We start from the raw sequence: 72089 nt of genomic DNA on the forward strand, positions 1-72089 counted from the left end.
TTTACTTGAGGCTTTTAGTTGTTTTGGAGAAATGACCAAATTGATACATATGGGGACTGAATAGATCATTAAAGGACAGTTATTAAACAGCTATAAAAATTATTCTATTAACATCTTCGCAAGTCTTTCTCTGAGCAGCCTGGTTTATATTTGCAAATGGAAAAAGCAATAGTAGTTGGCCTGATTCATTTCCATAGGAATGGTATATGATCTAGAATTCAACCCTTGGTTCCTTGGTTCTTCACTTGATTGCCTGTTTCTCCTGCCTCTTTAGGATATGATGTGTAGGACTGGATTTTTTTTTAAATAAAGGGATATATTCAGGAAATTGCTGATTTTTCATGGTAACATCAGAATTTAGTGGAAGAGATGATATGAAAGAAAGAATTTAAATCATTTATTAATTTTTACAATTATATACATATATAGTCATAAATCTTCACTAATATACTTTTTAGGCTAATATTAATATATACCTGCTACACATATTAAATTATTACTTGGGGGTTATCTTTCACAAATATCTGAGGTATAAATATATTCTGGATAATACCCATATGCAGATTATAATAGGGGTTTTTCAAGATGGCGGCCTAGAGGGTGGCTGCATTTCGTGTTGCTCCAGGACTCAGGATTCAAGAGAGGAGATATTGAGACGCTTGGGACCAACTCAAAGTAGCCGGGTGACTCTCACCCCCTGGGGGGGCATCCCGGATGGGACGGGGGTCCCGGAACGCAGGAAACTTTGTGAAGTAGAACTGCCGGCAAGACGCCCCTCCCCCCGCTGGAGCAGTGAACTCGGACAGCTGGGAGCGCCGTAGAGGAGGCCGCTCGGCACAGCGCTGGGACTCGGAGCAGCCACTGGGGCTCCGGCGGCTGCCCGGGGGAGGAGTGGCGGGGAGAACTGTGTGGACTCAGGACACCGGGGCCTGCCCTGAGGAGGAGGAGAGGAGCGTGGCCACTTGGATTCAGAGAGACTGCACCAGAGCTGCAGGCGGTTGCCAGAGGAGAAGCTGCGCGGCGAGCTGTTTGGAATCAGAACGACGCTTCTGAACACCGGGGCCTGCCCTGAGGACAAGGAGGAAGAGGAGCGGCCGCTTGGATTCGGGGCCTGCCCGGAGGAGTAGGAGAAGGAGGAGAAGGAGCGCGGCGGGTCCTTTGGACTCCCAGTGACTGCATTAGCGCTCCAGGCGGCTGCTCAGAGGAGAAGGCGAGTGGTGAGTTGTTTGGTCTTAAAGTGACAGCTCCTGAACACAGGGGGGCTGCCTGGAGGAGAAGCGTGGTGGGACGCTTGGTCTTGAGTGGCCACACCAGAGCTCCGGGCGGTGCCCAGAGGACCCGTGCAGCGGGTCACGTGGATTCAGAGCCACTCAGAGGGACTGCTCCTGAACACCCGGGGGGTTATCTGGAGAAGGAGGAGGAACGGGGAGGGTCACTTCGACTCGGAGTGATTGATTGCCCCGGGCTACGGGTGGTTGGTGGGAGGAGGAGGCACGAAGTGAGTTTCTTGGACTCCTAGTGACCGCACCGGCATACTGGGTGGCTGTCTGGAGGAAGAGGCCTGTGGCGGGTCTCTGGGACTCAGAGCGATTGTTCAGGGCCACAGGTGGCTGCTCAGAGGAGGGGCCACGCAGCCAGGCGATTAGGTGCAGAACAGGGTCCCAGGATCTAGGAGGCTTCTGGGTGGAAGAGCCGCACAGAGACAGGCTTAGGGCGGAGCGAAGGTTCCAGGCCTGTGGGCAAATTCTCTGAGGAGGGGCAGCCTAAGGAGATTCATCTGCGAACGGTGAGGCTCCCAGGCCCAGGAGGTAGGGCCGGGCCCCTGGAAACTTTGCAGAGGAAGGCAGCCCAGCCCAGGCAGTAGCTGTAAATTGAGGGGAACCTCTAGGAGGAAACTGACCAGCGAGACCTCCCCACTGGGTGAGTCTTCCCTGCCTGGTGAGGTTTCCCCACAAGGACGGTAAAACCAGAGACACAGGCCCAAACAGGCCTTGCCTCAGCCCACAGCCTAGGTCCCCTTTGGATGACCATTGGTCAACAAGTGGAGGCACCTCTGCCCACTAGCAGGGAATATACCCCACCTGAAGGCCACCACTCCTAGAGAGGCAGCTTCCTTGTGGAGCACCGCATTATCAACTTCCTCCAAGACTTCAGCCTACTGAAGGCTAAGAGGGGATATATATAGAAATCTTCAGGGACATTGTAAATCAACAGAGGAAATCTGCAATATCTCAGCGGTCCACTGATATCTGAACAATATGAGAAAACAAGGAAAGAAAATGCTGCAAACAGATTATAATAAAGTATAGATTCTACATTAGTTTTTCCTCATATTTGGTGACTTTTAATTATTCTTTTCATTTCTGCTGCCATGAAAACAAGAAAGGGTTTAGAATGCTATTTATAATGTGTCAAAGCTGTGCTGAATGGCTTGCATTCACCCCTCTAGATCTGTCTCTTCCCATCCATACCTGCTCCTCCCTGCTCTTGGCTCCTTGCTCTTGACACGTATAGACAAATCAAAAGACTGATTTTTCTAGTTTCTGGATGATTGTGACAAATGGAGATTTGGCTGGATTTTAGTACACTCTCCTTAAATTTACTTTGGGGGGCTGTGACCCTCTTTCACAGGTAACATCTACCATAATAGAGTCCCTCCTGGGTTCTGGTTATCTCAACCCTCCTCCTTTGTGTTTAGGAGTACTAGCAGAACCTCTAATATTAAGAGCTTCAAATCACCCCTCCTCTCACATCTTTCCACACCTTTGTTTATAGTCTCTTTGTAAATAAATCATCCTCAAACAATCCTGCTCTAAGTATGCCATCAATTTCTTGTAGTGACCTTGATTTATTAAAAAAAAAAAAATGATAAAAAGCTTAGGGTGTCATGTAGTTGTGAGTGACTTTAATTTGTTAACAGTGAAGGAATTGATGGTGTGGGATAAAGAATAAAAATTTCTGGTTGCATCCAGATTTCTTTTGAAAATTTTTATTAAAGCCCCTAGAACAACCACATTTTCTATTTTCTTTCTGTCCTATAAACCTTACATTTGCTTAATGTTGTACATAGCTCAAAATTTTGGTGAAGGTAAATTTACTAGTGTACAAACTGGTGAACAAAAGCAGTTTAGATTTTTGCCCCATGGGTGAGATAGAATCGTTATTCCAAAGGTTCTATACCAGTTTCTTCCAACTGGCCCTGAGATGATCCTTAATTATCCATAGAAACCCTGCTGATGGATTTTCTGAGGATGACTAATAATTCTGTCAGTACTGTTTATAGTTAGTTTTTTCTTTGGCAACTGACAAGAAGTATTGTTAGAACTGTTGTTCATCCTGGTACTGCTTCTTCTGTTCAGAAGCTACATTCACTATGCATCCTAAATATGTGGACTCTAACCCTTCAGTGAAGATCTGCAATGACAAGGGGCTAAGGACATACTCTCAGAATGTTTTAACAGGAAATAGGAAAAAGATAATTCTGTATCTTTTTAGCTTTTTCTTTAAAAATAATTTTAGATTCAGTAGAAATTACAAAAGTAGTGCAGACTGCTCTTACACACATTTCACCAATAACATCTTACATAAATGTAATTCTACATTTTATTTAAACGACATTTTTTATGGAAAAGATTTATTGATTCATTCCTATTCTCTGCAGTTTGGTTCCTTCATAAGATAATATGAAAGAAGTTCCATCTTTCCATTTTCATTTTGGGAAACAGTTGAGAATGAATTTTGACAGAAAATAAATGGTTTTCAGTCAACATCAGTAAACTTTTGCTAGAAAGTACTAGTTGCAGAGAGTGAAAATGCTGCTTTCGTTATAGAATTTTTAGTAAAGACTACTAAATATTTATTTTTAAAATGGTGTAGCAGAGTAGTTGGGTGTGATTTGTTACACGCTAGTGATATTTTCCTAGCAGTGCCAAACAATATTTTTGGGAAGACTGCAGTTTATAGGCAGCCTTTGTATTAAAAAAGGAAAAGTGAGAAGAACTGCTTTTTCCAATATTTTGACTCCTTATACCTAGCACATTTTTCCTATTTAGAAAGGTATTTCCAATGTCTAGTCTATAAAACAAGTAAATTCTGGTAGAGTATGTTAGGATATCTTATTTCAGGATAATGTATTATTTATTTGAATATTTGTTACTAGTTTCCATTTCATGATAAATTTCTACTCTCACATTCTTAGAACATTCAAGCTTATGGCTCTGAAAGATCTTAACATCATCAAATGACCCTTTAAAAGAAAACTTCATGTTATGAAGAGTTCAAAATTCAGAGAAATAATATTTCTGCTAAACTTGACTTTTTCAGTATCCCATAATGGCTATGTTTTCTGATGTCCCATATGAATTCTTTTTTACATTTGTAAAATAACCCACTTAATGACAATGTACTGACCATACTCTTGTTTGAATAGCCATGCAATAATGGGGCCCTGGCTAACCAAACCCGTTTAACACTGAACTCAGTTTCTGCATTGTCTGAGCAGATGATAGCAGGTGTAAATAAGCAGCTGTTAAAGTTTCTTCAGCTATAAAGAGGTAAGCCATTTGTTTTTTAATAAGTTATGGAGTATTAGCTGCTTTTTACTCAAGAAAAGTCTACTGATCAAGAAGAAGACACATCAAACAAAAACTGATAATTTATGAATGAGCCATTTGTGAGTTTCCAGACTTCTGCATTATTTGAAGTGTTTGGTAAATCTGAAGTTGGAGAGAAAATAAAGTACTTTTAGCTATCTAGAAAGATGGATAGTTAATTTCAACAAATGTCCAATGTTCTATTTATATGATATAAAACACGTGTATTCCTTATTAAATCATACATTATTGTGCTAATTCCAAGCACTGAGTGGTAATAACTCTGAGGAAGACTAAAACCTTTCACTATTCTCAGTAACAAATCAAGGAATATGTTACATGTGTATTCACCTCCAATTTGCAATTCTTTCTGTAAGTATCTTTCAGCTGAAGAGGAAATTTTATAGATGAAATTAAGTGCAAGAAAAAAGTACCAATTTTAGATAATACTTGCTCCATTTAACATGAGCCTTAACAATAGAGTCTACCAAGGGGCTAGTCTCTGGGGGTATACTCTTAGGGAACTGTCATAATGAACAAGAATTCCTTCTCATCAGTCCTCTCATGGTATTTGACTTGCTGAGACTGACATTACTTATCCTGCAAATAAAGAAGTGTTTTTTAATCAATAAGGCAAGTCTCTTAGGTACCCATGATCACTTTTTTATGAGTTTATAATGACCCTCATTTATACTTTTGTATTCTTTCAGGCTAGAGTCTAAATAACACTTATTACTAATGGAAAAGTCATTTATTCTCTTTTATGGTCCCAAAGTTTATTCCTAACCTGCTTATGTAAAAAAGAATAAATTCATCACCACAACAAAGAAAATTCCCACTACTGCTTTCAAAAATACATATGATATGGTTCCTAAACAATCAGAGTTCGTAGTCCAATGAGTGAGAAGTACACGGAGAATTACAATGTAATGTGGTGAATGATATAATAAGGGTTTATACCAGGCATTGGGCACAAAGAAACAGAGCTTTTTCTGAGGGTGAGATTAGGGTCAGGGAAAACTACTAGGTAGAGGTAACCTGAGCTGTGAGCTATGTAAAGGTTATTGAGGGGATAAGTAGGCAAAGAGAAGAAAGGAAAGATGGAGGAATTAGAGGGTACCGCAAGCAGAGGCACAGTAGATTCAGAATGGTTAGGTGGTTGAGTTGAGGTACAATTACCAACAACAATGTGTAGGAACTCTGCAGTTCTCACACACTCCATTTCAACACTGTAGGCAAGGCACAATGTTAAATAAATAAGAAAAATAAGGCCATAAATAATAAGTGAATTATATAAAATCTTATTACATATAAATGGTTTAGTTAGGATTTCACTCCAGATCTGGAGACTCCAAATTTTGCCCTTTCCATATGCCATTTTGACTAAATCCCTACTTTAGCGAACTGTGAGTAGGAGTAGCTCTTCAATAGTACACTGTATAATTTTTTCTTTCTGAGTTTTTTACGTTTTTACTTTTGTTATTTAACTTTGTGCTTTAAAGAGTGCTCAGCACAATGCCAAACTTACAGTAGATAGCCCGTCATTGTTCTGAATTGAATTTATGTCTATATCCTAAAGCTTTGCTTGAATGAATGAAAGACATGGCCAGGAGTTCCCATGGTTTTCTCCTCTCATTTAGTTCTTTCTTAGTCTGTTCTTACCTTCATCGGTGAATACGTGCGCTAGAACTTCACTCCCAGTTACTAAACTCAGAATTTCAGCTCTCCTACCTTCTAGTCAAACTGTCCTTTGCACAGAACAAAGAGGTTCTTTTTAAATATATTTGTGTAGAACCTATGCCTTATGTGTTTTTTTTTTTCCTACTCCAAATAAAATCTTGACAAAGAAGATTAGACCTTTCTTTTTATAAATGGGTTTTGTTTTCAGTTACCTTTGCTAAATCAACATAAGTCACAGACATTCAGGGCTTCCTATGACAACTTTGGAGTAACTGTACACTATTTCTCACACTTACTCTTGGCTAGGGAGATGATGACATTTTTGTTTTTAATTGTTTTCACTTTTACCTCCATTTGAAATTGATAATAAAAAGAAACTATGGTTTGTCTGGAAAGGAAATTAGAGATTATTTGTTGCTATGTTAACTGAGGACAGAGCTGAATTTAAGCAACAGAACTGGCTTATTCTGACTATTCTATGCTTTCCAGTCTTTGAATTGTGTTGACATTCACAGGACTTGCATGAGGCCAATTTTGTGTCAGAAAATCTTAAGTAAAAAAATGTATGGAGACAGATCTATGGAATCAATTCTATGACTTTAACAGCTCACCTTCCATATGGTAATGTGTGAGAGAGTTCCTGAAGGACAAGTCACATCAGTCATTGCTGGAAAAGCCTATTATCCCCTCCCTGTGTTGGAGTGGTCCCTACAGCAAGTGTTTCTGGTGAGGAATCCACCATTTCTCTCAGCAGCCCTTCCAATTCTCTGTCCATCAGCACTTTTTCCAGACAGTGAGGTTTGTTTTGTGCAGCTCTGTTTGGCCAAATGGTCCCAAGGGGTCATTCTCCCAGGCCCATCCCTATCACGTTCCATTATGTGTGGGCCATAAAGCCTTGATTCGTATGAGGCTAGGATATAGAGTGAGAATGTTGTCAGTTAGTTTAAGAATGCATGATTTAGTGTTAACGTTTTTGCTCTCAGTTTAACATCCAGGATCCCTGTCACTTGTTTCTTACAAATAAGAGACAGTGACAACTAGCTCTACTTTTTATCAGCACTTAATTCCACAGTGACAAACAACTACCTCCAGGACCTAGTCCTACATCCTCAATGCAGTGATTGCATCATTGTAAGCAGCCAGTGTCACACACGACATGAGACATTTACTTGACCAGCACACCAAATGTTCTTGGACTTGCTTTCAAGCAGTGCTCCATTGGAAAATCATCCACAATTTTCTGGCTGCTGTTATTCCTGGGTCTCTGCTTTCCATAACCGCGCATTCCTATTGAACAGCTGTGCTTCTGATTAGTTTTCTCTAGAGGTATTAACTTTTCAGCACTCCACACAAGGAAGCTTTTGAAGTAATGGGAACAATGGGCCTATCCTTGCTTTGTTCTAGCCAGTTAGTCTGGTGTGCTTCGGAAAAAATTCTGGAGGAGAGACATGAAACTAAACAGAAACAAGAATTCACTTAAATGTTTCTTAAAACAAAATGAGCATTGGCACCATGAAAATCATGATTATCCATTCATTGTATGGAAAATCTCGTGTTTTTTTGTATGTGTTTCTTGGGTCTGTTTTTTCCATGTATTTTGAGAAACAGATATTTAGTTGTTAGTAACACATACCAGTTCTCTGAAGATTTGAGGAAAGAGTAGATAAACCTAGTTGCTGAAGTTAACTACACATACCCACTTTTGTTTTCTTTTTTTTTTTATTTATCTTTTAATTTTTTACAGACTGCATTTTTATTCTTTGTACACAAATGGGGTACATCATTTCATTTCTATGGTCGTACATGATGTATATTCATACCATTCGTGTAATCATACATGTACATAGGGTAATGATGTCTGTCTCATTCCACCATTTTTCGTAACCCCTCCCTCTCATTTCCTTCTACATAATCTAAAGTTCCCCCATTCTTGTTTTCTTTTTCTTAATCACTCAGTTTAAGTCAGAATCCATTGTTACATACTCTCTTTAAATTTCCTTCATATCACTTACTGTTAATTTTATCAAAATAAAAACCACCTTAGAAATTTTTTTCTAAGAATTATAAATACTAATAAATGAAATTTTTATTTCACAATTTTTTTTACTTCAGGAAATTACACAAAAGAAGATATTTATATAATAACATGGAATGCAAAAACAAACCACTACTATGAAGGCTCCTCAATAGGCTATGAATGGAACCACCATGTGACCCAGCTGTATTATTCCAAAACTATATCACTTTGGCATAGCAAGTAACCAAATATATACTTTGTATTTATCCTGAAGAATAAAAATCATCATACTAAGTGATACATGCATATCCATGCTGATAGCAGCACAATTCACAGTAGTCAAACTGTGGAACCAGTCTAGGTGTCTATCAACAGATGAATGGATAAAGAAAAAATGTGATTATACACACACAAACACACAGATGTTTTATTCAGCCATAAATAAAAATGAAATTATGTCATTTACAGGAAAATGGACCAAAGTAGAGACCATTATGTTAAGCAAAATAAGTCAAACTTAGAATGTTAAAGGTCATATTTTTCTCATATGTGGAAACTAGAGAAGAAAAAGGAAAAGCAAGTTGGAGCAGATGTTATGAAATCAAAGGAGGATCAGTAGAGGAGAAGAACTAATGGGTGGGAAGTGGTGGGGGAAGGGAAAAGTTCTGGGGAGTGATATTGGTCAAATTATATTATTATATAGTGTATTGTGTGCATGTACAAATATGTAACAGCAAATCCTTTCAGTATGTACAACTATAATGCAGGAATTAAAAAGTGAGAAAAAAGAATAAATCACTACCTAAAGAAATACTGAAACGCAACTGTACTTCATGAATTTACTAAAAAACTTCCCTTCTTATGGGTTTCTTACTAGGGTTAGATGTTAGTCTTTACATCTACAGCCAATAGAATGTCATTTGCTATGATGAAGAAAGGACTGATTCAACATTGATTATATTAGTTATATGTTGTTTATAAAGAAGGTACAATGTACTTCCTAATTATCAGGAAAAATCTTGTGCAGGAAGTAGGACTTCTAGATCTTGAGAGAGATTGAGAGGAGGGCAACTGAACCCTAGCAGAAACACATATCTGGAAAAGAGTAATATGGGTTTAGGAGAGAACGGATTTCTGACTTTATGGAGAGTTTGTGCAAGGGAACAGAGGAAAGTAAGACTAGAATGATAGGATAGAAAGATGATCAAATTTTAGCAAAGTTCAAATTCTAATATGAGGAGTTTGACTCTTATCCTATAGGATATAAAGAGCTGTTGAAAAGATAGGAGTAGGTAAATATTACCGGTATAGTGCTTTAAGAAAAAAAAATAGTTTAGAGCTAACAAAAGATATACAGCCAAAAACTGGAGATCACTTAGGAAGTTGTGAAGTATTCAGCGCCTGAAAAGAGGTGGTTAAGTATAGATGGAAGAAGAAAGAGGAAACAACAAACTCTCTGTTCTGTAATTTGTTCAGCCAAGTGTTGGTTGAATATCCAACGCACTGTTCTATGTACTATAGAGAATGCAAAAGAAATATATGTACAACTATTTCAAATGTAATAGTTGGCTTCATAACTGACTGTAGATTGTATCTTTTATAATTTTTATTTTCTGTTTATTGCTGGTATAGAAAATTTATTCTGCTCTTATATCTAACTACTCTGCTAAACGTATATACACATTACAAAAATTTGTAGATGTTTTAGAATTTTCACATACATTATCATATCATCTATGAATAAGAACACTTACTCATTTCAAATTTGTATGTTGTTATTCTTTTTCCTGTCTTATTCTATTTGTCTAGAGTCACCGGTACAATGTTAAAGTGACAAACAGTGATAACACTGATTATTCTTATCTTTTATATGGTCTAAAAGTTTAGATGATTGATGACTTTCAGCATTTTACTATCAATGTCTACAGTAAGGAATGCTATGCATATATCATTATTGGGTTTTGTATGTATCCTATTGCTCTATTGGTGAAAATTATCATCGTAAGTAAATGTTAAATTTTATAGATGCTTTTTCTGCATTTAGTGAGATTATTGTTGAATGTGCTTTATTCTCTAGTGAGGAAAATTACATGAAATACTTTGTAGGGGCCAAGGATGTGGTTTAGTAGTAAAACTCTTGCCTGTCTAGCCTGTGTGAGGCCCTTGGTTCAATCCCCAGTACTGAAGAAAAACAAGTATTTTTCAAATTTTAAGCCAAATTCACATTCCTCAAATAAATAAATTCAGTTAGTTCTCATCTATTGTCTTGTTGTCAAGTTGCTGAATTATCTTTGCTAACATTTTTATTAAGAATTTCATATAAATTTTTATGACTTAGAATGGTTCATTTTTACTTTCTTGTAGTGTTCTTCATTAATTTGTTACCAGTTTTATGAATAATATGCTGGATTTATAAAATTGAATTATTGAACTGTTCCTGCTTTTTAAAAATCTTTGTTAAGTCTGGCATTTTAAAACCTTTAGTTATTTGGAAGACTTTTCCGATAAAGGTAGTAAGGTCTGTAATTTATTTGGGGATGCAAGGAGAGTAAGATTTTTATTTATGAATTCAATTTCTTTTAAAAATATCAAACCATCCATATTTTCTCCTTTTTATTTGGTTTTTCTAAGAGTTTGTTTTTTCTAAGAATTTATTTCATCTAAATTTTCTAATTATTGACATAAATAGTTCAGAATATTTTATTGTATTTTTCTTGTTTGTTTTCCACATTTTTTACTGGTACATTATAGATGTACATAATGATGGGATTTGTTGTTACATGTCTGTATATGCCCACAATATAATATAATTTGACCAATATCACTCCCTGGCACTTCCCCCTCCCTCCCCTTCTCCCACCCTTTTGTCCCTTTTCTCTACTGATCTACCTTTGATTTTCATGAGATTCCCACCTTTCTTTTGCACTTTCTTCTCTAGGTCTCACATATGAGTGAAAACATATGACCCTTGACATTCTGAGATTGGCTTATTTTGCTTAACATATGGTCTTTAGTTTCATCCATTTTCCTACAAGTGATATGATTTTATTTTTCTTTATGGCTGAGTAAAACTCCATTGTGTATATATACCACATTTTATCCATTTGTCCATTGAGGAACTCCTAGGCTGGTTCCATAGCTTGGCTATTGTGAATTGTGCTGCTATAAACATGATATGCATGTATCACTACAGTATGATGATTTTAATTCTTTAGGATAAACACTCAGGAGTGGTGTAGCTGGGTCGTATGGTGGTTCCTTGCCTTATCTTTTGAGTAACCTCTATACTGATTTCCATGGTAGTGGTACTAATTTACAATTCCACCAACACTATAAAAGTGTTGCTTTTTCTCTGCATCCTTTCCAGCATTATTATTGTGTTTACTCTTGATGACTGCCATTCTGACAGGTGTGAGCTGAAATCTCAGTGTAGTTTTGAATTTTCCTAATTGCTAATGATGTGAACATTTTTCATATATTTTTGGCTGTTTGTATGTCTTCTTTTGAGAAATGTCTGTTTTGTTCATTTAACCATTTATTAATTGGGTTTTTTGTTTCTTTGGTATTAATTTTTTTGAGTTCTTTATATACTATAGATATTAATTCTCTGTCAAAACAGTAGCTAGCAAAGATTTTCTCCCATTCTGTAGGCTCTCTCTTCATGTTCCAAATTGATTCCTTTGCTGTGCAGAAGCTTTCTAATTTGATACCATTCTATATACATTATGAATTTGTATTATTAGTATTCCATATACATATTAGATCAAGTTTTAAATTGAGTTGTTTAGATTTTTCTCTTTGTATTTGCCCTTTTCCTGTTAGTAACTAAGAAGTGAGGAAGAAATCCTCCTTTGATTGTGGATTTGTCTATTTGTCCTTACTTTATTCAGTATAGATGTATTTGAGGCCATGTTACTAGGTTTACTTACTTAGCATGATATTCTCAAGTTCCATCCACTTACCAGCAAATGACATAATTTTCTTCTTCTTCATATCTGAGTAAAATGCCATTTTGCATGTATACCACATTTTCTTTATGCATTTGTTGACAGGCACCTCAATTGGTTCCATTCTTGTCTATTATTTATTAACTGCTGCTATAAACATTGATATGAATATATTAATATGGTATACTGATTTTATTTCTTTTGGATAAATGCCAAAGGGTGGGATAGCAGAGTCATATGGTGGTTCCATTTCTAGCCTTTTGAGGATTCTCCATACTGCTTTCCAAAGTGGTTGTCCTTGGGCATGGTGGTGCATGCCTATAATCCCAGTGGTTCTGGGGATTGAGGAAGAAGGATTGTGAATTCAAGGCCAGCCTCAGCAACTTAGCGAGGCCCTAAGCAACTTAGCAAGACACTGACTTAAAATAAAACATAAAAAGGGCTGGCGATGTGACCCAGTGGTTAAGTATCCCTGGTACCAAGAAAATTTTAAAAAAGCAATTTTACTAATTTGCAATCCCACCAGCAATGTATAAGTGTAGCTTTTCCCCAATACTCTGGTAGCAATTTTGTTCTCCATATTCTTGATAAGATTATCGGGAATTGTATTCTAGAGTGAGATGAAATCTCAGCATAATTTTGATTTGCATTTCCCTGAGTGCTCAGAATGCTGAACATTTTTTCATATACTTGTTAGCCATATGTATTTCTTCTTTTGAGAAGTGTCTTTAGTTCTTTTGACAATCGATTGGGTTATTTGTGGGGTTGTTTGTTTGTTTGTTTGTTGGTATTACATTTTTTAAGTTCTTTATATATTCTGGATATTAACCCTGTTGGAAGAGTAACTAACAGAAACCTTATCTTTATTCTTTGTAGCTATTTTTCATTGCATATAACCTGTCTTATTTTCTTTAGGCACTTGCACAATATTCTTCCACTAATTTTTGTTTTTTGTCATTTTATGAGCAAGCTATCAATCTAATTTTCACTCCCTTGAAAGTAATCTTAAAGATTTCATATTTGTCTCTTACTTTTTTGCAGCTTTCCTATGATATTTTCATTTGTGTATTTTTTAATCCTACTTGATGTTTAGAGGTATTTTATATCTGCCGATTGATGACTTTCATTAGTTTTGGAAATTTGTCTTTATCTCTTTAGGTAATATACTCTCATAATTCTCTCTTATCTGCTTGGGGCTTCAATTAAAATTACATTAGACCTACTTACTATATCCTGTAAATCACCTACCCTCTTGTCTGTATTTCCTATCTTTTTATCTTTTGTTTTGTTCTGGATATTTTCTTTTTACTTATCTTCTATTTGACTCATACTCTCTAAAGATGTCTCTAATCTGCCATCAAACCAATCCATACAGCATTGGGCTAGTTACTAGCTGTTTATAAAAATGTTAGAAATCATTTTGGCTGTATTGGTGTATGGATTACTTCAAAAATTGCCAGGGTGTTATGCTTTGGATTATAATGTACCCCCAAATACTCAAGTGTTGAAGGTTTGGTCCCCATTGTAGAAATATTCAGTGAGGTTTTGGGGAGGTGTTTGGATCATGAGAACTATAACCTTATTAATGAATTAATCCATTGACAAATTAATAGCTTAATGGACTACTCGGAGGTGGTGGAAACTGTAAAAAATGGGACCTAATTGAAGGGAATGGGTTATTTGGGGTGTGACTTTGGGGCCTATATCTTATCCAAGACCCCTTCTCCCTGTTCCATCTCTCTTTGTATCCCAGCTGTCATGAAGTGATAAGCTTTACTCACATCACACCCTCTACCATAATATTCAGTCTCACCACATGTTCAGAAACAATGGAGCCAGCCAACCATGGACTGAAACCTCTGAAACCATGAGCCAGAATAAATTTTCCACCTTATGTTGTTTTTCTCAGGTATTTTGGCCACAGTGATGAAAAGCTAACACACAAGAATTAACTAGTAATTGTTTGCCAAAGTCCTCTAGCTTTATCTCCTCAGCACATTCCTCACTTCAGAACTCTAGACCCAGCAAACAAAAACTTATTTAATATCTCACTTATAATTACTACCAGACATGTCAAACTACATGTTTAATATTGAATATTCCATCTCCCACTCAAATTTGCTTTTCTCTCAGCTTTTCTATCATCAGCAAAGAGTATTCCCATCAATTTATATATTCTCACCAAAGTCCATGAGTGGTTATTCATTTTCCTCTTTTTCTTGTCATTAACATCTGGTCTGTAACAAAATTTTATCTATTCAACTTCCAAAATCTATCTTGAATCAATTCACCTCTCTCCAACTTACTACCATCTTGCTAGGCTAAGATACAATCTTTTATCTAATTTTTAAAATTTGTTTTAATTAGTTAAACATGACAGTAGAATACACTTAGATACATCATATATAATTGAGTATAATTTCTCATTCTATCTTTACATAGCTCTAATTTAGTTTGTCTACTTCTACTCTTCTCCTTCCTTCAGTTGTTCTCTCTGCCTCTCTCATCAAAATACAAGGCATTCCCACATTGCCCCATCCTACAAAAGATGCCAGAAAGAAAAAAAGAAAAACATGAGTAATAGAAAAATGAATGTCTTAGATATTGGGATGAGATGAGCAACCATAGAGATCTTTGTAAACTCTTGAATCTCTGATCACTTAAAACTTTTTGGGTTTTAAACTCTTTTTCATGGTATACAAGAGGATATGTGATGTCAACACTGGCTGCTTCTCCAAACTCCTAACACTTTCCTCTTCTTTAGCAATATCTGGTCAGACCTATTTTAGTTTATTGAAAACCTTTTTTTTGGCCTAGAACTCTCATCTCCTCATTCCCTTATTCTTCTTTACACCTCAGTTTATAAAATTTTTCTTTCACATAGAACTTCTTCACTATGCAATCCAAAGTATGTTGCTCCTATTAGTTTCTCTTAGTAATTCTTTTCCTTTGTGTTGCTCAGTAAAATTTATGATTATTCTCCCTATAAAAAGTCAGTGACAAGAGTTAGAAATCATGCTTTTCTTTTTAGGTCTGTAACACTATAAATCCAGGACCTAATTTTGGGTGTAGTACACAGTAGGAGTTCATTAAGTATTTGTTGAAGGAACACATGATCTCCAAATGGCAAATCTCCTCTTCCAAAATAAAAATTTCAATCTCTGCTCCCTTCTACAAATGTTTAAAAACATCCTCAGATATCCTGTACATGCCTATGTTGATGTATCCATTAGATCTATTTGTTAGGCCACCAATTTTTACAGGTCTAGTTCTTGTTTTTCCATTATAAACTGAGGATATTATCATTCTGCAGAGCACTAACACAGAAAATAAATTCTTTTATTTTTGCATTATGTTGTGTGATAATTTTAAGTCATATTTCCTGTATCCTTCATTTTCAAAATGCAAACATAGATTCTGTTAACTGAGACTGCCTGAAGACACTCAGTTACCAAGTATCAGTTTAGACTAAATCTAGATTTTCAGACTATGGCCCTACTTAGTCTTCATACATTTGTCACAGTTTTTAAGTTATAACCTTCCTTCCTTCCTTCCTTCCTTCCTTCCTTCCTTCCTTTCTTCCTTTCTTCCTTCCTCTCTCTTCTTCTTCTCCTCCTCCTCCTTTTCTCTTTTTGCCAAAACACATGGTTTTCATACTTCACCCCACCACTTCCATAGTAAGATGCCAGAAAGAAAGAAGCATGAGTCATTAGAAAAATAAAAACTGGATGTTTTGGAGGATGAGATGACTGCTTTTTTCATAGAACAAAATTTTCATTTTTTGCTCTAAATCATTTCTTCCCACTGAAATACCAACAACCATAATATCAACAGTAATAATGGAGATGTGTGAGTGTAGTTTTGGTGGTGGTGAGGTAGTGAATATCAAGGAGAACTGGAAAAAAAAAAAAAGAAAGCATGAAATTCTCATTATTCCATATTTGTGAATTTTCTTTTCTTTCTTTCTTTTTTTTTTTTTTTTTTTGGCTAAGGTTTTTGGAAGAGATGAGAAGTTTTGGATATATGTGTTGCTTGTGGCATCATTGGGCAGCATTGATGGATGGATTGCTAGCCAACAACAGTGTTTCTGGGGTGGGAACAATATTGATAAATAATAGAAGGCAACCATATTTTGGAAACTAGTTAATTAACTTTGAGTTTCACCCTCGCATTTCAGGTAACTCTCCTTTATAAATAAAATCCTAAATTTGAAATTAGTCAACTTGGAGTGGTTTTGATCTTTCTGAGTAGAAAGAAAGCAGGGGAAGGAAGTAGAAGGAGATAAAATGATGGTTAGTTACCAAAATGTGGTATTAAGTATCAAATAAAAGTCCTCAAAATATTTACTTATTTGCAGTTAAAATATTTATCATTTTTATTCTTGTAGAGAAAATAGATCTCTCAATATATCTTTTTAGACATTGAAAATAGGGATTTTTTCATGATCCAAGATGGATTTTTATGTATCCTAACTTTCCTTGAAAGTAACTGTATATCAATTGATTTATTTCCTTGAATTGCTTAGAAAATTATTTTCCTGCTTCTGTAATTTTCTTGTGACAAAATTTAAGAAAGGTAGTAGTAGTAATATCCTTCTTCCAAATTTTCATTATTATAGTAATACTCACTACATTTTTTTCATGGATTTTTTTCCCCTTCTCTTTCTAAATAAAACTAGAACTTAAAAATCTTGGAGTTGGTCTTCCTGTCTTAACATGTGAACTCCCCACTCTCTCCCATAGTCCCACCATGATACTTTCTGGTATGATGGGATTCAACTTGGGGGACCACATACCAGAAGTGGCACCATGCTTTTTGAACTTTTGTCCTCCAAAATGGAAACTAAAAAAATTTCTTCTCTTTATAAAGTTCTCAGCCTCAGGTATTTTGTTGTAGCAATGGAAAACTGAATTTTCTCACCTATCATATTTCATCAGAGACCCTCTTTCAAGTTCATAGTAGTCTATTTCCTCCTACAAAACTGAAACTCTCTTGTTAATGAGGTTCAGATCTGAATTTTGAATCCACATTCTCAAAAACCATGCTTTTTCAGGTGGCTCCTCATTTTCACATCCCTTTATCTCTGTTATGGTTGGTAACCCGCCCCCCCCAAAAAAAAAAAAAAAAAAACAACTGTGTTAATACAGAAATATTCAGAGGCTACATGATTAGATAATGAAAGATATAACCTAATCATTCTATCCTAGTTTGAATGGACTGACTGATGGTAACTACAAGTAGATAGACCACAGAGGGAGGAGGTAGGTGACTACAGGCTTGCCCCAGACAGGTTCATCTCCCCTGTGGCCCCTGCTTTCTCCCTCTCTTTCCTTCCTGGCTGCCATGAATGGAGCACCACTCCACTATGCCCTTCCACTAAGATGTTCTGCATCACCTTGGGCCCAGAGCAGTGGACTCTGCTGACCGTGGACTAAATCTCTAGAAAGTGAATCAAAATAAACTTCCCTCTCTCTAAATTGTTCTTCTTAGGTATTTTCTTCACAAATAGAAAAACTAACATAACCTCTGAACCAGGCTGGCAGATGTGGACTACTTCAAGTTAATGGGTTACATCAGAGAATTTTCCTAGAATAGCTATGGGCTATTTTTAAAAATCTTGTAATTAATTCCCCTTGGGCCACATTAAAAAAAAAAAACATAGTTTATATTCTAAATAAAAACAAATACAGGGCTAGGCATATTAAATACACAGGAAAGCTTGTATTTTCAAAGTTAGAAGTATGCTAATCCTTTTTTGTAAGCTACATCCTCAGCCTTTCTGAATTCTTATGAACACTTACATTAATGGATCTCCAAATAGCATATAAACTATTATTCTTATTAAGCAATGATAATACATATTACAGAAATTCTTTCTACTTTGATAGATTTATGTGTCATATTAAAAACATTAGTCAAAATTACTTTCTTGGGCTGGGGATATAGCTCAGTCGGTAGAATGCTTGCCTTGCAAGCACAAGGCCATAGGTTCAATCCCCAGCACTGCAAAAAAAAAAAAAAAAAACTACTTTCTAGCAAATATTTGTGGTGTAATATACTTCATAAAAGTGCTAGTTCCTCATATAATGCTTATAATAAAACTTTATTTTGCTTTTATTGTTTCATCTAATACATTTGAAAATTTTATCCTTTAGAACACATAATTTTTCTTTACTAAAGGGATATTATGTTATGTTGTGATGCTTTCTTTCACATGTTTTTAAAATCTCTTATTGACTTTAGTTTTCTAAAGGTAAATCAATTCATGTATTACATCTTGGTAAAACATAACTACACCTGAAAAAATTAAATCTCTCCAAAAATATTTATAAATTCTGAAATCAATATAAGTTCTATCAACTTTGGAAACAGTAATTGAGCACCTACTGTCAGTGTCTGAAGTTATATAAAATAAGATCATTGTTTTATTTATTGCCTTCTGCAGAGTGTTGAGTTTTATGAGAGAAAGAACTTTGTTCACTCACTCATGGATTCCTAGCTTAGAATATCTCTTGGAACATACTAGGTTGCCAATAAATATTTGATGAATGAATTCACTTATTTAAAAATGCTATTTGAATGTGTATGATGTGCCAAATATCTAGGCACTGGGGATGCAGAAGTGAATAGGCCAAAGTCCTGACTTTGGAGTTTATTTTCAAGTGGGGAAAGAGAGATATCAAACTATAAAGGATGTGAACATGTAAATAAATATGTCACATGTCTGATGTGGTAAGTGCTAAAAAGAAAATAAAGTGTGGCACGGGAACAGAATGCCTGCCTTACGCCCTGTGCCACTGCCATCAGGAGTTTTGCGAGGAAGACTTGGTTCTGATCATGAGCGATTGTAACCTGATGATGAAGTCATCCATACTACATGTTGTGTATGTAACGTGTAATTGTAAGTGATACACGTGCAGTGCTATTGCAACAAAGTCTGGAAGATGAAGCAAAGTCAGGTTTTTTAGAAATAATGTACATGGCCATAAAGTGGGGTGGTGAGGGGAGGTCGGCTGAAACTTAGACTAGACTGTAATACTTCTGACAGATTAGGATTTGGGGGCTTCAGCTGATATATGGTGGGTAACTGATGGCAGTCTTTAAACAGGGAAGAGCAATCAGATCTGTATTCTAGAAAAATAACTGGAAATAGAATGGAAGGTGGGTTATACAATGTGGGGTTGGGTAAACTGATGTTTTGATAACAGGACCAAATATTGCTTGAAATAACAATCTTAGTTGGGTTACACCTCTTTTTCAGTCCCCAAAAATATGCTTTCAAAGACTTTTTAAATGTAGAATGGGATCACTATATGAATTTATGATAAAGAAGATTAAATAGAATGTAATGAAAAGGACTATAGTTGATATACTCAAATCAAGAGAAAGGTCAGAGTAAAGATTTGTAATCTGGGATTTACAGAATAGCTATAATCAATACAGGAGAAACAACCCAATTTATCTGTGTGTACTTGTGTTTCCCTGTTTAATCCACATGGTGTCATTTTTTACATGCATTTTCTGAGTTATTTTTCATTTGCAGGCAGTGGTGATGACTCACTTTATCCCTTTTGGGAATTGAAGGCTCTTATTTCATTCAGGAGATTTTCCGATTCACCAGACAGTGTGTATTAGATGTTATTGTCTAGTTGGAATTTGTCCGGGGGAAAATTCTTAAGTAAATATATCAGTGTTACTTATACTATCCTCACATACACAATTTTATTCAGCAAAATCTGAACTTGATGAGGAGGCTGTATTTGCAAGGGCTGCCATAACAGATTACCACAGATGGGGTGCTGAAACAAAAGAAATATATCATCTTACAGTGCTGGAGGGTTTCAAGGTCAAATATAGGCAGGGTTAATTTTTTCTTAAGATGGAAGAAAGATACGTTCAGGTCTTTTTCCTTGGCTTTAAGATGGCAGTCGTATTCCCATGTCTTCATATTGTTTTCCTTCTGTACACATGTGTATCCAAATATCCTCTTCTTATAAAGACACTAGCCTTATGGATTAGGGCCCATCCTAGTGACCATATTTTAACTAATAACCTCTTTAAAGTCCCTTTCTCCCAAAATAATCACCTTCTGTGATACTGAGGATTAGAACTTCAGTATATAAATTGGGTGGGTGGGGGAAAGTGATCACATAAATCAGTCCATAATTGAGACTAAATGTTCTTTTCCTCTTTAGATGTCTAGTTTCCCTAAAGTGGAAAATTTAATTCAATAGATTTAATTCTCTCTTTTCAAGGTTTTTTACTATCATTATTGCCCTCATCAGCAAGGCCATTAAATAACTGGCTGTATATTACTTAAAACCTGTGGGACAATTTACTTATAGTCTTCAATAATGATTCTAGCTAAAGGTCTTGTTTCCTTCTCTGAACTTTTACAGGGGAGTCTTGTACAATTTAGTATTTTAATGGTGATTTGTATTTTTTCAGTTGCATTTATAAATGCTTTTTAGTCAAGATTGCACATTTCTTGAAAGCTGGTATGCCTTTCTCTGTCCTTCAGAATGTTTAACATAGTTCCAGGAATTTGTTTATCAGTACATAATAGTGTCAATACTCTAAGGCTGGAATGTGAATTGTAAAACTCCTATTAAGGAAAGGTTTCATTGGGGAAAAACTTGCAAAAATGTGGTATAAAATGAACAGAAGATCTGTTTGAATTCTGAGTCTCTGATTTACCTATTATATGATCCTTAAAAATTCCTGCTGGGTGTGGTGGAGCACGCCTATAATCTCTATGACTCGGAGGCTGAGGCAGGAGGATGGCAAGTTCAAAGCCAGCCTCAGCAAAAGTGAGGCACTAAGCAACTCAGTAAGATCCTGTCTCTAAGTAAAATACAAAATAGGGATGGGGATGTGGCTCAGTGGTCGAGTGCCCGTGAGTACAATTCCTTACCCTCCACAAGTCTGAACTTTCAGTAAAATGGAGTATTATTAATAATAGACTCATACAGTTGCTGTGAAGGTTAAATAAGTTGCACACATTAGTTAGCATGTGATTTTGTTCCAAAATGCATATTGTTACTTTTGTGATTCAATATTTCAGGATTCAGAATTTGTCTTATAATTAGTGTCAAAAGAAACTTGGCATCCTTCAGATAAAGAAGTGAAGAGTGATCAGAGAAGATAACTTTTACCTTAGTTAAATACATTATCCTGGTGCACAAACTTAAATTTGGGTTCCTAATTATTGCTTTAAATGTCCTCAAGAGAATTATATTATGCTTCTATTTAACTTTGATATAATTGGTATTGTGGGGTATATTGCCTATCACATGTAAAGTGATTCAGTTAAAGACTATAGATTTTTAGACCTTTTGAAATTAATTGTATAATTTTAAGGTTTATAAAAAGTTATATTACCAATTCATGACTCATGAATATCAAACACTAAATTTAATCCTAAGGAATCCATCAAACAAACGTAAATTGAGGGACATACTACAAAATAATTACTCTGTGTTCTCCATTTATGTATGATGTATCAAAATGTATAAATGCATTTACTGCCATGTACAACAAATTAGAACAAATTTAAAAATTTTTAAAAAGTGTCAGTGTCAGAAAAGACAAAGCAAAGTAGGAGAACTATTTAGCATCATCAAGACGGGAGAGGGTATGACCTCATCAAAAGGAGTCTCTCTAGTGAAGGACAATTTCCAGGAGGGAATTCTGTTACAAACTGCTCATTGTTAAAACTCTCAGTGGATGGGGACAATTAGTAGTTCCATCCTAAATGAGGAAGAAGAATATAGGTGTCAGACTGTAGCACTCACTCTGGATATGATATCTGAAATTTAGTGTAAAATGATTCAACAAATGATAATGATATAAAAATAAAAATAAAAATGAGAATTCAGAAAAGGAAGAAAAAGCTCAGATTGGCAAAACACTTAACTTCTGGTCAATTTAGGCAAAGATCATACAGATTTCAACTTTTTTGAGGTTTAAATTTAAAAACAGATTAAAAATGCAATCCTCAGGTGTTTCCAGTGCAACCCTGAATTGGAGCTCTATAGAGCAAGGTCATCTCTGGAATTCATTCCAACTCTGATATAAAAGGTTCTTGAAACTATAGAACCACACATACTTTCTACATTTCTGTTTTTCAATGAGTTTCCAAACTTTGGCCAATCATAGTATTTAATTGAATTGGTTTGATGATTGAATTGGTTTAATTGATTGGTTTTGATGATCAACAGTGAAAACGCTTCTGTGTTCAAGATGAGTTATTCTATATTTTTGGAAAAACAGAAATACTGAAAATATAGTTGTAGTCAATAGTAAATAGTCAATAGTACCTGTGTAATAGAGTATGTAATAGAGTTGTTTTGAAGATTAAATGAGTTAAAATTGGAAAATGTAGCATGTACTAAGCACTTAATAAATATTAGGCATTATTACCGTCATCATTGTTAAGGTATCTATACTCTGTAATAGTATTATATTATTTCATTAATTTTGTAAAGATGAAGATGCAGTTTAAGTACATTTTAACCTTAAATCACCAAGGTTGTCTTGCTAAAAAGTAGGAGAATGGAAAGTCAAACTTCAATCTCAGTTCTCTTTCCACTGTTGGAAAGAGTGGGTAGGTGAATCCAATGTGTTCCTGTGTCAGCCTCCATGGACTAACAACAGATTACTGTTTAGAAAGGGCTTACATAGGCCAAGCCACCATTGTCTGTTTTTCATGCAGGTTTTTCTATGTAACCCAGCACATTAGAAACATTAGCATCTGAGTATTTTGTTTCCTATCAGAGTATAAATTATTAAGATTACTGTATAAATGATTTTTCATATTTGTACACCATGTAATGTCTAGTTCAATGACTTGAAGGAAGCAGTTTTGTTCAAGAATTGTCTGTCAAAAAATGTTCCTGAACAGAAGTATTATTGATTTTCAATAGATAGTCAATGCTTACATTTTGGTTTTGCATGTCTCTGTTCCAGCATTTAGTTAGGGACACATCAGACAAGATTCAAGTTTGTTGTAGGGTATTTTACAATTTGAATGATGTTTTCTCCAATAATGAAATTTAGTGGTTCTATTTATTTATTTATTTATTAAAATAATGGTTTTGTATAAAATCTTTTCTCTGCTCATATATAGATTATTACAAAATGTTAATTATTATGGCCAGACCTGATGATAACCTCCTGATTAATAATTAGATCATTTTGTTTAACTAATATCAAAGCTTTATGTTATTATTATCTCCTCATGAACTTATTGCCATTTAGATTATAGCCAGTTTCTGTTATTTCTTCAAATTTTATGCATATACATATCTGCAACATACTGAGGTTATAATCTATGCCATCTAAAATATCAACTGTAAATTATTGGTTTTCATAAGAAGAGAACTTTGTAATATAAACTAGTTTATTTCCACACTAATCAAGGCTGTCTTCCTTCAGAGTAGCAAATTAGATTGGTATCCATTTGTCCTGGTTAAGTCCTGCTAATTGTTCTGTGAGAAGCATTGACAGTATCCTAGATCTATAACTCCCCTACTGTACAACAGAATGCCAGCGTTCATTTCTCCTATCGCAATGTAACTTTAAACCCATTGAGCAACCTATCCCTATACCCCTTCTCCTTCTCTTATTCATCCTCTTATAACCATTATTCTCCTCTTTACTTCTAAAGTAAACAGATAGACTGTTTTAGGTTCCCAATGTGGGTGAGATCATGCAATATTTATCTTTCTGTGTCTATCTTATTTCAGTTAGCATGATCATCAGGTTCATCCTGGTTGTCACAAATGACAGGACATCATCTTTTCTATGGCTAAATAGTATCGTGTGTGTATATATACACAAATATACCCCATGTGTACCATATATTTCTTTATCTGTTCATCTATTGATCAATCAATGAATAGGTTGATTCCACATCTTGACAGTCGTGAATAGTAGTGCAATAAACACAAGAGTGCAGAAACTTCTTCAGTGTACTGTTTCATTTCCTTTGACTAGATATCTAGTAGTGAGATTACTGGTCATATGGTGATTTCATTTTCCATAATGGTTGCACTAAATTGCATTCCCATCAACAGTGTGTAATAGTTTACTTTTCTCCACCTCCTTGCCAGCATTGTTTTTAATAGTCATTCCTACTGGAGTGAAGTGATATCTCCTTATGGTTTTGAATTGTATTTCCCAACTGATTAGTGAGAGTGAGCATTTTTTCATATATTTGTTGGTCGTTTATATGTATTCTTTTGAAAAAAAGTCTTTTCTTTTGTCCATTTTTTAATCAGGTTGTTTGTATTTTTCTCTTGAGTTGTTTGATTTCCTTATATATTCTGGATGTTGACCTCCTATCAGATGTGTAATTTGCAAATATTTCCCCCATTCTGTAAGCTGCCTCATCACTTTGTTGACTGTTTCTTTGTCTTTGCAGAAAAACAAATGTAATCTTTTGATGTAATCTTGATGTAATCTTATTTATGTATTTGTCTTGTTGCTCTTGCTTTTGGGGTTTTTATCCAAAAAAAAAAAAAAAAAAAAAAAAATCCTTACCCAAACCAATGTCATGAACCATTTCCCCTGTGATTTCTTCAATTAGTTTCATAGTTTCAGGTTTCACATTTAAATTTTAATCCGTTTGAGTTGATTTTTGTATATAGTGAAAGAGAGTTCTAGTCTCATTCTTGTATGTGTGGATATCCAGTTTTCCCCAGTACCATTTAATAAAGAGACTGACCTTTCCCCAATGGGGTTACTAATAATATAATGTACATTTCAAAATAGCTAGAACACCACAAAAAATCAATAAATGCTTGAGATGATGGATATATTAATTACCCTGATTGGATCATGACCTATGATCAAATACATGTTTGAAATATACATGTTTAAAAACATCACATGTATCACATGAAAGCTCTTTGCTGACACATTCAGAATCTTTTAAGGAGTGATGAATTCCCCTTGATTCAATTACTTTGATATCTGATCCTTGAGTGTGACTAAATTGTGATTATGTCAATTAAAAATAAAATCAAACTTTAAAACATTTGGAAGCTGCTGCTTAAAAGAACTCTTAAGAAAACTGATATGAAGTTAGAATTGTATTCAATTCACTGAAGGGATGCCAAGACTATCTGTTAGTTTTCCAGCTGATTTTGATGTTAATTACCTGAAGTGTCCTGATCAACTTTGTTAATGTGCTTCATCTTAAACACAATATAGACAGAAACCCAGATCTGTGCTTTGAATTGTGTCACTTCCTCCTTCTTTCCCTACTCCATTCTCTCTCCCCACAACTTCCCTCCTTCTTGACTTCTTTCTTCTTTCATTTTTCCTCTTCCCTCTCCTTTCTTCTTATTAATTATAAAATTGTAAAATAAGTTGATAAGCACAATATCAAAAAACAATGGTGCATCCTGGTAGAGTTAGAATTTAGGGTTAAGAAACACATCCCAAACGAGGTGTTAAAAGGGTTCGGCTATTCATACAAGGATGGGTCATGGTAATGGAAGTGGTTGGTGGGGCCTTGTGTACTTTAAAGTAGAGCAGAGTTGCAATGGCATAAGGTCTAGAGCCAATGGTGTGGGAAGCTCTAGCCTAAAGTTAAAGCAGAGGGGTTAAGAGAGATAAAGTTAGAGAGTAAGGACATGTGAGATCATAGAGGCATTTCATTTCATGTAAATTAACTGGAACCTGATTAATGAGTGAGGAGACATCCACCGACAAATTTTCAACTCTGTGATGGCACAGTCAGAATATTTTAAGGGGTGATTAATACTATTTGATTTAACTACGTTGATGTATCTGATCCTCAAATGTAACTGAAGTTATGTTTATTGCCCATAAAGATGTTGAACTTAACCTCTGTCTCACTTAAGATTTACATTAATTAATATTAACAAATGTTTGGCTAGTATTATCTATATACGCATATTAATATTAGTAATAGGAATGTAGTACTTGAAGGACATCTATTGTACATTGAGGCAAATTTGCGAATCACTTAAATTAGGAGAGATGTGTACGTAGTACTTGTTTTTTTTCTCCTTGAAAAGCAAAGAAAACTTCCCCTTGTGTGGGGAGCTCCCCAGGCATGTTAAAGTAATTGTTTTACACCATAATAATCAGGAAAGATTAATTACATAAGAAGTGTACATATAGAAATACTCTTAAGGATATGAAATATAGAAATCTCTGTTTTGAGAAGAGTACATCTAATGGTAAATAAATCCTCACAATAGTATGAACTCTTCATACCAGCAGGGTATCTTTTGTAGTAGTAATAATCGTCCATTTTATTTTTTCTTGGTTATTTGAATCTGCTTTTTTTCCTAGACATTATTGAAAAATAGTGAATGACAAACAGAAGGTTTCTCATTTGTTAATATTCCCTTAGGGCCATTTCTTAATTTATGAGTCTTAATTGGAATCTCTGTCCTCTGTTTTTCTCAAAGAAACTGCTATTGCAAAAAGAATGTGTTTTAATCAGGACAGGACACATTTTGAGTAATGGAAATTAGATTACTCTTGGACTTTAAGATACAAAGTTGGCAAAGGAACTAAGGGAGAGAAGTAACAGATAGTCAACGTATGCAGTTTATTCAGCACGGTACCATCTAGAAGCAGCCCAGAAGACTGTTTGTGGTTTTACATGTGATCAATATGTACATACACACACACACACAATATACATATATGTACACATATATACTTTTTACCAAACTTTTGGTATTGTGACTGCCCTCTAGGACCTGAAAAAGAACATGGGGTGCGTTAAACAAAAATGCCTTTCCAAACAAATTTGAAAAGTCAACTCTCAACCTACCAAATTGAGGTTCTTGCCCTACACTTGCTTCCTTTAGTATAACACCCACATGGTTTGAGGAAAAACATGCCCTTTAGAAAACAGAGGAGACCGTTATGAATTGGGTTTGTCAAACATCTTGTAGTGCCCTGGCTTACATTAAACCTCCCCAGGCAGTGTTGTCAAGTGCTGTCTCTTCACTTAAAAATGCCTCACATATTTTAATCCATGTGTTTCATATTCATTTAGACATTTCATCAAGCTAGAGTTGGGTAAGAATCACTTAGTATCCAAAAAGACCTTTCCTACTAGCTTTTGATTCTTAGAAAGTTACACTTTGCCAAATGTAAATGAATTCCAGACACTTTGTTTTCAAAGGCGCTTTGCAAAACTGAAAAAAATCTCCACATCTCTATCTTTATTTTAGAGATATTTAGGCATGGTAACCTTTTTCATAGTGCTTTCTTTCAAAATCAGAATCTTCACAGGCATTGTAAAAAATGCTCCTTTATGGGTCCCAATACAAATTTACTAAATTTGTGAATCCCTGCTTGTTTTATATAGTGTGATTCTTTAGATGGTATACAGTAGATACTAAATATTAGCTATTATTAGCCAAATGCCTTCTAGACATCTCTGTTTGATATCTAGATAGTATTTAGAATGTGCCATGTCTAGGACTGCATTTGTCATGTTCCTCCAAAGGTAATGAAAAGTGTGCCTTATCCCCATGCAGGCTACTACCAATGCCCAAGCAGAAACCCCAGCAGCTACTGGATTCCCACTTCTAGTCTATAGGCCCTGTAGGTTTTACCTCTTAGATATCTTTCTAGTTAATTCCTTCATTCCAACGCCCCCATTGCTATGGCTGTTAAGATTCATAAGATCCATCCACCTTAGCCCAGATTGCTGTAAAGTCCTCCTTCATCCCTCCACAATTGCTCTCTTCCTACCTCTGCAGTTTATCTCTTACTACCTCCCTGCCTGAATCCTTTGCCCTAAGCATACAGAGTCCTCTCAACGTGTTATGTAATTATCTCCTTCCATTCGATCCCTTGTGTACATCCTCCTCCTCTAGAGTCTTCTAACAAACTATCAGTTTCCTTTAAAATCAGCTTCAGCATTAACTTTAACATTTGAAATTGACTAATAAATTTGATTTAATTGTCACTATGCTTAGCAAAGTGTATTAAGTACTTAGCACAGTGTAATAAATAATAAGACTTTATCTCTTTCTTTCTTAGAAGAGGTCAAGTGGAGTTTGCCACAATACAGTTACTTATAAAACTTGGATTGAGACCCGGTTCTTTCTACATTTACTCTAGAATCTTCTTAATTTATAAAACCAATTGATCCTTGGAAAATTCACTGGATATTTTTTTTTAGAAGGAGATATCAAGGCTTGCTGGAGTGCTATTAAAAATGTCCTACATCTTAATATTGGTATAGGTGTCAGAATACATTCTGAATATAATCAGTGAATATATATGCAAAAATTAATCATTTTGTATACTTAAATTTGTGCACTTGACTGTAAGGCATACTTTGTTTTAAAAAAATAAATTGGTCAGAGATGAAGGTGAGTGGTAAAGTATGTGCTTGGCATGTATACACAAGAGCCTGGCTTCAATTTAAGACAATTTTGGGCATTTTATTTTTTGCTTGCTGAATGAAATCATTGGCATCTTGCCTGTAGAGCAAGGTATGGCAAGATACATTTAGCTTCCTTAGGATAGGGTTTTTCAATTTTTAACTTCTCACCAGGCAATGAAATGAAAAAATAGAATTAATTGAAATAGTTTAATGCTTGCTCTACTTATGTTCTGTTGTCTCATATCTTCCTCAAATACAAATAATTATTTAACTGCCCTTGGTTTTAATCATTTTGGTTTTTCACAGTTATCAAAACTAAATATTGTTATGAATTGGCTCATCTAAGCTTATTTTTTAAATGTCTATGAGAAAAGTAAAGGCTGGATGTGGCTCAGTGATAAAGTACTTGTTTAGCCTACAGGAGGCCCTGAGCTCTGTTCCCAGCACTGAAAAAAAAAAGAGAGTAAACCAGAATTTCTTGGTTTTTGAGGTTATAAATTCTTGAGTTAGTCATTGCACCACATGATCTGTAAAAACTTAATCCTGTGATTCCACTTGGAGTGATTTTCTTTGAAGAGGATTATGCTTAAGAGTTGCACCTACTCTTGGCTGTTTTTTTCCAAAAGGAGCTTACTTTTAAAAGTAGGTTTGTAAATATAAACTGCTTTGTTTAATGTCAGATGTTCTTCAGCTGAGTGAAGAAACATCGGGTGATTAAGTGACCTTTTCTACTTCATTTAAAAACTTAAAAAGAATAATGTATTTCACAGACAAATTTTAATTTATTTATAAGTGGGAGATGTTTCAAATTCTTAAATTTGATTTTTTAAAAGTATGGTTAGGAGAAAAGGAAGCAGAAGAGATAGTTTAATGTATACTTCATCCCTAACCATTCCAGATCAATATATTAATATAACTGATTGCACTGGGTAAGTTCTGGAGATCAGTTTAATGGTTACATGAAGATAGAGAGCTCAGCTGAAGAGCAGGTCATAGAATCTTCTGAAAAACTTCACCTTTCTTTGATTTCCTCAAACATTTTCTACTAAGATTTTATTCTATTTTTTCAGCATGTGTTGTCATATTTTGCCTCCTGCCTCCCCCACCCCACTCCACCATAGTCTCCTCTTGAAATTGTGTAAGGCTGTACTTTGGGAAGACTCAAAGAAATTGTCTAGTTGAATCAATAAAAAATAAATTTAAAAAACACTCAAGAAAATCAGGTTAACTAAAGAGAAGAGCACAAACTAAGTTTAAAATCAAAGAACTTAAGTCTTGATTCTGAAAGAGTATTAGTGGGTATATTGAAGTGCCTTTTTTCTTTGGATTGTATTTGTTTTGGTAGACATGAACATTAAAAGAACTTGAAAAATATATTTTTTAAATTTTGTTAGAAGTTATATATACACTGGACTTAACTACATTTATTTAACATTAGCCTTTAATTGTGTCTAGGCAGATATGTAGCTGAAGGACTAGGCATTCACATGCTGAAGGAGATTAAAGATGCCTGAAATAAAACCCATTGCAAAAAAATAATAATAATAAGTAAATAAAAAATAAAATAAAATCCCTGATTAGAAATAAGGGTGAAAGTTCTCAAAAAAACTTTTAATCCTTTTTCATCAAGGGATATTGTAAGTCAAATGCTAACAGTTGTGACTCTTTGTTATGGTGTATGCTTTTAAAGAAATGCAGTCTTCTAAAATATTATTTTTACAATGTTGAGGTATGTTCCTACTATTCCTAGTTTTTCTAGTGTTTTGAACATGAAGGGTGCTGTATTTTGTCAAACGCTTTTTCTGCATCTATTGAGATGATCATATGATTCCTGTTTGTAAGTCCATTGATATGTTGAATTAAGTTTATTGATTTCCATATGTTGAACCAACCCTGCATCCCTGGGATGAACCCCACTTTATCATGGTGCAAGGTCTTTTAAATATATTTTTGTATGTGATTTGCCAGAACTTTATTGACAATGTCTGCATCTATGTTAATCAGGGATATTAGACTGAAGTTTTATTTCCTTGATGTGTCTTTGTCTGGTTTTGGTATCAGGGTGATATTAGCCTTATAGAATGAGTTTGGAAGGGTTCCCTCCTTTTCTATTTCATGGAATAATTTAAGGAGTATTGGTGTTAATTCTTCATTGAAGGTCTTATAGAACTCAGCTGCGAATCCTTCTGGTCCTGGGCTTTTCTTACTTGGTAGGCTTTTCTTGGAGTTTTCTATTTCATTTCTTGAGATTGTTCTGTTTAAATCGTGTATGACCTCCTTATTCAGTTTAGGTAGGTTGTATGTCTCTAGAAATTTGTTGATGTCTTCAATATTTTCTATTTTGGGGAGTATAAATTTTCAAAATAGTTTCTAATTATCTTCTGTATTTCAGTTGTGTCTTATGTGATATTTCCTTTTTCAACTCTCTTTTTCTCTTCATAAGTGTGGCTAGGGGTATATCAATTTTATTGATTTTTTTTTCGAAGAACCAACTTTTTGTTTTGTCATATTTTTCAATTATTTCTTTTGTTTCAAATTCATTGATTTCAGTTCTGATTTTAATTATTTCCTGTCTTCTACTGTTTTGGGTGTTGATTTGTTCTTTTTCTAGGGCTTTGAGATGTACTGTTAGGTCATTTATTTGTTGACTTTTTATTCTTTTTCATTTTTATTTTTATTTTTATTTTTTAGTTGTAGATGGACAGACACAGTACCTTTATTTATTTATTTATTTATTTATTTATTTATTTATTTAATGTGGTGCTGAGGATCAAACCCAGGGCCTCACACATGCTAAGCAAGCACTATACTACCGAGCTACAGCCTCAGCCCCAACTCTTTATTCTTTTAATGTATGAGCTCAATGCAATAAACATTCCTCTTAGTACTGCCTTCATAGTTTCTCAGAGATTTTGGCATATTGTATTGGTTTTCTCATTTATCTCTAAGTATTTATTTATTTCATCCTTAATTTCTTCTACTATCCATTCGTCATTCAATAGTGTATTATTTAGTCTCCATATGTTAGAGTAGCTTCTATTTTTTTATTTTATCATTGATTTCTAATTTCAGTCCATTATGGTCTGATAGAATTCATGGTATTGTCTTCATTTTTTTTGTGTTTACTAAGAGTTTCTTTGTGGCATAACATATGGTCTAGTTTAGAGAAGAATCCATGTGCTGCCAAGAACAAAGTGTATTCACTCATTGGTGGGTGAAATATTCTTCATATGTCTTTCAAGTCTAAATTATTGATTGTATTATTTAGTTATATAGATTTTGTTCAGTTTTTAATTGGAAGATATACCCAGTGGTGATAGAGGTGTGTTAAAGTCTCCTAGTATTAGTGTGTTGTGGTCTATTTGATTCTTGAAATTGAGAAGGGTTTGTTTGATGTACATAGATGCTCCATTGTTTGGGGCATAAATATTTACAATCATTATGTCTTGCTGATGTAAAATTCTGTTCAGTAGAATGAAATACCTTCTTTGTCCCATTTGGTTACTTTGGCTTGAAGTCCACTTTATCTAATATTAGGATGGAAACTCCTGCTTGTTTATGCAATCCATACGAGTAATGTTTTTTCCCATCCTTTCACCTTCAGTCTGGATATCTTTGCCTACAAGGTAAGTCTCTTGCAGACAGTGTATTGTTGGGTTTTGTTTTTTAATCCAATCTGCCAATCTATGTCTTGATTGATGAGCTTGGGGCATCAACATTCAAAGTTATTGAGATATGATTTGTATTCCTGGGCATTTTGGTTTATTTCTGGTTTTTAATTTGATTTAGTTCCTCCTTTGATTGACTATTCCTTTAATGTAGTTTGCTAGTTTTCACTTTTTTTTTTTCACTTCTTTTTTTTTTCCACTTCATCCTCATGGAATATTTTGTTGAGAACATTCTGTAGCGCAGGCTTTCTAATTGTGAATTCTTTCAACTTTTGTTTATCATGGAAGGTTTTTATTTCATCTTGAAATCTGAATATGCTAAACCCAAGGCCCACATAATTGTAAATGGAGAAAAATTGAAAGCATTCTCTCTAAAAACTGGAACAAGACAGGGATGCCCTCTTAACCACTTTTATTCAACTATTTCCTCGAAACTCTAGCCAAAACAATTAAAGAAAGAAATTAAAGGTGTACAAATAGGTAAAGAAGAACTTAAACTATCACTATTTGCTGATGACATGATTCTATGTTTAGAGGATCCAAAAATTCCACCAAACAACTTCTAGAACTAATAAATGAATTCAGAAAAGCAGCAGCATATAAAATCAATACCCATAAATCAAATGTATTCCTATATATCTGTAACGAATCTACTGAAAGAGAAATTAAGAAAACTATCCCACTCATAGTAGCCTCAAAAAAAAAAAAAATACTTGGGAATCAATCTAACAAAAGAGGTGAAAGATCTCTACAATGAAAAATACAGAACACTAAAGAAATTGAAGAAAAACTTAGATGATGGAAAGACCTCACATGCTCCTAGAAAAGTAGAATTAATATTGCCAAAATGGCCACATAACCAAAAGTGTTATACAAATTTAATGCAATTCTTATTAAAATCCAAATAAAATTATTCATAGAACTAGAAAAAGCAATCATGAAATTCATTTGGAAAAATAAGAGACCCAGAATACTCAAAGCAATCCTTAGCAAGAAAAGTGAAGCTGGAGGCATCACAATACCAGACTTCAAACTACACTACAGAGCTATAGTAACAAAAACAGCATGGCATTGGCACCAAAACAGACACATAGACTAATGGTACAGAATAGAAGACACAGCCACAAACCCACATAAATAGAGTTATCTCATACTAGACAAAGGTGCCAAAAACATTCACTAGAGAAAAGAGCCTATTTCAACCAATGGTGCTGGGGAAAATGGAAAACCACGTGTAACAAAATGAAATTAAGCCTTTATCTTTCACCCTCCATGAAACCTTTGCTGATATTTTGTTAACAATTGTGTTGAGGGTCCCTAAAAAATCTTAATGAAGATGCATTGGTGTAGGAGGGGGTGCCACTACACAATCTTCTTTTTTATACTATTATTAAAAATAATAATGAAAAAACTAAAATATTATTGTTATTAATTAAATATGTGGTCTCCCCAAAAGCTCATATGTAAAACAATGCAAGAAAGTTTGGAGGTAAAATGATTAGGCTATGAGAGCTTTGACCTAATAGGTGCATTAATCCACTGATAAGGATTAGCTGGGGAGGAACTGTATGCAGGTAGGGCATGGCTGGAGGAGGTGGGTTACTGGCACACGTCTTTGGGGTTTGTTGGTGAACTGAGCTCTCTGTGCTTCCTGACTGCCTTGTCCTGCCAGTCTTCCTTTGCCATATTCTTCAGCCAGATGTTCTGCCTTACCTTGGGACCCGAGCTGTGGAGTCAGTCTATAGATTAAAACCTTTGAAAGTGTGAGCCAAATAAACTTTTCCTCTTCTAATTGTGCATGGTCCTCTTGGTCACGGCATGAAAAAATCTGACTAAAACAATTATACATATCTAAAATATTGATATTATTAAACTCGGGGGAGGGTCAGTGCCAATAATAATTTGCAACAACCATCTCATTTACATTTTCATCCTTAATTGTTTGTTAGATTTATAAGATGAATAATAATGTTGGCAAACTACAGCTATATCTCAGGGCCATGTTTCTCAGACAACTGTTCCTGGAAGGAATATAGAAAGTTATTCATCCAAACTGTGGACAACCTATTTTTTGCTAAAAATTAAGAATGTATTTGTTGAATATGTAATCAATATATTTTGATTTAAATCAGATTAGCCCTCTATTTTTCAAAAGAATGCAAGAGAAGCAGCACTCTGTCTTGCCATTTCTTTATTTTGCAGTTAGGTTTTTGTGTATCTTTGCTGGTTTCATGAAGAAATATAGAAAAATTAGAAAATGTGCTATATACTTGGAGACATTTAAAATAATGTAGGATAAAATAAGTCATAAATTCAGCATTTATTTACTTGACTTCCAAATTAGGCTATTCAACACTAATGATGCTCCCTTAGCTCTCTAATTTTGTTATTGGTTAATAACTTCTATTGATTGTTACTTGTACCTTAAAATAGTTGGTTTAAGTACTCACTATAGGACACGGTACAATGTTGGTCAAAATCCTTTCTATATCATGAGTATATGGTTAAATTTTTTGAATGGAATTTTAAGGTTAAACATGATTATAATATCTTAGAAGAAAGTATGTGTTTTACTTTCTTCTAGCCCCAAGCATTGTCTTGTGTACCATTTTTTCTCTCAAAAGCTAATGGGCTTGCTAAGATTCATTATATACTTATATAAATTTAACAATAATTATATGAAATGAAATGTGCTGCTTATTTTTACAAATAAAAACCTGAAATTTAAATCTTGATTATAATGTTCAAATGAAATAATCTCAAATTTTTACCTAACTAAATGAAATGAGTTATTTTCAAGTCTACTGAAATTATATTAGATTTTCCTTTCACCCTTGCAACTGGAATACTGTTAATTATAAAAGATGTTGAAAAAACAAATACATATACAAGAAATGGACTTACTTCTTTCTGGTATTTAAAATTTGTATTTTTTTAAATATTGGCCAAGAAATTCTGTGAACTTAAATGTTTGCTATCTTACAGAATCTAGCAAATAATGCACTCAGTAAATATTTTTATTAGCTGATCTGAAAATTTAAGTTAATAACAGATTAGAGTGAACAAAAAGGGAAAACCATAACAACAAAAACAGCTGTCACAAAGCCCAGAGCAGAGTAAACCCAATAGAGGTGATTTCTTGCCTTCCTCCCTCCCACATCCAACCCTGAATACTTCCTATACTTCATAACCTTTCTTCAAAGACATCCCCAGCGATTTCCTTTATTAAAAACTCCAAGTTGTTGGCTCTTTGACTAAAATGCAAGTAAGTATAATTGAATGTCCATGAAGAGCTAATGGGAAGTATAATAGAGTTAACTAAAGTGTGTGATGTCTGACACTTGGTCACCTTTCCCATTAAGCCTTGAGATTTGCTGAAACCTTTGTTTCATTTGAGAAGGAATGAGCATGTACATTGACGGAGGGTCTGCCTCAGAATTATGTTCTTTCTCAAAAAGCCTAATCCTAGTATGAACTTAGCCATAATTATAATGACTCTGTTCACCTTGCGCAATTAATGGGATAAAGTGTTGCTTGGATCAGCCTTTCCCCCATATAATTCTGTGAGGGACGTTCTCTTCAAATGCAATGTATTCTTTTGGGAGCTAATTACTGATGCCTCTTGGAATCTGGACTAAGTACAAGTATTCAAGCTGGTTTTCCTGGGTGGAGACCATGCAGAAATCCCAAATGGATTCACTAGAATCTAGTTGTAAATATCATGTCATTCTACTGCATCATAATAATATTTACAATTTTAACTTACACATTAAAATTGAGTGCTAAATTATCTCTTCACTTTCCAACTTCTGGTTTAGCATGCCTGACTGTTGCTATACTTACTGAGTGTTGACTGATATGTCTGTAAGATTGATAGAAACTCTTGTGTTATTAAAAAGAAAATCTAATTGCTCTTGGTACAGAGTTACAGCATATTGGAAGATGGGCTTCAGGATGGAAGAAAGGCCAACATTGTTAAATCAGAAATTGAAATACCTTACTTTCTGAGGCCAAAGAAACTTATAGCAATGGTGTAAACTTCTAAAGCACTGTCAAGAAAAGTGCAGTTGTGTAGACCCTTACTCTGTATTTTGATTGAGTGGAAGTAAACGGAAGTACATGTCATTTCATAGTTCAACTTGTCTTTTTAAAACTTCAGAAAGAGACCACTGATGTTGGTATTCACAACATTCTTCTGGGATGATTATGCTTTCATGGATTAGAGGTTGTTAATTCATCGAGGACAAAGCACTATACCTTCATAAATCAATCACTATCCAGATTCATCTTCCTCTTTGAACAATGAAATATTCATCTAAGAGTGGGATGAGAGAGATGATATTTTTGAAATGAACAAATATTACTGCATTAATTCCATTACATAATTGGAAATAAGTATAAATGAATCAGCCTCACTGCTTAGTTGTAATTATATAATTTATCTTCCAGCTCAGGGTGGCAACAGATTTCTTGCTTTAGTTAATCCCTTGATTACTTTCTAGTCCCCTGTTTTGCTTCTTAGCCCTTGCAGCACCCGCAATATAATTCCTATTACATTTCCACATTCCTATTTTCTGAACAATGAGAATGGGTTTTTATCTCATTGATAGAAAGAAAGGGTAGGAAACAATTGAAGAAGCAAACTATAGGGAAGTAGCTTATGGATTGTGGGCTGTCACTGTCATCCTGCTGTATTCTGAAGTTGCCACTTTCAGAGTTTGAAGGACCTGAGGCAGATATCACCTCCTCAATGGTGGTTTTTGTTAGAGACCCTTACTTTTGTTCAGTCTTTAAGCTCCAAGTCAGTTCAGTTTTCCTGAAAGAAGACAGAATTTGTCTGCTAAAGAGCTCCTATATTTTTATATTAATGTAAAATGTATGAAGAAACAATGAATTCTTAACAGTTCAATGTGGGAAATTAAATATTCTGTCCAAATGAATTCTCTTGTTCCCCCATAGAGCAGCATTTATAGGTTTATTTAGCTTGTATTTTTGCTTCTCCAACCAAATCATAATGTCAGTAATTTTTCTGTGTACACTTTGGCTGAAATTTTCTCCATAAATAAAGCTTCTACTAAAATAACTTCCTTAATATGATGTTTGATGTGATTAGTTCACTTTAAAGCCACAGTAAAATAATATTTATATGATCAACACTCTAAAGGTAATACCCTAGATACTGTCAGATCATATGAGTGTTTTATAGAAATCAGTGCAAATGCTCTTTTCATCTTTGCCTAAAAGGGACCTAAAGACATGATTTCACCTTATCATAAAGGTTGCTGCTTTTGTAAATTTTGTCAAAGAATGGTTTACTGAATTGGAAAGGAAAATATAAAATAAATAATAGCTAGCAATTTGTCTTCTTCATGCTAAAACACCCAGCATAATTGATGACATTTACAAAGCCAGATTTCCTGTAGTTTCAAAGCATATGCAGTTTTAAAGAATACAGTCATTTCAAAGATAATTCAGTGTCAAACGTTTTATAGCTGTTGAATAATCGAAGACCAATGTAGAAACCAAGACGGGTATTATACATACTCCAGGTAGCTAGTCCATTTCTCTGAGACAATCCTGAATTATTAGTTGCCTTCTTAAAGCATCCATGTTTCATATCAGAAGTCTCCAGTTAAACAGAATTCAGATGACCAAGGACAGACTTTAAGAACATCTTTACATGAATTAGAAATGGAATGAACAAAGCCACGCAGAGGCAACCAAGTAAACCCATGAGCTTTCTTTGGCTCACAGAAGAGCTTAGGCAGCCAGAAGCATTGATGCTCTGTGGGCATGCATGCATGAAAAGCCTTATGTAAGTGTCAGGTGCCAGGCTGGTGATGATGGTGTATTAAAAATCACCTGAGAGGTGGTAACACAAATCCAGGCTCCTCATAAAATAAGCTTACATGTTTTCTTTGGTAGGAACCAACACTGGGCTGGACAGTTAATGAGCTCCAGAGCTGTTTATTGGTTACTGCTGAGGAGCCTGATGAAGTAGTTCAGTCACACCGAGATGCTGCTTGGGTGGTGCTGGCAATTGACCCAGCATTACTGCCCTTTTTCTCCCACAGTAGGGTGGATATTTCCATGAACTGAAGGTCTGCCTTTTGTTTGTTTGCTTAGGGGATCTATTGCATGGAAATCATGGGGTTTGTTTGTGCTTTCATTTCCTTATCACATTTTGTTGGAAAGAGAAGGGGAAACATGTTGGGTCAGCGAGATGGCACTAGGTCAGAGGCAGATGGGAAAAGATGGTCTTTGCTAAGGGCCCAGCCAGCTTGCAGGCTGTGCTGGGAGGATAAAGATAAGCAGTCTTAGCAAGTGAAGGGAGAGGAAGCAGCACTTCCTCCAGGCAATTCTCAGAACTGTTTTGAAGCTGTTTACTTCCTATTTTGATACCTAGAGCAACAAGAAACAAGGTCTCTGAACCAGGCTTTCTTTTTGGCCTTGTCCAGAGCTTGTTTATCTACTCTTTCTATCAGGAAGCAATTGTAATAAGGCCCTTGGCACTATCTGGAAGATTTTTTTTTTTTTTTTTTTTTCATTTTCTGTGTGGCTTTTGATTGATCATTTTGTGCACAGGAGGTTCTTACACTGATTTATTAGTAAGACTCAAAGAACTTCCATCACTTAGGGAATTTTTCTTTTTGTTTCAGGAGAAAGACATATTTGCACCTTTAACTAAGGACATTTTCCAGACTTTCAGTTCAATCACTGATGAGGACTGAGTGGTTTTGTGTCTAGGGATCAATGCTCCCACATCTACATGTATTATACATGTGTGCACTTGACATCTACTTTATCACCCTGGAGTAGATTTGTTTTTCTTTGCCAGAAAAGCAGACAGTGAAAGGCTTCTCAAAGAAAATGCTGGTTTGAAGAAGATATTTTAAGCCTCCCAAGATTACTCAAAACGTTCTATTATTTCATTATATTTTAGGATAATCTCTCTTTTCTTCGCCCTGAAATCACTTCTCCATCTACAGCCACCCCTTCCCCAGTCCACCTTTGCAATGACCCTGAGCTATAAGATGCTTATTTTAAGTCATTGGTTTGGTGCTGGATTGGATATACATTTGGACTCTGTCAGCTTTGGACCAGGAATTTGATTTCTTTGGCCCCACTTCAATTATTGTCAGCACCCTCTGCATTTATGTAGTTATTATTTCTATAAAAATATGAAATAATAACTGCAACTTTATGAGCTGAAAACAGCTTTTCTTGCCTCACTTACTTCTCAGTGTACAACAGTGACTTCCACATGGAAGAGAATCAACATTAAACGTCTTTTATTATCTCCATGCCACTTCCACTGAAACTGACGTGGTGAGAAATCGAGAGCATCTTATATCGCCATGTTTTGAGGCATAATAGAATGTTTTTTTAAAATCAAAACAAAAAAGATACACATTCCACCCTGGAGTGTGAATACTTAGATAAGAAGTTCATGTTGTGCAGCAATTGGTATCAACTGTCAGATTATTTTCCTTCCATATTTTGACCAATAACAAGGAGAATAGAGCAATAATGACATGAGTTTCTCCTTCAAAACAGAAAAAGTATGACCTTGTAACTCAGAGCAGCTTTGGCTTCTGGGAAATACCATCTCAAATTCTGAGGAGCCATCAGACAAGGTAGCTATGGCAAAAACAAGTTGGCACAAGGGAGAGTTATATAAGGGCAATGTGCTGCAATAGCCAATGAGTTCTGCTTATGAAGTCATTTATTCAGTATAGGCTAATTTGTAGCCATGTTGAGGCCACAAATGTTAGTCCACAGCATTGTTGTTTCTCTGTGATAAAGTGGAGCACAGTAGCAATCAAGTTTTCAAAAAGACTAATTTTATTTAAAAAATGATTATTTTCTATTAATGGGGATTAAGTGCCCTTTTAAAGGAAATGGTTGTGAGAGTTATATGCTTTATGTCTTTACAAAACAGGAAGAAGAATGTGGCATCCCAGTGTTGGTCCTCAAAACTTCTGTTGAAATGTAAAATATCACACTGTGAATGGTATTCTGAAATGTGATGTTATTTATCATTTTATGGCATATAGATAATATCCTTTAAGGTGAGGCTAAGGAAGAAGTAGTGAATAGTGAAACCAGAGACCTAGGTTCTCATTCAGTTGTGATTTCACCTCTCAATGATTTTTAAACAAACAAAAGTTTGAAAAATGTACTAGTAGACTAAATATCTCTCCAAGGTTCCTTCTTGCCCTGCAATCTTCTAATCTTCAGGTTGATGCTTCTTAAGGTTGACACTTCATCAAAAGTAAAAACTGTCCCTCTCCCATGGGGACTATTCATAGTATTTTGCCCAGCTAACCTCTTCAGGAGATAAAACATTCTGGAACTGTTATTGCTATGATTTAGTTTAAGAAGATGACCTACATCATAGAGATAAATTAAAACAACGCCCTTGGGTAGAAAAAAAAACTTCACGAGGTTTTGAAAGAACAAATGTCCTTGTACTACATTCCCGTATAGTGACCTTCAAAATAGTCCTGTGAAGATCCTTTCTTACTCTGCGGACAAGGGTCCAGTCTGCACTGAGACCCATGCAGGCAGGTGATTCAGATCTTTGAAAGGTTTTGGTTCAAAGCTGGTGAGGATTCAGTTCTTCCTTGACTCTTTCAGACTAAACATTTGAGTTATAAGCCACATAAAACCATTTGGTGGGGATTGTAGCTAGGGAAAGTCGATTCACAATCTGACACCTCATAAAGCCTTATTTTAGAGTTTGTGGGGTTTGGTGTATATAATTTATTTTTTTGGTCTTAAGCAAGCATCTGGATGTGGGTTTTTCTCTTTCTGGCTGACAAAACAAAACGGGGTTCAATTAATTTCTCCCCTTTAAGCAGTTTATGATCTTTGCCTCATTTTCTTTGGACCTAATTGGGTGAGCTAGGGTTATTACAAACACGAAGCAGCTGGAGGAGCTTGGGGGCAGCCAGATGAATTTGAACTTTGGGTTTCATTTCCCCAGCATTTACAGAGGTTGTTCTTAAACAGGGAAAATTTTCTCCCTAAAGACGTTTGGCAATCAGTGGAGATGTTTTTGCTTATCACAACTGGGACATCTAGTAAACAAAGACCAGGGATGCGTTCTTTAGTGCTTTATGGTTGAACTCTCAATGATTCAGGATCTATCAAATTTTTAGTGGAAAGGATTTTTGATGGAATATTCAATTAATATTGAACATACTGGAAGACTCAGATTCTTGTTCTAGTTCTTCTGTTAAATAAAGTTCTTTTCTTATGAGCACCCATGAAACCTTATTCCCTCCTCTATTAAATAATGACAAGAAATATGTTCTATCTTACATAGAGGTTGTGAGGATAAAATTAATATGAATGGTTTGAAACATCACAGCACTGTAAATTAGAAGACATCTGACATATTGGAAAGGATACCAGATATGTATACTTTATAATCCTTATCCAAAAATTATTTAGGACTCTTTCTATGTTTATTTTTGTTTTCTGGGACTCCTTTTTTTTTTTTTCCACAGAGCAGGGTAGTACCAGGGATTGAACTCAGGGGCACTTGACTACTAAGCCACATCCCCAGCCCTATTTTGTATTTTATTTAGAGACAGGGTCTCACTGAGTTGCTTAGCACCTCACTTTTGCTGAGGTTGACTTTGAACTGGCGATCCTCCTGCCTCAGCCTCCAGAGCTGCTCTGATAACAGATGTGTGCCACCAGCCCAGCAATGGACTCCTTTTTCCTATGATAATTATGCTGATTAGGTTAGATGATCTTCCTGGTTCCTCCTAGCTCCAGATGTTTCAAATTCTTATATATACTTTTGTCATTGTTCATCACTGGTGCAGTGTGACCCAAAATAACAACAACAAGAGCAACAAAAAGTATAACAAAAAAAGAGAGACAAATGTGGATAGAAATTCTCTAGAGAAAAGAAAATTTATAATATAAAAAGTTATAGAATTGATTTAACTTCTATGTGGCTACACAGGGCATAATCAAGACCATTGGGCAGATACTATAAGGAATAGCTCTACCTACAATGAATTGAAAGCCTTTCAGAAAGACCGATCCAGTAATGGAGTGGAGGGTATTGGCTCTCAGGGCAGTGATGCTTCCATCCCTAAATTATCGAGAGGAAATACATATTTACTTATTTCTTAGGAATACTATAAAGAAGATTCCTATGATGATCTGAGATTGAATGTTGTTGCCACAGGACTTAATAAAGTAATGGTCTGGTAAGTCACAAATACAGATGGATTATTCTAGAGCATTGCAGATTGATGATTCTTTATTTTCAGGAGAAGAAGACAATGGCAACAGGAAAGGAAAGACGAAAAGGATTATTATAAACAAAAGAGACAAAGTGACCGGGGCCTTCAATCTGCATTTTGTTTTAAACTCTCACATTCTAAAATGAGTCTGCCTTACCAGGGGCCTATCCCTAACAGTCCCCTGTAGCACATGTCAATTTGCTGTCCCTGCTGGTTCTCACAATAACTTATTTCACAGGGTGGAGAAGATGTAGGGATGGGGACACTTAACATGCTGGCAACATTCATATTTCTATAGAAGCCTGATGTATTTTGTAAGCATTTGGTGTTATAAACTCAACTGTGTCACCTCAGTGTTCATATTGAAGTCCTAAATCCCCATGACCTCAGAATATGATTAAATTTAGAGATAGGGCATGTAAAGAGGTCATTTAGATAAAATGAGTTCATACTGATGGGCCGTAATCCAAAATGACTACCCAAAATGACTGGAGTCTTTCTAAGAGGGAAAGACACCAGGTGTGTGAGTACATAGAGGAAGGACCTTCTGGGGACATAGGGAAAAGGTACCTACCATCTGCCAGCTGAAGAGAGTGCAGGTCTACATGAAATCAAATCTACTAATGTGCTGATCTTGCTCTAGTCTCCAAACTGAAAAAATAACTTCTGTTGTTGAAGCCATCTAGTTTGTTGTGATAGTCCTGGCAAACTAAACCACACAGTAAAGGACACTCAGTAATGGCATGTCATTTTAAAATTCCTCATCATATGGACCCAAGGTTGGTATGGCCCCACATCCTCGGTCCGTCATCTGTCCTTTCCACCACTGGCACTGGAAATAACACCTAGAAACTCTGCTCCCAGTGGTTTTCAGACCTGCCAGGGGCTGTCATTACATGCCTGCCCAGCATATCACTGACTGTCTGAGGAGGAAAGCAGCTGGGTAGAAAGGGATTACTGATTATTATTTTTTTTAACTTTCTGTTTAGAGACATCCTGCTGAGATGTGCGCAGAAAAGAGACCTGGTACGTCATTATGAGGGGTGTTTCAGTCTTCAGAATGCAAAATATGCCCCCGAATCTAATTAGATATGAGGTCAAGCTAAAGAATTTCCTTTCCCAAATTGACTGTGGGAGTTTTGTGTATTTATTTGAGAACCAGGTCAGCTGACAGGAGCAGCTAACCTACAGACTCACACTGTGATTTATACTTTAGTGGAGAAGAGAAGTCACTTTGGAAACATCAACCTCTTATAAATACTATCTGTTCCTGGCTCTGGCTGCTGGCTCTTTCTAAGTCAACTCTGTACATCTGTAATAACTTATAGAGGAAAAGTCTATACCCTGAACCTCCTGTGTGACTCCCTTTTCCAGCACCTATGTACACCCTTGAGGACTAGATGAAAGAACTTACTCACTGCAGTGGCCCCATGAAGGTATTTATTCCTTGTTGATTCAAAGTGAAGAGGAGTGGGTACTGTTTCTTTTGAAATAGTTACTTTAGTAGCAGAAGAAACAGCCACAGGGAGAAGCATTTTCCAGGAAGATCACCCTAAACCAATTGTTACTGGGAATGTAGCATGAAAAAGGAAAACTTGCTGGGCACAGTGTTCACACCTGTAATTCCAGTGACTTGGGAGGCTGAAGCAGGAGGATCAAAAGTATAAGGCTAGCCTCAGCAATTTAGCAATGTCCTAAGCAACTTAGCAAGACCTTGTCCCAAAATAAAAAATAAAAGGGAGTTGGGGAGTATAGCTCAGTGGTAAAGTGCCCCAGGGTTTAATCCCCAGTACCAAAAAAAAAAGGCGGGGGGGGGGGGGAATAAAAGGGAAAAGAAAAGATTGAGCAGATCAGGGGATGCCTGGGCTTAATCCCAACTCCCAACCTCTGTCATGGGAACATGTTCATTGGATAGGTTACAATGATTGGAGGGACCCACTGTCTCTGCCTAGGGAAATCCAACCTGTGGAAAACAATAATAGTAAAATTCACATAATACTTATCCCAAGTTGGGCACTAATGTTTTCTATTATAACTTGGTTAATCCTCCTGAGGGGTCCTTGAAACTTGTTGTCTTAGGCAGAACTCTAAAATGACCCCAAAGATTTGTGCCCCTTGTGTATATGCCCTTTATAAGGGGACTTGCCAATACAAAAGCTATCACTCTGTTAGAATTTCATAGATGTGATTAAAATCTCTAATTAGTGGCTGAGTTAATAAAAATAGAGATGATCCTATGTGGTCTGACCTAATCAGGTGAACTCTTAAAAGAAGACTATCTTGAAAGAAGAGATTGAAAGTAGAAGAGGGGCTGGCTTGAAATAGCAAACTGTGGTGTTGTCAAGAGGGCCATCTGGCAGGGAATGGCAGGTAGGCCTGAAGGAGCTGAAAATGGAACTTCCATTAGCAATCAACAAGGAAGCAGGGGCCAGTCACACAGGTGCAAGGAAATGAGTGGGAGGAGCTTAGAAGTGGATCTTTCTTTAGTGAAACCTCCAGATGAGGATGCACCTGGCCCACACCTCATAGTCACTAAAATGTGACTGACTTCTGACCCATGGAAATTGAGACAGTGTATTTCGGTATTTCTAAGCTGCTACATTTGTGTTCAGAAGAGACTGCTAAATTTTGTAATCCATTATGCAGGTGCTATCATTATCTCTGTTTTATAATAGGGAAACTGAGGAACAAAGAAGTAGTCTAATTTGCCTAAGCTTATATATCAGTAAAAGCTAGAATTTGTATTTGAACCTGGTTTTCTGCTCCAGAGGTTTATATTTAACCATTGAATCACACTAAGCTCCTGCCACTGCTTTTCTTTGTTTCCTCCCCTTGCCTGTTGCCATGGTTAGACTAGATGTATGATGCCTCCCTCCCTTATAGTAGGTCTGAAAAGCCATTTTGAAAGCAATAACTCTACGCTCTTGGCCTCTAGCCAGTCCCACACTCCCTAGCAACTCCGTTTTTCATAGATGGGAAATCCTAGTTTTCATTTCCAGAGGGATTTTTTTAAACACTTCTCTTTAAAAGAAAAAAAAATCTTTTTGAGTAACAGCCCTGTGGTTAAGGGCAAATGACATTTACTGGGGAAGTAACTTGTTACAGTCTTAGCTACTCTGCCAACTTCAATGAAGAGGGGGCTTTTAAATGTCCTTTACACATCAAGAAAGATTTAAAAAGACACTAAAGAATATACCTAGCTGACATTGCCAAAATCCATAGGCTTGATATCCACAAGTATCCTGAGCTAAAATTTAATTTTTTTTCTTTTATGAGTGAATAGAGTATGTTTGCCCCAAGTCTGAACCAAAATGTTTAAAAATCACACTTCATTTAAAGGGATTTGTGGAGACATGCCAGATCTACAAACATATAAAGAATAGATCTGAAGAGGAGGCAGAAGTCTCCATTGACTATAGTCTCTTATGGAGGAGGGTTATAAAAAATGAGGCAATATCCTATTAAATAAAAGGGATTAACCTGAATGAATTTTCTTAAATTTTCTGAAAACCCAAGCAGAACTTCCTTTCATGTAAATAAAATATGTCTGAGACCCAGGTAATAATAAGGATTCAGATATCAGAAGATAACCAAGTGAGTAATCCTGAAATAACACAACACTATTGAGTTAAATGAAGTTTCCACTGTGGCTGGTTTGACCTGATCCTTCTAGAAGGAAGGCTGAAGAAATATTATTAACTCTTAAGGATAATATTGGCAGTGATTCAACTACAATGCATTTTAGCCTCTGCAATTGATTTTACCTATGGCCTTGGATACATTAGCACTATATATTTTTGTTATTTCATTTTTGTCATTTGCTTTTTTGCCTACAAAATGCTCTTGAGAATCCCTTTCCCATTAACCTTAAAATGTCCTAGACTCTGTGCTTTAGCTCAGCTCATTTATAGCCCCTGTCCTTACCTTGAAAACATTGACAAAATACCGATACATCTTTGCTTTCTGAAGTCAATGGAACACATTGAAGCATTAAAATCGAAAGTGATCTTTATAGGTAAAAGTGACATAAGAGTCTCAATATCACTGTACCATGTACATCAAGTTATTTCCATTTAAGTGATGAATTTGGGCCAAATCATCTAATGCATTTTAGTCTTGTGACCAAAAGCAAGCATCTATGAGATTTTTTTTTAAAACCAGAAATAAGAGTGCTTATTGCTTAAAAGCATGTGGTCTTCAGAAATAGAATTTTTTAAAAAGTACAAAGATGAAGCAATAACTCTTTGATTAAAAAACTTGCAAATAAGTTTTTAAAGGATGTTAAGATTTGGATGTGTTTACAAATCTAGTTTGATTTCATTGTACTGATATCAGAACAGGGTCTGTACCTGTCCCTGATGGTATCCATAGCAAGCTCTCTTGAAAGTGGTATCATCTACTCAGGATTGTTGGTATGAATTAGAAAATACGTAAGATTGTACCTAACACAGTGCCTGGCACCTGTGAGTTATTTAACTCACAGCAAATAGGAATCTAAAATTCAAACAAAAAGATTGTATTGAGTGCCTACAGAATTATTAAATGCAGATAAAAATCTGTAAGATACTTATTAATGTCTAAGCATGGAACTTTCTATATTAAAACTGCATTCCTTTTTAAAATGAAAGCACATTTTTAAGAGAAGCCCTGCCATTCTTGTTGAGAACCCTGAGATAGCCAAAACTTCTTGGACATAGAGAAACTTACAAAGGAGGAAATATTGGATAGTTGAAGAATCTCATGGTAGGATAAATTTGGCTATATAGAATTAAGTAAGCTTTAATCAAAATATATAATGATAGTCTTTTTCCAGCGGTCTTTCTTGGACTAAGGGGTTCAGTCCATATAATGTGCAGGTTGATAATAGTGTTAATTCATACACATTATGAGCAAAAGAGCAGCCAGAAGGAAAAGCCTTCATCCCCTGAGGCTCACACCTGCAGCCTCTGGCCAAGTACTCTGCTGGATTTTCTGGTATACCTAAAAACAAACTATTTGGAAAAAACAAAACAAAACGAAACAAATTACTTGTAAGGATCTTGACCAGATCCCTCCTCTATTCCAGGGGCTGTGACTCTACCCTACTTGGCAATCAGGTCACAGAAGGCCAATCATCTTATTGTATCTAAAGCACTATGAACTTGCACAATTTTAATTACTTAATTACTTCATTATTTCCACTAGATACTCTCTCTAGTCTTTCTTTAAATTTTCTTCCAAAGGAAAGATTACATTTGTCACACCTTCGGAGCTTGCCAAGTAGCATAATTGACAAAGGGTATCTCAGGTGTTGAGGCCCAGTAGCCAGAACTGACTGCCTTCTTCATTGTTCTGGGGAGAAACAAAACAAAGGATGGGAAATGACACTGGATAAGCCAGACCTTGGTTCAGCAGTGGAAGGAAGTGTTGTTGGTTGAAGCACAGAGGAAATCTTTCTTAGGGAAACTGGATTGGTTCCTTGAAGAAGTTAAAGTCAAAATGCTGTGGGGGAAGGTGGACTATTTGGTGTCAGTTTGCTTAGTGTTCAGTACGGTCACGAATACTAGTTAGCTGGGTGAGAGCCCCTGGGCAGGGGAGGCAGGGTCTCTGTCATAGTGACCAGCTCTGGGCAGAACTGCCCTTTGGAAGGAGAGGGGGGAAGCTTGTCTTTGACTCTGCCCCTGGGTCCATTGCCTCCTCCTGCAATTTCTCCTCATTCCATAGTTCCCTTTTCCTCTTTCTTTCCCAAGATTTAAGGTGTTTTAATTACTTGATTTATTAATTGTTCAATGCATTTCATGCGTTTCCGTTCTGTAGTTCAAAGTTCTCCAAAGGAGGAAAGTGGTTTGGTAAACCGACTGATGAAGAGTCTCAGAAAACAAATTTTGAACCCTTTCTAAGGATATTTGTGACATTACTTGAAAAGGACTGCTCTTAAGGGATTTTTAGACCCCTGAGGACCTGAGGAGCCACGATGAGCAGACACTTAAAAAGATTAACTGAGTGAATAAAATTGCACAGAGGATGCTAATAGTATTGAAAGTGTTGGTTTCCAAACCTGTGTCTGCCCTCTTAACAAAAGATTATTATGAAGTAGTCTGAGTTACAGCTTCATCCTATCTCATTTTATTTTTATTTTGGGTCCTTCCCAGAGAAATTTATCTCACTTGTAATACATGAACTTTTTTTCCTGGCAATGTCTGTTATACACAGTGTCCTAGCAGTCTTCCATCATCTTTCTACCTTTATGTTTTTGTTGATAGAGAACTTTGTAGAACTTAGCATTCAACTGAAACAACAGTACGATCTCTGGGGACTGTATTTTTATTTTGGAAAGATGAAAATATATATAAAGAGGACAGGTTACAAAGTGTGACTTCTGTCCAGGTAGAAAGGATTCCAGCCTAGCCAAAAGGCATCAGGAAGTACAGAGGTTTCAGCCTAATCTGAAGGAGAAATGGTCATCAGACAACTCAAATAAATACAGTTAACTCTTGAGTGTCCATCTGGAGTTTTTTAGTGTTACTTACAGGAAAGAGCATGGGATTTGTAGGCATGAAATTAGATCAGTCTCCCTAGCACACTGCTCCCCTCCAGTTCCTCCAGACCCGGCAGATCTCTTCCCACCCTTCTCCAGCCGTTCTGGCTGGGAACTGACCTCTTTCCACAGCCTCATCTGAGATCCTTACTTTTTGACTTCTGGTTTATTTTGGCTAGAGGGAGGCACTAAGCCGATTGGAGGGTGACAAGAGGGAAGGATTAGTATTTCTTCACTGGTTTTACCCTCGTTTTGTCGTATTTCTAGCAGTTTCTGTGTTCACTCCAGGGCTGCAGCTCTTGTCACACAGCCCCATTTCCCCGTGGCTGCTCTCACCAGCCTCTGGGAACATTGCTGTCTTCCTCAAGCCTTGAGGTATAATTCTGCTTCCTGCTTTTCATTACAGAGTGCTTTACCATCCTTGCCCCTTCAATCAAACTCCTTAGATATGCCATCTGCTTCCTGCCAAAAGTTGAGGGGGGATATCCAGTTTCTTGAACAAGTCAGACAATCTCTCTGACTTTTTGTTTTTATTTATAAAACTGGATAATATCTATATTGTCTACTTTTAAGCTCTGTTAGGAGGACCAAGGGGCCATTTGAATTCATAAAATTGTCATAAATATGCAAACTGAATAGCAAATCATCTGCCAATGTTGAATCCCCAACCAGCTTTCCTCAGATACTTGGTATGGTCTTCATACCCTCCCCCCATGATAAAGTGGCAAACTTTGGGAATGCCATCTTGAGTTGACTAAAGGCTAGCAGAAGAAGGAAAGGGAATCCTCTATCACCTGCCTTCCAGAGTTAAATATCAACAATCATCCTTAGGTTTCCTGATATCTCCTCCCATGTCAGTAGTGTGTAATTCAGACCTGGGAAGCATAAAGCAGATCTTAATGCACCTTAGTTCCTGCTCTGCAGTTTTACTCCCTTATACTGCTTCTTGTGTAGGACCACGTATCTGTGAAACTGTGAAGCTTCTTTATATTGTTTCTGAGATCAGGGATCATATCTTACATTTTTTTTTTCTTTTTATGACTCATAGTAACTTACATACTGTTAAGCATATATTTGTTAAAGTAGACTCTTGGGAAAAGAATGGCTGGGTATTTAGTACACATTTGTTGACATTGAGACTTCCCAAACCTGATAATGGACATTCCCTGGTTTTATACAAGAGTATGCTCTCCCTGATTAGCATGACCCTCACTTTGCATGCGTGGAAAGAATTTGCTTAACAAATGAAGATTTTATGAACATCTGTTGTGTTTTATGTGTGTATTTTCTTGTATGATTTGGCACATACAGAACTTAGATTTCATGGGGAGAAACTCTCCCTTCTTGTTCCCATCTTACTATGTTAAGCCTAGTAAAGTGATCTTAAAAAACAAATATTGATGATGAAAATAACTAATGTTTTTCCATCTTGTCTTCCCAAAGCTAATTAAGAAGAGCAGTGCTACTTCTAAAGACTAGGTTAACCCATATTGAGGGAAAACCCATATTTGCATTTTTAGGATAATAGTCCTGGGAATAGTAACTGCTGGTTTACCCACTGAACCAGCTCTAGAAAGGGCACAAGGACAATGGTACAAGAGGTATTTGGCTCACTGATCCTTCCTTCCTTTGTTTTCTTACTTGTGAGTAGGCACAATGTACTCCAGAGAACCCTTGCTATTTTTTGTTCCCACATTCTCATTCCTTCAGAAGTAGAGAGAAAAATAACTTAAGTAATCGGAGACTGTATTAAAGGCTCTTGGGTGACCCAGACAGATTCACAAATTTCTCTCATGGAGAGGCTATGTAAACATAAAATTAGCAACGTAGATGATAGCATAAAAGTTCATTTGTTTACTGAAGTCACCAAGGTACTAAGAAAAGTAAAGAAATGCTTAGACCCTAAAATATCTTTGGTAAATTAAAGAACTGGCCTGAAATGGAAGATTGTAGGTGTGTATGTATGTATGTGTGGCATAAAGATAGAAGAATGTAACAGTGGGGTCGTGGTAGATTAGTAGGGACTGAGTAACAGTTCTGGGAAGTTCCAAGAGCAAAGAAAACATATGATCTTGCTCAATTTCCAAGTTGTTTGATACGAACATGAATGCTGGAGAAGTTTAGAAAATGGAAAGATTAAAATGGAAAAATCATAAGAGACCATTCCTTGGATAAGATGAGCCTGAAACTGACATCTAAGCAATTGTATTGGTACAAGGCAGAACAACAGGGGCACTGGGCTGCCGCACACTGTCTCATGGGTGGATTTATACACTAAAGCTAAACAAACCATTTACATAGAATGCCCAGTGAAAAGTATTGAAGTGATATTGAAAAGTCTCTTCTTATTTACCCCTGCTCCTAATATACACACTATGGCTGGAAAGTCAGTCCTTCGGATGAATCTGTGGAGATAAGGTAGAGAAAGCAATCATTCTAGCTTTTTTTTTTTTAATGGAGAGGATGGACGGATTGTCTTAGTCAGCTGGAGTTGCCATAACAATACCAAAGACTGGGTGACTTAAACAGCAGATATTTGTTTTCCATAGTTGTGGAAGTTGGGAAGTCTGAGGTCAAGCTCACAGCAGATAAGTTTCGTTCTGAGTCCTATTCTCTTGGTCTGTAGGTGACTGCCATCTTGCTGCATGCTCACGAATACACTCTTGTATATACACAGACAGAGGGAAGTTTGGGGTTCTTCCTCTTCTTATAAGGACACTAATCCCATCATAGAGGCCCCACCCTTATGATCTCATCAGACCTAATCATCCCCAAAAGTCCTCCCTCCAGACACTATCACATTGGGCGTTAGGGCTTCAGCATGTGTTTTGAGAAGACACATTCAGTTCGTAATGAGGAGTAGGTCAGTTACATAGAAGGAAATTCATGATGCTTTTGGAGGCATTAGGGGAAGCTGTCACATATGGAGAGGAAAAGGTAGACATACAACAGGAGAAACAATAGAGGCCTGAATACATGGTTATTTAAGAAATTGAGCCAGACAATAGGTGAGAAGTTGTGACACATCTAGTATATGACTGATCAGCCATAGAAACTAAACCGAGGTTGCTTGGTCAGACAAAAGAACCAAAATGCGCAAGCCGTGATTGGCCATAGAGAAAACAAATGTAGGATCTGATTTCTATATTTAGAATTAAGACAGAATTAATTTGAGAGGAGGATATCCTAAAGTCACTTTAGAATGCTTTGATTGCAAGCAGTTGACATTTTAGGATTATATAGGAAATGGCCTCTGACATGTAAGGTCAGGAGCTAAAAGCAAAGAGACAGCTGCAGAGTAAGTAGAAAATGATTCAAATTCAAGTAGGACAGAGCCTTGGATAGTCTCAATCTAGGGAGGGGGAGCCCTTCATATAATACTATCAAAATTCTATGATTTTTGACTTTCCATCTTTTGTTTTGTCTCTAAAGAAAGTTCCTAAAGAAGACAAGTGGCAAATAGAAGGAGAGGTGAAATTCTGGGATCTAATACAAGAAGATGAAATTAAAATAGTTGATGGATGAAGTTGGCAGACATCTCTTTGTACGACATGCTGCCCTTGATACGTGGGCAGAGTACTCCAGACTGGCACCCTCACCTGCACACCTGGCATGTGTTCAAATGTGCATCATCATCACACTAGCCATAACATCTGATAAAATCACTTATTTGAAAAAGAAGGACCTAATAAGAGAATATGAAATTATCGATTTGAGACAATGTAAGCTATAAAATTTAAATTTGCATTCCTCTTTCTACCTTTATTATGACATATTTATTGGAATAAATTCCATAGATTTTTTTTTTATGACCTTAGAAAATACAGTCAAACTCTATATTCCTGTTGGACCTGTGGAATCCACATTACGCTGTGACCTTATTCTACACTAATAAAATCTGAATAACTTAAAGTGATCAGAAAAAATGGAGAAGACATACAGTGGACATCCCTTCCCTCTCTCCCCTATTCCTGCACATGCACGTGTGTGTGTGTGTGTATGTGTGTTTCTTTTTTCCATTGAATTTCAAACCCTCTCTCCCTACTCTGCCCTACCATTATCTCTCATTTCTCTGTTTGTCTGTCTATGTTATTGGAATCAGAGCCCATTTCAATGATTATGGAATTTTAAGTCTTATCATTGGAGCAGCCAATGTGAATCAGAATTTAAACATTACCAGCCAAAGACTGACAAACAGTCCCAGAATGTAATGTGTTTGCCAATGTCTCTTACTTGAGGATGATGGATTTGGTTCTGATGTGATCATTCTCTATTGGCAGCAGGGACCTGTTATGAGACAGAGTGCTAGGAAACAAACATTTATTTTCAGATCAGAAATTCCAAAACTCCTGTGATTAGTTTTCTAATTTAAAATGAGAACATTGTTAAAACATACATTCGAATTTGATAGATTACCTTGGCTAAAACCTTTATACCTCCCTATTAAAGGAGGATTATTGAAAAACATATGCAAAAAGGTGATTCCAAAGAAGATAGCAGGTCAGATCAAAGAAGGTCAGAGCAAAGTGAATCCAGACTGCCCATCCCTGCCCTGCTAGACAAGTTCACTCACTTTTCCTATGTTTTGTGGTGTTTTTATTTTTATTTTTTCCCATGAAAAATGGCACAAACACACCCTGAGGAGTTTTAGAAATAGACCTTGCTCAGCTGTCCTATGTGAGGCATGTATTCAGCCTCAGTTCTTTTCGATGTTTAAATTTATAAGGGAAAAGTCTTGGCCAGGTTTATAAAGCTAGATATGTATGAGGGGAACCTGCTTTCAGGCATAGACCCTCCAGCTTTTGACTCCTATAGATGGCAACAAAACTGGTAAATTCGCTTAGAACCAGATTGTGTGTGTGTGTGTGTAGGTGTATATGTATGTTTTGAAACTTTGAGTGGAAACTTAGTGTTACAATATAATATTTGTTTTTCTAACAAAATTCTGGTATCTCCAAGGCTATTTCCTTCAAATATAATGCCATTTATATATACTTTCAAAAGCAAAAGCTGTTGGTATCTATACCAGGCCCTTAAAGTTTGAACAGATTGGCTCCTGAGAGATATAGCCAACTTAATTTAAGGATATTTGTCTATTCAATTTCTTTTTTATTAAAATTCAAACTTTGATTACTAAAGTACAATAATTACTGAATATATGTCCAGAGCTCTATATTCATTAAATCTAAAAGGGCTACTTATTTTTCACTGCTTCTCTTAAGAATATTAATGCAGTCAATAAAGAACCTAAAATGTATCTTAATCCACTTTAAAATTCACTGTAGACAGCTAAAGAATGTGTGCAGAGAACTGAGAGAAGCCAGTAGAATCAGAAAGTAGGATATGGAGAATGAACACTAAGTAGAGGAATTAACTTTTTAAAAGATTTGATTTTCTGAATTATGGTGTTTGGCCAGAGTTTTGGAGGATAGAAAGTGATAAAATTTTTCTGGAAGGTCAAGAAGAATATTACTTACAGAGTATTTGCTACTGTTTTAGAGGTTTTAAAATGATTCTTGAGAGGAGGCCAGATTGAAAAAGAAGATATCATGAGTGTAACATAGAAAGAACTATAATGGAAATGCTGTCCAGCTATGCTAAGACATCAGCTGGCTTATATGATCTCTTCAAATGTGCCTCCCAACACTCTTCCAAAAGCTCCCCATGCCCACACCATATGAAATTACTTAAAGTTTCCTAATTCTAGCATCAAGTATCGTTTTGCTTGATGCCTTTTCTGCCTATAAGCTCTTTCCTCCTCTGACTGCCTGTCAAACTCCTAATTATTTGTCAAGTCTCAGTTCAAATATGCCCTTTGCCATGAAGCTATCCCTGACACCTTATAAAACTTTGTCTTTTATTCCACTAATTGCACTGTCAAATTATTTATTTATGTGCCTTCCCTTCTAGACTGTTCAAAACAGGCATAGACTGTCATAGTCCTCTTGGTGCCTAAATCATAGTAAGAGTTCAATTCATTCTTGTTAAACAAATAAATGAATGTTGAATATTATGATTTCAGAAAAAAATGGACTGTTTCTCATGGTATAATTGTGAACAAAATAAAGAACTGCAGTGTCAACTAAGTAACAGTGGATTTATGATTGGTTATATGCCTTCACTAGTCCCAAAAGTCAATATGAGTCTAGGGGAATATCCAGCAAAATATTTCAAGGCTTTGTGTTAAAAAGAATCTGACCCTGCTAATCAGTGACTTCAAAAAATAAAAAAGATCAAATTGATTAATTGCACTATTCAACCCCTGATAACCTTTATATTTTAAAGTTGAACAGTTCCTAAAGTAGCATGCCCCTGTTCTATCAACAATAAATTAGCTTTGTGAATTACACATTTTTACTCTTCTTTTAAGTTGGTTTTTTCAATTGTATTTCCAGAGGTTGGAAATTCCTGGTTGAACTAAAAAGAAAAAGAAAGCAATAATAAAACTAAAGATTTTTAAATTGCAACAGCAAAGCATCTCTCTCCTTGTCTGTTTTCTCATTGACTCCATCTAAATAACAGTAATTTGTTGAAAACTAAAGGTCTTTTCCTTCTGTATTTATTTAATATATTTTTGTTAAATAAGACACATGACAGAATTTCTTTAATTTTTAAAAATAGTTATTGGAGTCCAACAGGAAATGTTAGCAGATGAAAATAATAATAAACCCTTACATTGTTGAGAATAGTCAGACTCTTGGAAAATATGTGAGTTCTTTCACTTAAGAAGCTACTGTGGGAAAATAAAGAAAAGAAAACCCATGCTCCCATGTGGTCCTGTTGGCCTAGAGTATAGACAAAGTCGTTAACTCTGAGGTCTTGCTAGACTCACCATTCTGAGTCTGTTTTCTCCATGCCACAGAGAGGAACCCAGTCTGGGTCTAAGACTGATTTGCAAAAATAGCAATGAATACATAGCAAAACATGGTTTACTCAGAGTTCTAGAGCCAGAAAGGACTTGAAACATTAACTGGCTTAGTGATTTCCAGATCTGACTGCTCATCAGAATCACTCAAAGTACATTTAAAATACAAATTTCTGGTCCCCATCCCCTGAGATATTCTGCAAAGGTGTGCAAACAATTAGATTTATTAAAGCTTCCAAATAGTTTCTGTGCCTGTCTGGTTTTTAAAAATTTTTTATTTGTTCTAATTAGTTATACATGACAGTAGAATGCATTTATGCATTTTGATAAATCATACATAAATGGAGTATAATTGCTCATTTTTCTGATTATACATGTTGTAGGATCACATCAGTCATGCAGTCTTATATGCACATGAGGTAATAATGTCTGTTTCGCTCTACTATCCTTCCTATCCCATACCTCTTCCCCTCCCTTCACTTCCCTTCACCTAATCTAAAGTACTCTATTCTTCCCTAGAGCCCCTCCCCCTTATTATGAATTAATTGTTTTAATGCATTTATATTAAAACACAGAGTCATAGGTGGTATTATCAGCTGTCTACTTGACATATTAAGTGACCTTTATTAGTTATTGGAAACGAATAATAGAGAAACAGAGAAAAAAATCTAATGTGAAACTAGTCTCAAACTGCCATAAGAATTCAGTGAAATGGTAGGTTAATGCTTCATAAACTGTCAAGTGGCATATTAATACACATGTTATACAATATATACTGGAGAAAAAATTGTCATGTGAAAAATTTTAAAGTTAGTAAGAAGAACATAAAAATACTTTAAGTGAACTTGATGATGCTTTAAAATTGTGCCTGCATTTTCCATTTCAGTTAGGCATGGTGTACGAATGAGCAGAATGATAGATAGGTGTTCTGCCTGCAGTTTTTATTGTTCTCCAAGAACTGTGAATAAAACACTGAAGCTGAGCTTCAAGCATTTCTACTTATTTGACCCTTGAGTTCTCTGAATCCTATTGCTAACAAGAATAGTTACATGAGAAGACAAGATTACAAAGTTTGTTTGGCTTTAATATTTTGTGATGTGCCATTTTTTCTCTCTGTCAGCTTTGCAAATCTCTTTACCATTTTGATTTCTTCTGTTTTATGCTTCTACTTTCAGACTTTCCCTCTTTTTATCTCATTTCTTTTTTTTTTTTTTTTTTTCCCCCCATTGCTGGAGATTGAATCCAGGGATTCACCAAAGTCCACATAGGCAAGTGCTCTACCACTAGACTACATCCCCAGTCCTTTTTATTTATTTTTTAAATTTTCAGACAGGGTATTGCTATGTCACCCAGGCTGGCCTCAAAGTTTGACTCTCCTGCCTCAGTCTCCCAAGTCACTGGGATTATAGAAATTCTGGGGACTGAGGCAGGAGAATGGCAAGTTCAAGGTCTGCCTTAGCAACTTGATGAGGCCCTAAGCAACTTCGTGAGACATTGTCTCAGAAAAAAAATTAAAAGGGCTAGGGTTGAAATTCGGTGGTAAAGCACCCCTGAGTTCATTCACCAGTACCAAATAAAAAAGAAGAAGAAAGAGAAAAAGATTGATTTATTAAACAACATTTTACAGATGCTGTTCTGCTAAATATTTGGCATATAAAGTTGAAGAATATGACCTTAAAGAACTCACATGCTGGATGGGAAAAGAGTTAAATAGTAAGTACATTATGATAAAATATAAGGGCTGTTATGGTGAAATATGCAAAGTTCCCTATGAACAATGACAGGGAAAGATTGATTCTTCCAAGGGGACAGAATATGCGTAAAGATATTGTTGAACATTTGCAGAGGTGGAGGAATATGAGGTATTGGGGCATGCATTCCAGGTAAAGTATGGATGACAGTGTGAAGCTGCCAGTGTGTTCAGGGAATGGCCAACAGTTGGGTATAGTATGAGGGACATGGATTAGGGAAAGAAAATATAAGGGAAGACTGGGATATGATAAAGGAACAAGATAAGATTTAGATTTTTGGAAGATTTCTGTGACAGCAATGTGGCTATGTTGAAAGGGATGGGATGGAGAAGGAATCTTGTCAGGAGGGCTTGCGAGTAATAATGGCCATAGATGAGGAGAATCAAAAGTAAGACGGTAAGGGCTGGAGATGTACACATGTAGCTCAATGGTAGAGTGCTCACCTAGCATACATGGGGTCTGGGACTGATTCCCAGCAACAGAAGAAAAAGACATTAGCCATAGAAACCAAAGGGAATGTAAGATAAAATGCTTGGTGGTTGAATTTATAGAACGAGATGACTAGCTACAGTGAATGAGGGAGAATACTTGGAGGTTTCTAGTTTGAATAACTATGGAATGTAGTTAGCTGCCTTTTTTAGGGGCAGGGATGGTAAACAGGAGATGCATGTTGGTCGTCCACCTGAAATGTCTACTGAGTTGTTTGAAATAGAACTGTGTTGCATAAGAGAAAGAAGCAGTGGAAATGGATAGTCTTGCTAGGGAGAAGATTAGAGGGAGAAGATTCCCCAGGATAAGGCTGAGCTGTACCAACATTTAAGAGTAGATAAAGGAAGAATAAGCAAGAAAAAGAGGGCAAGGGGGAGAAGAGAGAGAGAGAGAGAAAAGCAGGAGAATGATGCTATAGCAGCAAGGAAAAAAAAGTTATCCAATGGGGTAGCTCATGCTGTTGGATGAAAATTTTAAATGGACCATTAGATTTGCTACTGAGGGGTTTATTTTGTCAGCTTTGTGAGAAGTATAGTGCTGTTATAGCAGCAGAATCTAGACTTTTCTACTTTGGGGAATAAATAATATTCAGGAAAACAAGTCATTTTTTTATTCTTTATCCCAGTTAACTTGAGGTACTCTAATGAAGCACTCAATTGCACTATGACTTCCTTGAGTGATGTGAGGCTTGGTTCCTCTCTCACTTTGTTTCTTTTTAATATGCAAAATGTGAGTGAGATCTTCAGTGTGTTTGCATAAGCTAATTTAAAATGAATTTAAGAACAGTTTTCTGAAATATTTCTACTAAAATAAATCACTTAAATTTAAAAAAAAAGAATAAATGAGGGCATGGGAACAGCAAGTGTATATTATTCAGGTCAGGTGACATAAAAAAGTGATAATATGATGATTTCAGAGAATGATTTGTTTAGAAGAGTGAGAGATTTTGGCAAGTTTCTTTCTGGAATTAAAAATAGCATGCCTACTAATGACAAATAAATAAATCTACATGTAGCCTTGTGATTATTCTCTATCTCTCTCTGTATCTCTCTCTCCCCTTGCCTCCCTTCCTCCTTTGAGATTTCTTTATTATTACTTTATTATAAGCCTTTCTCTTTGGTGAGGGAGAATATTAATGCCAGTTTCTAAAGGGTCCTTCGATATGCACCACGTGATTCCCCTTTGCTTCCCTTTCTCACTCCTCTCTGTCCACGTTGTCTCCCTGGCTGTCACTAACATGTACTAACCTTGCTCCCATCTGAGGGATTCTGAACTTACAGTTTCTTCTCCCTAAAATGCCCTTCCACCCTATATACTCATGGTTCAACTTTCAGATAATCCAGGTCTCTGCTCAAATATCAATTCATTGCAAAATCTTACCCTGGTCATCCAATCTGTTCCTCCCTCTATCCTCTGGTCTGCTGCATTTTCCTTTAGACATGACTATTATACAGTCAAATACTAGATCATCATGGTTTAGATATGAGGTGTCCCCCAAAAGCTCATCTATGAGACAATGCAAGAATGTTCAGAGGAGAAATGATTATATTATGAGAGTTAGCCTAATCAGGGGATTCATCCACTGATATAAATTAACTGGATGGTAACTATAGGCAGGTAGGGCGTGGCTGAAGGAATTAGGTCACTGGTGTCATGACTTTGCGATTTATATTTTGTCCTACGTAAGTGGAGCTCTCCTCTGCTTTCTGATTGCCATGTCCTGAGCTGCTTTCCTCTGCCATTCCCTTCTACCAAGATGCTCTGCCTCAACTCAGGCATAGAGCTTTGGAATCAGCCAACCATAGACTGAATCTCTGAAACCTTGAGCCAAAATAAACTCTCCTTCCTCTAAAATGTTCTAACAGGTTTTTTGGTCACTGCAATGAATAGTTGGCTAACACTGGCATCGTAGTGTACCTCATGAAATATTTGTTAATTTATTGATTGTTAACTTTGCTAAAATTAAAGCAAAGCGTGTGTGCATGCATGCGTGTGTGTGTGTGTTTATAATTATGATGGTAGACAAGGGAAGAAGGGGGTAGCATTAACATACTGAGATGAGGTATTTCCAAAGAAATAGTTATGGTCTGATATTTCAAGAGTTAATAGACTTATTGTATGAAAAGTTTATAAAAGCACTTGCAAAGTTTTGGTTCAAAATAACTTTTGAAGAAGATGCCAGGCACCATGGAGTGGGGTTAGTGGAGTCCAAAACCCCTAATATTAAGGTTTTATAGTCTGCTGATAGATCCATGCCTATATGGCTATCTTGAACTATGCTGCAAGACTGGGGATACTGAGTGCTGCAACAGGAAAATGAAGTGCTCTCAAAGCAGAGAGAGAATAGGTACAAACTAACAGAGGTGACATTTCCATTATTAGCTGAGGGAAGGAATCCACAGGGGAAGGGAAGAAGATCTGGCATCTATTAAGGGAGAATTTCTACTTCCTGCACATGTGACTTCTTAACAAACAGGTGATTCTCCATCCAAAGGTGCCACTTTTTTTTTTTTTTTTTTTTTGCTTTTTTATTAATTTTATTTTTTTTTTTTTTTAATTTTATTGTAAACAAATGGGATACATGTTGCCTCTCTGTTTGTACATGGCGCAAAGGCATACCATTTGTGTAATCATTAATCCACATACAGTAATGTTGTTTGATTCATTCTGTTATTTTTTCCCTTCCCCCACCCCTCCCACCCCTCTTTACCCTCTATATAGTACTTTCTTCCTCCATACTTGCCCCCCTCCCTAACCCTAACTCTAATCCTAACACTAACCCTTCCCTCCCCCCCTTTATGTGTCATCCTCCACTTATTAGTGATATCATTCGTCCCTTGGCTTTTTGAGATTGGCTTATCTCACTTAGCATGATATTCTCCAATTTCATCCATTTGCCTGCAAATGCCATAATTTTGTCATTCTTTATGGCTGAGTAATATTCCATTGTGTATATATACCACAGTTTCTTTATCCACTCATCAATTGAAGGGCATCTAGGTTGGTTCCACAGTCTGGCTATTGTGAATTGAGCAGCTATGAACATTGATGTGGCTGTATCTCTGTAGTATGCTGATTATAGGTCCTTTGGGTATAGGCCAAGGAGTGGGATAGCTGGGTCAAATGGAGGGTCCATTCCAAGTTTTCTAAGGAATCTCCACACTGCTTTCCAGAGTGGCTGCACTAATTTGCAGCCCCACCAACAATGTATGAGTGTACCTTTCTCCCCACATCCTCGCCAACACCTGTTGCTTATATTTTTGATAATCGCCATTCTAATTGGGGTGAGATGGAATCTTAGGGTGGTTTTGATTTGCATTTCTCTTATTACTAGAGATGTTGAACATTTTTTCATATGTTTATTGATTGCTTGTATATCTTCTTCTGTGAAGTGTCTGTTCATTTCCTTAGCCCATTTGTCGATTGGATTATTTGTACTGTTGGTGTAGAGTTTTTTGAGTTCTTTATAGATTCTGGAGATTAGTGCTCTATCTGAAGTATGATTGGCAAAGATATTCTCCCACTCTGTAGGCTCTTTCTTCACATTACTGATAGTTTCCTTTGCTGAGAGAAAGCTTTTTAGTTTGAATCTATCCCAGTTATTGATTCTTGCTTTTATTTCTTGTGCTATGGGAGTCCTGTTGAGGAAGTCTGGTCCTAGGCCGACATGTTGAAGATCGGGACCTACTTTTTCTTCTATAATCTGCAGAGTCTCTGGTCTGATTCCAAGGTCCTTAATCCATTTTGAGTTGAGTTTTGTGCAGGGTGAGAGATAGGGGTTTAGTTTCATTCTGTTGCATATGAATTTCCAATTCTCCCAGCACCATTTGTTGAAGAGGCTATCTTTTCTCCATTGCATATTTTTGGCGCCTTTGTCTAGTATTAGAAAGTTGTATTTATTTGGGTTTGTGTCCGTGTCCTCTATTCTGTACCATTGATCTACCTGTCTATTTTGGTACCAGTACCATGCCGTCTTTGTTACTATTGCTTTGTAATAAAGTTGAAGTTCGGGTATTGCGATACCCCCTGCTTCATTTTTCCTGTGAAGGATTGCTTTAGCTATTCTGGGTTTCTTATTCTTCCAGATGAATTTCATGATTGCTTGCTCTATTTCTGTAAGGTACGTCATTGGGATTTTAATTGGGATTGCATTGAATCTGTATAGCACTTTTGGTAGTATGGCCATTTTGACAATATTAATTTGGCCTATCCAAGAACATGGGAGATCTTTCCATCTTCTAAGGTTTTCTTTGATTTCTTTCTTTAGTGTTCTGTAGTTCTCATTGTAGAGGTCTTTCACCTCTTTTGTGAGATTGATTCCCAAGTATTTTATTTTTTTCGATGCTATGGTGAATGGGGTAGTTTTCATAATTTCTCTTTCTGAGGATTCCTCACTTATGTATAAAAATGCATTGGATTTATGAGCATTGATCTTGTAACCTGCTACTTTACTGAATTCACTTATGAGTTCTAAGAGTTTTCCCAAAGGTGCCACTTGTTAAATGAAGAGTAACCCCAGAGGATATTCAAAGTTGTCTAAACTCTACAAGGTTTCCTGAAGTTGATTATAGTAGAGGAAAGGTACAGTGTAAGATATTTATCTACAAGATACCAAGATAAACTAAGAACATGGCTAATACTCTTGTGGTAAGAGCTCGTTGGGTATATTTAACATTGTCAGGCCGTGCCTGGAAAGGAACTCACTTGGGCTCTGAAGCCCTTTGAAGACAGGAAAACCCAGGAAGGACAAGAGCTTGTTTACTGGTTTATGGCTCCCCAACCCCATCCCACAGTGTGAGAAAAGGTTTTCATCCCTTGGCTTTCAAGGTTTTCTCTCAGAAAAATCTATCTTTTGTTCTTTTTATGCCACAGGCACAGATGAAATTACTCAATACCCCAAGTCTGGAACAGTGACTGTCCACCACAAAACATGGGCTGCTAAGTGAGACCGTCTGATGTGGACTGGCTTATACAGCCCTATTATAGAAAAGAAAACAAGATTGCTTTAGATGTCTAAAACCTGGGAGACACTATTGCTATGAACAGAAAACCCTTGCATTCCTTAACCTGTGCTCTAGTTTTAACGTGAAGACAGAAAGTGGGCTCCACTTTCAGAGCCTGTCTGAAGAAATACTGCTTCCTTTCCTCAGCCTTTGCTTTAGTGGGTTGGAGGAATGAGTGAGAGATGAAGGTGTGAAATAAAGGGTGGACCCAGGAGTGCTGCCTATGGAAACATTTCCCACCTGGAAGGAAGCGGTTGCTTTCAGTATATTCCTCAAAGGAAAAAAGTAATGGTAATGAATTTGCATAAGTTGGTATATTATTTGTAATACATACATTTAATAATAAGGAGATAAACTTGAGTCATCAAACAGAGGGCTTGGCAAGGTTCAGTGTTCTGGATGATCTGGTGCAGACTGTCCTGGTTTTATATGAACATTTGCAGATAGAAAAGAAGGGGGTAGAGTAGCAGGTTGGTCCTAAGAGTTGTGAAAAAAACAAAAAGGAGGAAGAAGAAGAAGGGAGTATGCATGTGGATGGAGGTGGGCACAGCCACTCATGCAGGAAACCTTTTAGCAGACTCGTTAAGAGTACAGGTGATAACAACTCATTGGGCTCAAAATGTTCACTTACTAACTGTAGGCCTTAGGCAAATTACTTTTGTCTTTTAACTAAGACCTGTTATTCTTCATCTGTAAATTTGGGATGCAAATAGTACAAGTCCCACAGGGTTTTCAAGGATTAAATGAGATAATTTATAAGCATTCTTACCATAATTAGTGTTCAATAAATGGGAATCATTATGATGAGTAAATATACCAACATCAACTGCAGTTAACATTAATATTAGATGGAGATAAAGCCTGTTAATGGATCAAACATATTATGAATGGATTTGGTGAGCAAAATTGGAGATATTTATCTTCCTTCGCCTCTTCTCTCCTGGCAGATACCACTGCTAATTCTAATATGATTTTCTATAATTTTAAATCTATTAAGTACAAAACAAAGTTCTACATTTTTAAAAATAAGCTTTTTATTTTGGGGCAATTTTAGATCACAGAAAAGTTCCAGAGACAGTAGAGTGTCTCCATATTCCTCCCTACAACCACCATGCATGTTCCCCTGTGTTAACACATTTCATTAATGGACATGTTTGTCACCATTAACAAACCAATATTGATATATTTCTATTGCCTAAAGTCTATATTTTACTGAAGTTTTCTTAGCTTTTACTAATGTGCCTTTTGGTTCCAGGATCCTATTTTGGATACATTACATTTCATCATCATGTCTTCTTAGGTTGCTTGAGACTCTGATGATTTCTCCGACTCTTCTTGCTTTTAATGACCTTGAAGAGTATTGGTTAGGTATTTTCTAGAATGTCCCTTAGATTTGTATTTTCCTTGTGTTTTCTCATGATGAGACTGGGCTTTACTGATTTTTGAGGATTAGGACTGCAGAAATAAAGTGCTATTCACATCATGTCATTTCAAGAAGTAACATCAACATGACTTATCACTATGAATGGTAACATCGATCAGCTGACTGAGGCAGTTTTCAAAGCTTTCTGTAGTAGTTTGCTCCCATCTCTACTCCATTCCGTACTTTTTTGAAGCACTGTGTGCTTCCTTCAAGCACTATGTGCTTTGCCAAGCATTGCCTCCTCTCCCTCATTGTGTTTGTCCAGGGGCAGCTGGCTGGACAAGTGACATGTATCCATTTCACAGTGCCCTCAATCCACACCTGTCCCCACTCAGAAATGGTATTTATGTTAGGCTACAGAAGCAGTGACATCATTGGCATGACTCGCACCATCAAGCCATGCATTTACTGAATTGTTCAATTCCAGTGTACATGTAAAGCAGTTTTGGAAATGTTAATCCATGTCCTGAGGGAAATAACTTTATCAACCAGACTTCAGTGCTTCTGTATAGTTCTTTTTGCCTTTATTTTATATAGTCTACCCAATTATAAAATTATTTAGGTCAGCAGCACCCTCCCCCCCCAATTCAGTGAAATTGCTTTATTCATTTGTAATGCAGTGTGTGCTTGCTAGATCATGTAGCTAGTCTATGTTTAGCTTAGTAAGAAATTGCCAAACCATCTTTCAAAGTGGCTATGCCATTTTACATTCCTACCACCATTGCTTTGCAACTTATCAGTAATTGATACTGTCACTTTTTTGAGATTTAAGCAATTCCAAAAGGTGTGAAGTCATACCTTATTGTATTTATTAATTGTATTTAATTGTATTTCCTTAATGGATAATGGTTGAGCATTTTTCATATATTTAGTTGCCTTCTTTGATGAGCTGTGTATTCAGATTTTTTTAAAATTTTTATTTGGATTATCTGTGTTCCTATTATTGAGTTTTAAAAGTTATTGATATATTTTGTGTGCAAGTCTTTTTCATATATTGCATTTGCAAAACTAAGTTTTTATATCATATTAAGATATGCTTTTACGATAGACCTGGGATATTATAATCCTCATTTTATAATGAGGAAAATGAATCTCAGAGACAGTAATTTGCCTGTCACTCCCCAGAGTTGAGTTGTGTCCCCCACAGAACTCTTTGTTGAAGTCTTACCTCCCAATACCTCAGAAAGTGACTTAATTTAGATAGGGTAATTATGGATATAATTTGTTAAGATAAAGCCTTATTGGAATGGGTAGCTTCTAAATGCTATATGACTGGTGTCCTTAATAGAAGACTGTCATGTCAGACAGAGGCACATAAGGAGATTACCCTCTGACAATGAAGGAAGAGATGGAATTATGTGACTGTAAGTAGAAAAGCATAAAGAATTGCCAGCAAAACACCAGATGCTAGGAAGAGGTAAGGGAGAAGTCCCCTTTAGTTTTGAGAGGGAGCATGACCCTGATGACACCTTGATTCTGGACTTCTATCCCCCTGAACTGTGAGATGATAGATTTCTATTGTTTTAAGTCACTCAGTTTGTGGTAATTTGTTACGGTAGCCCTCGGAAGTTGATATATAGTCATTCAGCTAGAAAGTGACAGAAACAGAATCTGAAAACTGAGTCGATGCCAATCATACCACATGTCCTTTTCTAAATGAAGAAATTATTTGAATGTTAGGTTAGATGTCTACCAATGGAATTCTCCTAAAAGTTGAGGTATAGGTTGATTGAAAACCACAGGAATAGATATGATTAGGTTATCAATAGGGCTGGTTAAATTAGAGAAACTAGGGATTGAAGTTGAAGCATATGTTGTTCTATCTTGTCTAGTTCCACTTTGTCCCTATTTTTCAGTTTTAATGATTTCAACGGTGAAAAACAAGAGGTAAGTAGGTTGACTGGAGAAGGAAGGGGAAAGCAAAGGTTGTTTCAGCTTCAGGTTGGAGGGAAAAGGGAGAGTGGTTGGGCACACTGTATCATCCTCCTAGTGCCCAGGCATTGCTTGGCTTGTTATTGAGCTGACAAGGAAAAGTGTCATTTCCCTCTTTGGAAGTTCCTATAATCACTTGTAAATTGTGCAAAAAATGCTAACTATATATGGGCCAAAATAGAAAGTTGATACACTCTAAAATAAATATAATATCCAGTCCTGTTTTTCAAGGCTGAAATCTAGGAATACAACAGCTAGTACAACTGAAAATATTAAAAACAGAAATATTGTTTAGATTTGACTATAAACGTAATAGGAGTTCAGGCAAGAAATGGCAGAGAAGTAATCTCTCTTCAAATGTCAGCATTCCCTAGTGCTGAGTCTTCATGTGCTTTTCACCCCATCTAAGTACTCCATCGGTAATCTTATAATGTTAGCCACTGTCTGATTTCTCTGACTTTGATTTCTAACCTGAGTTTCAGATTCTTTTTATAAATATAACTGGACAATTCCTAAATCTAATCAAGTATCTTTAAAACAAAACCAATTTTCCAAACCTCTTTCCCAACCTCCTCCTAAATTCCTTATTTCAATGACTGGGTTTAAACCCTTTGTATTTTCTCATATTTAAAAAAGTGTATTAAACTCTATTATATCCTTCCCACACTTTTGTGTATTCCAAATGTCTATTGGTCATTAAATTCTGTGTAATATATCTTCAAAATATTGCTCGAATCTAGCCCTGTTTGCTATTTCCATGGACATGTCCTCTATTGGTCCAGTTGTAATCTTTATCTTTTAAGTCCCAGTAACTGCTTTAGGCTTCTAAATAGAAGTTCTGAGTTCCACGTTTCCTACCTTTAGTACATTCTGCACAGTGATGTCATGGTGATCTTATTAAATCTGATCTCTACATTTAACTAAAATTGTTCATTGGCTTAATCTAGGACATAATGTGGCATGAACGTAACTTCCAACTGCAGCTCCCATGTTACCTCTCCAGCTTCTACTACCACTCTCTTATAGTTATTCAGGACTTATTGCTATTCATGAACATACCATGCTTTTTTGTGACTTTGAGATATTTCAACATATAAAGCTAGAAGAATTTCTGCCTAAAAAAGGGGTGCTTCTCGGGGCTGTAGTTGTGGCACAGTGGTAGAGCACTTTCTAGCACTAGGCTCAATCCTCAGCACCAAATAAATAAAATAAAAAGTATTGTGTTCATCTACAACTAAAATATTTTTAAAGTGTCCTTCTTCCTTTGCTTAAAATATGTTCATGAATTCTTATGAGTTCTTTCTGATATTCTTGTTTGAATGTCAAGTAGAGTTTACTAAGAGCCTATTATGTACAAAGAACCTTGGCAACCATCAAAATATAATGTTTATATTTTTAGTAAGTTTTTTAATACAAAGCATTTTGCTCTTTTTAAAATCTTTTCAAATCTTTTCAATATTTTGTATATAAATGAGACTCAATAAAATTGTTTTTCTTGATGACAGGAAGCCATGGAAGTGAGAGGGAGAAGGAATCAAAGAAAATGGAGGTAAGATTGGATCGTGAGATCATATAGCCCAATACAATTTTCTCTAGCCTGGGAAAAATGCCATAGTCCACAAATGGTGTCTATCCTCAAGTGGATCATGGCAAGAAAAAAATTTATCTAGTCAGTGGTAAGGTTGAATATTTCTGTTGGATGTTAATAAACTCAGGGATGTTGATACACAAGAGGTAAAAGCAGGTATGGCGTTTTAAGGGAAAGAAGGGCAAAAATATACAAAGTCTCAAGCTTAGAACTCTTAAAATGTAATGCTATGGTCAGGATTCCTCTGGGTAGAGGGCCTTTAGGCGTGTCAAGAAGGTCGAGGTGAAGAGTCACACAGTTTAGAGGGAAACGATAATCTCTGGCAAGATTACGCAATGTCCAGAGGTGCTGTGTAGGAAACAGGAAGATGTGGTGGCAAGGTGTTTTGTTTTGTTTTGTTTTGTTCAATTGGAATGAACCTTAGAGGTAATTTAATCCAGCTCTCTCAGTTCGCAGCTAAGGAAACTGATACTTAGGATATTATATTTCTTGAGCGGATCTTAGCCCTCCTGCTGCAAGTAAGATAGGGAACTCCTCCAATCTGTTCTATTTTTCCACAGATAAAACTAATACCAGGATATTGCATAGAAAATTATAACAATAGCTTACATTTGTATAGAGCTTTGTTTATAAAATTCTGGGTACAACATTATTGGAGAATGCATACTGTTTTTTGCCTTTGAGACGCTTATTAGTAATGTGTGACCATATAATTTATTATCCAAACTGGGACACTTTTGAAAATGAAAATGGAGACTATTAATAATTATTTGGGAACAATAGGCACACACTGGCAGGGTTCCAGTCACCCCGGGGAAATGTAGTCATTTGCTTTTCACCTAATTGCAGAATTACCAAGGCCAAGCTCCAGGTTAGGTTACAGTGTGAAAGTTTGTGAGTTATATTGGTCCAAGAGACTGAGAGCTGTTGATTCAGGTTCTAAAAATGGGAAGACTGGGTTTGTCTTCTGCCTTCAGGTATAGTATTTGTATACATCCACGCTTCATGTCATTGTATTCAGGCCCATTCATTCAGTAAGATAAACATTTACTGAGAACCAGGTATGCAGTGTTGTGAGATAAAACTGTAAAGGAGGTAAGTCATTGAGGGCAATTTATGCCATTTTATAAGCAAGCACTAGTAATTTGGCAAGCATATAGATTGCCAAAGAGTTAATCCAGTTTAGTCAAAATGAACAAACAATAACAATAATTGTCACTTTGTATGAATCATTGCTACTTCAGAATGCTTTTTCTGGACTTGGATCTATTCTTTGATACTTGGCTCCCATCATGAGTGTAGATGCTTCCATTGGCATATGGTATAGATAAAGAGAACAGCCCATTCTGCACTGCTTAAGGACTTCAGTCAGAGTTTCTCAATCAGGGACAGTTTTGTCCCTCAAGGGACATTTGGTAATGTCTGAAGGTATTTTATTTGTCACAAATGAAGGAAGGGATATTTCTGGCATCTAGTAAGAGGAGACCAGGGATGTAGCTAAGCACCCTACAATGAACAGGATTCACACCCATAATGAAAGAGTATCTAATCCCAAATAGTAGCCGTTCTGAGACTGAGAAATCCTGGGTTAGGGTAAGATAATATTTGTGACACTATGTGACACTGCTGTCTTAGTTTGGCTTACACAAAGCAGATTCTGAGACAAGGATTTGGGTCAAGAAAGCAAGAGTAAAGAAGTGGAGAGAACTTGACAGAGGGAAAAAAAAAAGTCAAGATAAAAAGGATCTTAGTCCATTTTGTGTTGATATAACAAAATGTCTGAAGTTGGATATTTTATAAAGAAAAGACGTTCATTTAGCTCACAGTCTGAGAGTGAAAGTTCAAGATCAGGCTGCTCCATCTTTTATGTGGAGAAGTGGAAGGGAACTAGTCACATGCAGTAGGGACATGGATATGACAAGGACCAGGCTCTCTCTTTTTATAACAACTTGCTCCCTCAGGAATTAGTCTACTCCAACCTGACCTGATCCACTTCTGAGAGGGAGAGAGAGAGAGTGCATTAATCCATTCATAAATGTGGAGCTCCATTACCTAATTACTTCCCACTAGGCCCCACCTCTTAAAGGTTCCTTCACCTAACACAACACCGCCACACTGGGGAAAACATCCAGCATGAATCTTTGGTGACATCTTCAAACCATATCAGAGGACATTGTTGAGATTGCTGTTGTAGGTAATAGAGACTAGATTCCATCATGATCTTCTGAGGAACATTCAGGATGCCTCTCTGAATTGTCCCAAGAGGGATGGAAAAGGGTAGCATATACTCACCAACACGAACCTCTCATTGGCTGAGGGATACTTCTGGGGTTTAAATTCTCTCTTACATCCAGATTGTGCTTACAGGTTGGCTGGGTGAGTTGTCGTACACTAGAGAAGATCTTGGGGACAGAAACAGGAAAGATGCACATCCTGTCAGTTGAACTGAGCCTGAGTTTGCATGGAACTGTCAACCGAAGCTGCAGCTGAAATCAGAGGTGAACTTCAGGGGTTGACGTGGGGAACTAGAGGCATTTGCTATAGTTGGCTTAAGGAAAGTGCAGTTGTTTTCCAGATCATGTGGTTTATAATGTTATCGACTATTTTTCCAAAACTGATAGTTTGTTTTATTCTATTATGGTTGTCTCTTTATCATACATTAGAAAAAAGGTTTGTTCAGCAAATTGAGGCCACAAACAAGATTTCGTGGCGTACTATTATTTTAAAAATTGCTAGGACTTTAGCAATTTCTGTGTTAACAAAACATACTGAGGATAAACAAGTTGTTTTCTAAGTATATATGAAATTCCTCTTGTTCCACAATCTAAAATTAATAAAGTAACATTAAGGAATAACATATTTAAAAGATTTAAATATATTTTAATGTCGCTGATTCAGTATATCGATTTATTCCCTCTCTTTATTCTCTTTCACTTTCCTTCTTCCTTGGTGGAGAGAACAAAGTGAGCAGATGAGGGCTGCGGTAATCAGGAAAGTTTGTTGATATTATGTCTATGGGGATTGTGGGTATTAGAAATTATGTCCTAGGTTTGAGTTTTGACACAGTCTTATTACACTAATTTGAATTTTCTACCAGCTGTACTTAAAGAAAAAATGTGAGCCAAACTTTAATTCCTACATTAATCAGGTACATATCCAGAAAGTATCAAAACTTTCAAGAAAGGGTTCTTTTGTTACATGATGAACTTATATTATAGTAAATAATTCTATATACAAACAGGCAATCTTAAAAGGTCTGAGAATAGCATAACTGATTTAACTTTTGTTCCAACAGAGAAGCTTCTGAAGGATAATTTATAATCAGCCCAGAATCACCATGTCTTGAAATTTGGAGGGAAACTAAGTGACCTGCTGTATCCCAGGTCAAATATAAAATATATAGTGGCTACTAACATTTCCTGAGAGAGCTATCAATCACTTGTCTATGAGGCATCAGATTTATTTTCTGTCCTTTCATTTTCATAGCAAACTGCATTTCCCAGACTCCCTTACCAACTGGCTTCTAGAGAGTTTCAGAAAACAGAGGTACAGGAAGAAGGTTGGAGGTGTAGAGCCAGGGTAAATCATATATATATATATATATATATATTTCAGGGCTGATCTCCAGAAGTGTCTTTGTCTTTTTCATGGTTGCACCTCTTCTAAAAAGTCCCAGATCCTATACTTGGTTTAAGTGACTTCCTCCCTTTGCCTTGAAGTCCTATGGGATGGCAGAGGCTTCCTGCTCTTGTTAATCTGCTTAACCTCCAGCACTTCCAATATATTTGAAAATAGCTCCCTAGGGTTAGGTTTCTCTGCCTTTATCTCTACAGTTCTAAGCCCTTGACATATATGATCACTCTAATTCATATAACAATTCTGTGAGGTAGATGTTTTTGTTTTCTCCATTTTAGAAATGAGGAACAAAGCAAATAGAGATAAGTAGGTTTTGCAAAATC

The sequence above is a fragment of the Sciurus vulgaris genome, assembly GCF_902686455.1.
Source record: "Sciurus vulgaris genome assembly, chromosome: 6".
Classification (NCBI taxonomy): Eukaryota; Metazoa; Chordata; class Mammalia; order Rodentia; family Sciuridae; genus Sciurus; species Sciurus vulgaris.